The 72,089-nt window shown below is 38.7% G+C and overlaps 5 protein-coding genes across 5 annotated transcripts; all 5 read right to left on the bottom strand.

Annotated features, from left to right (window-relative positions):
- Positions 1-24,494: 24,494 nt before the first annotated feature.
- Positions 24,495-25,433, bottom strand: TAS2R7 (taste 2 receptor member 7). The gene has a single exon (XM_061419076.1). The coding sequence runs from the start codon at positions 25,431-25,433 to the stop codon at positions 24,495-24,497; it is 939 nt and encodes a 312-aa protein (XP_061275060.1).
- Positions 25,434-30,080: 4,647 nt separating this feature from the next.
- TAS2R8 (taste 2 receptor member 8) lies at positions 30,081-31,129 on the bottom strand. Its single transcript, XM_061419212.1, is given in 1 exon segment — positions 30,081-31,129. A coding segment is annotated over 1 exon segment (930 nt). The 3' UTR covers positions 30,081-30,199.
- Positions 31,130-31,831: 702 nt separating this feature from the next.
- TAS2R9 (taste 2 receptor member 9) lies at positions 31,832-41,680 on the bottom strand. Its single transcript, XM_061419075.1, is given in 4 exon segments — positions 31,832-31,878; positions 32,036-32,626; positions 32,629-33,024; positions 41,596-41,680. Coding segments are annotated over 4 exon segments (1,119 nt in total).
- A 1,878-nt stretch (positions 41,681-43,558) lies between these two features.
- LOC133248953 (taste receptor type 2 member 10-like) lies at positions 43,559-44,649 on the bottom strand. The gene has a single exon (XM_061419211.1). The coding sequence runs from the start codon at positions 44,493-44,495 to the stop codon at positions 43,566-43,568; it is 930 nt and encodes a 309-aa protein (XP_061275195.1). The 5' UTR covers positions 44,496-44,649; the 3' UTR covers positions 43,559-43,565.
- Positions 44,650-54,997: 10,348 nt separating this feature from the next.
- Positions 54,998-55,897, bottom strand: LOC133248952 (taste receptor type 2 member 10-like). The gene has a single exon (XM_061419210.1). It carries the CDS (start codon positions 55,895-55,897, stop codon positions 54,998-55,000), a length of 900 nt encoding a protein of 299 aa, XP_061275194.1.
- Positions 55,898-72,089: the final 16,192 nt, after the last annotated feature.

Raw genomic sequence — 72,089 nt, 5'->3', positions numbered from 1 at the left:
TTACCAACTAGTTGTGTCACTTTTGAAAAAAAATTAAAATTTTTCCATTTTTAGTTTCTAATCTGCAAATGTTATCAGTTACAGTACTGTTCTCAAAATATTGTAGTGAGGATTACATTTAAAGAGCTTACATCAGTTCCAATCACATGATATACACTCAATAAATAGTAATCATCATTATTGTTATTATTATAGCTACTATTTTGAACTCATATCCAGCATCTTTGCTACATGATATCATTATATGTAAGGCCAGTTCTTAAAGTCTTTTCAAAATTAGGGACAAGGTCAGAGATAAAGAAGAAATCCTCCAAAAATGCAAACATCTGCACACACACATGCACACACACATATATAAGTATTGTCTGACCGTTTGCAGTGGTAATTCCACCTGATGCTTTCTAGGTGCCAGACAATACAAAATGCATCAGGAAGCAATGTTGAACAAGACAGATACAATCATCTCTCCTGGAGCTTATAATCCAGGAGAAGAGACAGATGTTAAAGACTTGATTGTACTAAAGCAAAGTCATTTCCACTGTACTGAGGGCTTTAAAGCCAGAAATCATTTAGCAACCTATAGCTCAAAAGACTTAGGAATACTCAAGTTCAATTACAAGGACTGGAATTTTATCTCCCCAAAGGCATGTCTTCTGAAAAATAATTGCATTTTAAATTGTTGAAAAAAGTTATGGCAGAATACCCATGACTTTTATGAAAAAAATAAGACTTTAATCATTTTCATCCTTTAATATTCTAGTGTGGGAAACAAAGAATCTGAAGGCAGAATAATTCAGGTCTTTGGATACCTGTACTCTGTTAAGAGGGCTTCTCTGGTGGCTCAGTGGTAAAGAATCTGCCTGCAATGCAGGAGATCTGGGAAGGGAAGATCTGGGTTGGGAAGACACCCTGGAGAAGGAAATGGCAACTGTCTCTAGTCTTCTTGCCCAGGAAATCCCATGGACAGAGGAATCTGGCGGGCTACAGTCCATAAGATCGCAAAGAGTCGGACACAAATGAACAACTAAACCACCACCACCACCACCACCACTGCATTATGAAGAGGGCAGATTTTATATTGTTGCAGGGTTCTGGGAAGAGGTGACTAAGGCAGAACAAATATGCATCAATGTGTTCATGGATTTAAGTAATGCATTAGGATATTGATCTGGGTTACATGTTTGTGTCCCCCCCAAATTTTATATGTTAAAATTCTAATCCCAAAGATGATGGTATTAAGAGGTGAGGGCCTTTGGGAGGTGCTTAGGCCACAAGGGTAGAGCTTTTAGGAATGGGGATAATAGTCTTATAAAAGAGATCCCTCAGAGATGCCTCAGCCCTTCCATTATGTGAGCAACAGTGAGATGCTGACAATCTGCAATCTGAAAAAGGACCTTCGCCCAAACCATGGGGGCACTACCCTCTAGAACTGTGAAACACAAATTTCTGTTGCTTGTAAGTTACCCAGTCTGTGATAATTTGTTAGAGCAGCCTTAACAAATGAAGACAAATCAAAAGTAAAAACTGCCTCTGTATTCACAAAAATAAAAAAAATCTTTCATTACTTGAATCATTAATCTATGTTTTATTTCCAGACAAACCAGTAATAAATAGCCTTAAGGTTCTAATGATTAACATTACGTGAAGTTATCAGATACATATCAACTGCCTAATATGTCCCAGGAACATTTCTAAGCATTTGGAGTATGTTGTTGCTGTTGAGACACTCAGTCATGTCTGACTCTTTTGTGATCCCCATGGACTGTAGCCCGCCAGGCTCCTGTCTAGGGAATTCCCCAGGCAAGAATGCTGGAGTGGACTGCCATTTCCTTCTCGAGAGGATCCTCCCAACCCAGGTATCAGACTCGTGTCTCCTGCACTGGCATGTAGATCTCTACCACTGAGGCACCTGGGAAGGCCCATTTGGGGCATAATAGGAGCAAAACAGAGATCTCTGACTGTGGGGTCCTTCAAATAGTTCAATAGAAAGTATCCACCTAACCTGTCTTTGTGGGAGGAGACAAGGAGGAGCAGCACACTACTTCTGATGATAGAACTGAGGGCAAACTAAAACTAACTGAGCCCCAGTCAAGGAGAGGGACTGCTGAGATGCTCCTATTGCTTGTCTCCATGATGCTTGCTGACCCCAGGTATCTTCACAATTGACCCTCACAAACAACCACACATGAGGGCTGAGTTACAGCTACGTGTAATGTTCAGGCAGTCACTACCCATCCCAAACATCAAAAGCCATATCTAATTCCAGGTGGGATGTTTAGAGCATGAGGAAAGGATGAAAGATCTCTCCAGAGTAATGTTGTAATGTGTCCAGTGGTCATGTATGGACGTGAGAGTTGGACTATTAAGAAAGCTGAGCACTGAAGAATTGATGCTTTTGAACTGCGGTGTTGGAGAAGACTCTTGAGAGTCCCTTGGACTGCAATGGGATCCAACCAGTCCATCCTAAAGGAGATCGGTCCTGGGTGTTCATTGGAAGGACTGATGTTGAAGCTGAAACTCCAATACTTTGGCTACCTGATGCGAAGAGCTGACTCATTTGAAAAGACCTTGATGTTGGGAAAGATTGAGGGCAGGAGGAGAAGGGGACGACAGAGGATGAGTTGGTTGGATGGCATACCGACTCAATGGACATGGGCTTGGGTGGACTCCGGGAGTTGGTGATAGACGTGAAGGCCTGGCGTGCTGCAGTTCATGAGGTCACAAAGAGTCGGACACAACTGAGCAACTGAACTGAACTGAACTGAATGGAAATTTAAGCCAGTACAATAGATTGAGACAGGAAAGTGTTAAAGAAGTCTTCTTAAATAATGCCATTTGTAGTAACGTGGATGAACCTAGAGATTGACGTACTGAGTGAAATAAGTCAGACTGAGAAAGACAAACATCATATGATATTGCTTATATGTGGAATCTAGAAAAATAGTGCAAAAGAACTCACTGGTGATGGACAGGAAAGCCTGGTGTATTGCAGTCCATGGGGTTGCAAAGAATCAGACACAACTGAGTGATGGAACTGAATGGAACTGATTTAAAAAGCAGAAAATAGAGTCACAGAAGTAGAAAACAAACATGATTACAGGGGACAAGGGAAATAGGGATAAATTGGGAAATTGGGATTGACATATATGCAGTACTATGTATAAAATAGATAACTAATAAGGACCTACTGTATAGCACAGGGAACTCTACTCAGTACTCTGCAATGACCCATACAGGAAAAGAATCTAAAAAGAGTGGCTATAGAACAGTCTTTTGGACTCTGTGGGAGAGGGAGAGGGTGGGATGACTTGGGAGAATATCACTGAAACATGTATAGTATCATATATGAAACGAGTCGCCAGTCCAGGTTCGATGCACAATACTGGATGCTTGGGGCTGGTGCACTGGGACGAGCCAGAGGGATGGTATGGGGAGGGAGGAGGGAGGAGGGTTCAGGATGGGGAACACGTGTATACCTGTGGCGGATTCATGTTTATATATGGCAAAACCAATACAATATTGTAAAGTTAAAAAATTAAAAAAAAATGCAAGTAAAAACTGGTAGAAACCAAATAATAGTTTACTTAATAGTGTTGTTTCAACTTTTTGATAATGTGGTTATCTATGTCAGCTGTTATCACTAAGCCATGTGAAGTGTGCATCAGAACTCTGTGCTGTCTTTATAATTTATTTTAATACTTTTTTTTTCAAATAAAAAGTAAACAATAAAAAAACTTTAAAAAACAACAACAAAAAAGAGTGCCTATATGTATATGTATATTTATAACTGACTCACTTTGCTGTACACCTGAAACTAACACAATATTGTAAACCAACTATACACCAATAAAAATTAATTTAAAAAAAAACAAAGGGGAAAAAAAAAGGAAGCCTTTTTTGAAGGTAGAGTGAGATTTGGTGCCTTTGGATGTCCTTCAGCAGTCATCCTGGATCCTGCCACTCAGGTTTTTGCTTCAGGGTGCCGACTAAGGGGTTTACATGAAAGGAACAGTGGAAGAAAAGAAAAGCACACCGCAGTGGGGCTGCAGCTGATACCAAGCTAAGAGCTAAAGTCAGAACACAAGGTGAAAATTCACATATCAACCAAAGGTACCCGTGAAAATCCTGTAATCAGTTAAAGTTAAAGTACTTGGCCCTGTTTTTGTTTTGTTTTGTTTTGTTTTACAAATATATATCAGGTCCTATGCCTTTTTGTGCCTTTAGTTAATTCTTCCATCTCTCCCTCAAATATACTGACAAATCAATCAGCATTCACACATCTGGCCACCGTGCATTTGAAACAACCATTTCTTTTCCTCGTCTTTTTCTTTCTATCTCAAAAATCCTTTAAATCAATTGTGTGATTTCCTTCGGTTCACAAATACACATCCACTCTTTTCAGTTTCACTGAACTGAGCATAAGTGATGATCTATGTATACACAATACTTCAGTAAGTTAAATGGATAGAAAGCTTACACTGAAAGATCTGAAATTATCTGGGTAGGCTGCAGGGTAAGGCAGGACTGTTTGGTGTAAACTGATTGGAAGTATGGAAGTGAGGCCTCTGAGTACTTCTCTCTCAAGAAGGTTGAGCACAAGCAGGGACCCTCGCCTACTTATTGACTTACCCAAATCGTGCACTGACCCAGCCAAATGATGGGGAGAGAAGAGAATGATTAGGCTGCTTTAAGGAAGCAAGCTTAAGGAAGCAAGGTTATGGTTTTTCCAGTGGTCATGTATGGATGTAAGAGTTGGACTGTGAAGAAAGCTGAGCACCGAAGAATTGATGCTTTTGAACTATGGTGTTGGAGAAGACTCTTAAGAGTCCCTTGGACTGCAAGGAGATCCAACCAGTCCATTCTAGAGGAAATCAGCCCTGGGTGTTCTTTGCAAGGAATGATGCTAAAGCTGCAACTCCAGTACTTTGGCCACCTCATGCAAAGGGTTGACACATTGGAAAAGATTCTGATGCTGGGAGGGATTGGGGGCAGGAGGAGAAGGGGACGATAGAGGATAAGATGGCTGGATGGCATTACCGACTTGATGGATGTAAGTTTGAGTGAACTCCGGGAGTTGGTGATGGACAGGGAGACCTGGCGTGCTGCAATTCATGGGGTTGCAACTGCAAAGGAGTCAGACACGACTGAGTGACTGAACTGAACTGAAGGAAGCAAGCCCAGCTGGTATTTGCCCCAGGAAGCAGATGAACAAAAGAGTCCTCTCATGGATTCTGAAAAAGCAAACCTACCTTAAAATATGGCCCAGTTAATATTCTAATGTCCTTGGTTCTGAACAAGCTGATTAGCAAATCCTCCTCTCCAGAGAGGGAGCAGAAAAGAAGGTGGGAAGAGGGGAGAAAGGTTGGGGGAAGGATTGGAAACACAGGAGGAAGGTCGAAAGCATATGGAGAAGGGTAAGGATGTCCCTCTCCCCATAGCTCATCCATTGCAAATCCACTGTCCTCTAGTTACAGAATGAACTGAAAATTTATAATGAAAAACACCACCAAAGGAAATGTCTCCTATTATTAATTTTTCAAATAAATATTCCTATCCTTTACAATTTAAAATCCTAAAAAATCCTCCTAAATTCCAAAATACTCTGCTCTCTAATTTAATCTTCTATTCATTGTATTTAAGCCATTCAGGTACCTCATTAGACTCTGTTTGCCTTTAGTTGTAACTGAGTTTAAACCATTTTTCACTTGAGTAAATATAGTTCCTTGAATCTCCAAAGTCGAAAAGTATCCCCATGCTTCCCACCCACAGTGTCTTATGTGTCCCATTTTGCAAATAACAAAAAGGATAATTGCACATCAAGGAATATTACAAAATTTCTCTATACTTTAAGTTTAGAAAATTTGCCTGGAGCAATAACATTTAATGAGCAAAAGCAGTGTTCCCTCATTGCAATTGCCAGCCACCGAGGTAGGGAAATGGAAAAAGAAAAACAAAAACAAGGAGAAAATTATTGTTTTCAACTGAGACTTCAGTGAACTTCTGCCAGATGTCTGTAGCCTACAAATTGTGAGCTAAGACTCAACTAGAAAAAAATATCTTCTTTAAGAAGCTATCATAATTTTTTGCCTTATCTATATATTCTCTGCCAGAGTGTGGAATGTGAAACACTGTTTAAGTTTTATAGACTTTGTTTAAAGTTTACCTAAGGAATATTCTTCCCATTAGCTTATGAGAAACTCTAAATTTTCTTTTTTCAGCCTCATGTTCCTGGCATCACAATTAAATGGAGTATTTCTCCTACAATATTCTTTAAGCAGGGCATCATTATTTGTAACAGGGAAGTCTAGGCACCTTGGCCTTCTTTCATGTCATCTGCCCTGGAAGAATTATGTCTTTAATCCCCAGTAGAAGCCTCGTATCTGACAGTTTTTTGTTGTCGCTGCTGTTCAGTCTGACTCAATGGACTGATCAACAACATAACTTTAACATTAAATCTCATAATGACATCACAAAGAATTACTGGTAAAGAAAAGAAAGAATCTGACAATTGTGCCATAATGAAGGTTGTTCATTCTAGAGTACAAAAGGCTGAAGAATCTATATGTGTATATATCATAAATGAGAATAAATACATCTTCAGTAGTCTGAAGGAGTGTAATGATTTTAAGGCTAAGGAATAGACCACAAGAGGTTATTGAACTGTTACTTTGTATCTTTGATGCTAAATATCTCCGTGAAAAGAGGTACTCTAACTTCCTAAAAATGAGACTTGAGATTCTTAGAATAAGTGGTTGTCTGAAACAACAACTGCAACAAAACTGGAAAGACATTCTGGGAAGTTCAGCCTATCTAATTGAAATAGATATTGGCCCCAACAAAGGGAACTGCATTTGGAAGTTGAAATTCTGATCAACAAACAACAAATTTTGTTAACCAGCAAAAATAATCACACTCCCTTTCCTTTCTTTAAAAAAAATTTTTAAGTGTATCAATTTACATGTTGTGTTAATTTCTGCTGTACAGCAAAGCGATTCAGTTATACATATATGCATATATACATTCTTTTCCATTATAACTTATACAGCAAGACCTTGTTGATTATCCATCCTATATATGAGTTTGCATCTGGTAACCCCATACTCCCAAGTCTTTCCCCTCCCCATTCCAGTCCCTTTGCTTTCTATTTTCTCACTGGAGGAATATGACAGTTGACTTGGAAGAAGCTCACAGAGGCTCTGTGTGGTCTAAGCACAAGGTGATGAGAACACAAGATGAACTTGGATATTTAACTCCTGTGGATGGAGACAGAAGCCTAACACAGAACAACAGCTCAGGGAAGGCTGGTCGGTACTTTGCTCTTTTAGAATATTCCTCTCTCAACTGGGAATATAAGACAGCCCAGAGTGGCTGTCAGTGGCCTTCTTGCCGTTGCACCTGGTGTTATTGACGTTTGTACTTGAACCTTTTCTGACTTAACTATCTCTCCTGCCAACCTCAACAACCATTCAGGAAACTGGAATGAGGACACTTTTCTAAATCCTGGTTGGAAAACTTTCATAATGAGGAGGCATCGCACGTCATGAGGATGAGGTCATCTGTCGTGAATAATCCATGTCAACAAAAGTGCAAGGATGATTCTGCTTCGCCTTTACCTCTATCTCCTCCTGCTTTGCAGCGCTTTGTCAGACCTAATTTAGTGTCCAGAAATAAGTAATATTCCATGGATTATTTCTGTATACCCACCAATTCCATAAGGGCTGCAATGGATATTTACCATTTTTAAAAAGAAAATGGGGTCTAAGTTAATAAGACTGTGAATTTGAAAAAGTACTTAGGTGGGGCAAACTGCCCCCCAAATCATCTACAGTAGAATTGTCATAAATAAATATGAGGCAAAGACAGAAAGCAATCTTGGGAGTCGAGACCCAAATTTTACTTCTGACTCTTCTTCCATAACAAGTAATAGAAACTCTGGGATTTACTTGACTTTGTTCATCCTAAAATTAAAGATTTGGGGAAAAAACTCTAGGATATTAACTTTAGCTTCATCAGTTTATGATAAATTTTAGTTTTCTAAAGTTGATTAATAAAAACCCAAGTTCTAAAGGGGAAAATGGAAGATTACACCTAGTGTGAGATGCCTCATTGTAATTGTGTCATGTAAAAGTGGCTCAGTCATGTCTGAATCTTTGCGACCCCATGGACCGTAGCCTGCCAGGCTTCTCTCTTCATGGGATTCTGCTGGCAAGAATCCTTCTCTGGACGATATTCCCAACCCAAGGATCGAACCCAGGTTTCCCGCATTGCAGACGGAGTCTTTACTGCCTGAGCCACCAGGGAAGCCATAGGTACCTTTATTCATGTACATCAGAAGCAATATTGTTCTGTAAACACAATACAAAAGATAGAACGTTTTCAAAAGACACGTTGTTCTTTCTCAAATTTGCATTGCTGGAGCACTTGTGTGCCTGCATGCTTACTGCTCAGTCGTGTCCGACTCTTTGTGACCCCATGAACTATAGCTCGCCAGACTCCTCTGTCCATGGGATGCTCCAGGCAAGAATACTGGAGTGGGTTGCTATTCCCTTCCCCAGGGGATCTTCCCAACCCAGGAATCAAACCTGCGCCTCCTGATTTGTGGGCGGATTCTTTATGTCTGAGCCACCAGGAAAGCCCCATGGAGAGCTTGTAGGAGTAGCAATTCAAGAGATGGAACTTTGAAGATGTAGATTTTAAATGCAGGATCTCAATTCCCAAGAGAATCTGTATGGAATCAAAGTGTTTGTTCATAGTTAAAGGCACATAAGAAAAGGAGTACATCAAGGCTGCATATTGTCACCCTGCTTATTTAACTTATATGCAGAGTACATCATGAGAAACGCTGGGCTGGAAGAAGCACAAGCTGGAATCAAGATTGCTGGGAGAAATATCAATAACCTCAGATATGCAGATGACACCACCCTTATGGCAGAAAGTGAAGAGGAATTAAAAAGCCTCTTGATGAGAGTGAAAGAGGAGAGTGAAAAAGTTGGCTTAAAACTCAACATTCAGAAAACGAAGATCATGGTATCTGGTCCCATCACTTCATGGGAAATAGATGGGGAAAGAGTGGAAACAGTGTCAGACTTTATTTTTGGGGGCTCCAAAATCATTGCATAGGGTGATTGCAGCCATGAAATTCAAAGATGCTTACTCCTTGGAAGGAAAGTTATGACCAACCTAGATAGCATATTGAAAAGCAGAGATATTACTTTGCCAACAGAGGCCTGTCTAGTCAAGGCTATGGATTTTCCAGTAGTCATGTATGGATATAAGAGTTGGACTGTGAAGAAAGCTGAGTGCCAAAGAATTGATGCTTTTGAACTGTGGTGTTGGAGAAGACTTTTGAGAGTCCCTTGGACTGCAAGGAGATCCAACTGGTCCATTCTAAAGATCAGTTCTGGGTGTTCATTGGAAGGATTGATGCTAAAGCTGAAACTCCAATACTTTGGCCACCTCATGTGAAGAGTTGACTCATTGGAAAAGACTCTGATGCTGGGAGGGATTGGGGGCAGGAGGAGAAGGAGACGACAGAGGATGAGATGGCTGGATGGCATCACCGACTCGATGGACATGAGTTTGAGTGAACTCTGGGAGTTGGTGATGGACAGGGAGGCCTGATGTGTTGCGATTCATGGGGTCCCAAAGAGTTGGACATGACTGAGCGACTGAACTGAACTTAACTGAAGGACCCACACTGAAAACAAAACTATGTCCTCTTCTGTTGCTGATTTGAATATAATTAGTAAGTATGAACATAGAGAGATGGACGTCAAAATGCAAGTTTAGTTGTTTTGGACCTAACAAAAGAACATAATTTTTCACAGCTATATAGGGGAATAAGATGGCTGCTCAAGCAAAATACAAAATATGTAAATATGCTATCTGAATGAATGTGAAAAAAATAGTACTTGGAATAAAATTTAAAATAACTATTGCAGTATTTTGAACCTGTCTGTCCTGATACTGTCCATAATTTTAAAAGTCATACCATTTTTTTTTTTAAAAACAGAGATACACTATAACAAAATTTCAAAGTTACCTTACAAGTTAACCTCAGGTGTCATTGCAGTTTTCAACTAAATTTTAAAATTGTACATTTAGTTCTTATAATCTACTTTTTGATTACTCCCTAATCCTTTTTGTACATTGCATTGTTTATTTGGCCTTGTATTTTCTTTTAATGTCGCTTATTTCTACAAAAAAAACCTTAAAATAGGATACCATCTTAAGAGAAATAATAAAAGAATCATGAAAACTGTTGCAATTGATAGCTAGAAATATTGGGTTGACCAAAAAGTCGTTCGGGTTTTTCTGTAACATTTTATGGAAAACCTGGAATGTACATTTTGGCCAACCCAATTTAATAACATGCAATATGAAAGTGTAGAAGCTATACTTACAATCATCACAGGGTGGCATACTAGCATCATGCATGGCATGATACTACATCCAGACGCTTAGTCACAATACAATGAAAACCAACTCAAATTATTGTAGGTTGCTCCCTGCAGGAAAGTTGTCCAGAGAAGCCAGGTGTTAAACATTATGCTTATTTGTATGCATGCATGCTCAGTCATGTCTGACTCTTTGTGACCCTATGGACTGTAGCCCTTCAGGCTACCCTCCATGGAATTTTTCAGGCAAGAATACTGGAGTAGGTTGCCATTTCCTTCTATGTTAAATGTACATGTATAATGCCTTATAGCACTTTAAAGACATGATTTCAAGGAGAGAAATGAGCTAACAAAAGAGCATAATTAAGGAGACTGTGGTTATACCTTTGATTAAATTCCTTATAGAATACAGAGGCAGCAGTGAAAAGGCTCTCATTTCCTCTTACAGAGGTGAAGAAGCATATATGTGTCCTGCATTTACTGCACAATCTGCTGAGGTAGACCAACAAAATGACAGTCAAGACACAAGTCAAACCAAATTTAGATGTCATTTTGACAATCAGCACCTATGCAACAATCTAATCTTTTCACATATTGTTCTGAAGATCCTTGCACAAAAGATAATGCCTGTAAAGGTGTTATGAAATGCTGTGGTACCTCTAGGTGTGGCCTGAGGTACGTACATCCTCTTACACTGATCTGTCATTTTAGATCCATTTCCACAGTCTACGATGTAAGTATCAGGTAACATCACCCCCTCATTTAAGATTCTCTCATGTTAAAACACCTTCTTTGCCTTTTGCCCTATATTCTTCTGTAGCCCACCAGACTCCTCTGTCCACGGACTTCTCCAGGCAAGAATACTGGAGTGGGTTGCCATTTCCTTCTCCAGGGGATCTAACTGACCCAGGAGTCGAACCCAGGTCTTCTGCATTGCAGGCAGATTCTTTACCATCTGAGTTACAAGGAAGTCCCTATATTCTTCTAATACACAGGATTCCCAGGTGGCTCAGATGGTAAAGAATCTTCCTGCAATGCAGGAGACCCAGGTTCAATCCCTGGGTCAGGAAGATCTCTTGGAGGAGGAAATGGCAACCCACTCCAGTATTCTTGCCTGGAGAATCCCATGGACAGAGGAGCCTGGCGGGCCCCAGTCCATGGGCTCGCAAAGAGTTGGACCCAACCGAAGCAACTTAACACACATACTTCTAATACAGACTCATATTTTATATCCAATTGCTATAGGAATTTATAGTTAGAATGGTCCAGAATTTAGATTGCTTTCTTCATGATATATAAAAGGGCATGTTTTCTCAGAAGAACATTCTAGGTATATACTCCATCTGATTTTACCTATCCATCTATTCAATTAACTAACACTTATTGAAATGCCCACAGTATGCCAGGCACTGAGAATACAGTGATGGTCAGGACAGATGCAACCACTCATGCAGTTGATAATTTCAGAGATGTTCTTTATCTTTCACTAAGTAACCAGAATTTTTCCTCCTCCTTATGTTTCCCTACTTCTCCCGCTTGATCCTTGGAAGGAAAGCTATGACAAACTTAGACTGTATATTCAAAAGCAGAAACATCACTTTGCCAACAAAGGTCTGTATAGTCTAAGTGACGTTTTTTCCAGTAGTCATGTACAGATGTGAGAATTAGACCTTAAAGAAGACTGAGTGATTTCAAATTGATGCTTTCAAATTGTGGTGCTAGAGAACTCTTGAGAGTCCTTTGGACTGTAAACAGATCAAATCAGTCAATACTAAAGGAAATCAACTCTGAATATTCTTTGCAAGGACTGATGCTGAAGCTGAAACTCCAGTACTTTGGCCACCTGATTCGAAGAGCCAACTCATTGGAAAAGACTTTGATGCTGGGACAGATTGAAGGCAAAAAGAGAAGAGGGTGACAGAGGATGAGATGGTTAGTAGTATCACTGACTCAAGGGACATGAATTTGAGTAAAGTCCGGGAGATTGTGAAGAATAGGAAATCTGGTGCGCTATAGTCCATGGGGTTGGAAAGTGTCGGTCATGACTTAGCGACTGAAAAATATCAACAACCTCTCCCCTTCCTTTTCTAAGGCAGCATAAATCCAACCCCATCTGAAAGTTCAGTTCAGTTCAGTCACTCAGTAGTGTCTGACTCTGCAACCCATGATCGCAGCACGCCAGGCCTCCCTGTACATCACCAACTCCCGGAGTTCACTCAGACTCACGTCCATCGAGTCAGTGATGCCATCCAGCCATCTCATCCTCTGTCGTCCCCTTCTCCTCCCGTCCCCAATCCCTCCCAGCATCAGAGTCTTTTCCAATGAGTCAGCTCTTCGCATGAGGTGGCCAAAGTACTGGAGTTTCAGCTTTAGCATGATTCCTTCCAAAGAAATCCCAGAGCTGATCTCCTTTAGAATGGACTGGTTGTATCTCCTTGCAGTCCAAGGGACTCTCAAGAGTCTTCTCCAGCACCACAGTTAAAAAGCATCAATTCTTCAGCGCTCAGCTTTCTTCATAGTCCAACTCTCACATCCATACATGACCATTGGAAAAACCACAGCTTTGACTAGACGGACCTTTGTTGGCAAAGTAATGTCTCTGCTTTTGAATATGTTATCTAGGTTGATCATAACTTTCCTTCCAAGGAGTAAGCATCTTTTAATTTCATGGCTGCAATCACCATCCAGAGGTCAGTTTTCAACTCTTGGTTGAATTATTTGCTTCTCTGCTTCAACCCCTGCTCACTGCCCACACCCTTCCCCCCACCGCCGTCCTGCCCCCATATTGGATGGAGAAATGGGTTCAGAAGGAAGTAACACAGAGCTTTTTAAAATGACTCATTTCTACCAAAATATTGCCCTCTCAGGCAATATCCATGTGTCAGTAAAAGCTCGACATTATCTATAGTTGAGCCATATATTCAAATTATGTTATGCTATGCTAGGTCACCTCAATGGTGTCTGACTCTTTTGTGATCCCATGGACTGTAGCCTGCCAGGCTCCTCTGTCCATGGGATTTCCCAGGCAAGAATACTGGAGTGGGTAGCCATTTCCTTCTCCAGAGGACCTTCCAGACCCAGGGATCAAACCAGTGTCTCTTACATCTCCTGCATTGGCAGGTGGGTTCTTTACTCTCAGCGCCACCTGGGAAGTCCAAGGTTTTGATTACTGTTGAGTTCTAAGAGTACTGGGAGTAACTAGGTTGCAAACATATGGCATCTGTTGTCCAGAATGGGGTTTCTTGGAGGCGATCGGGGGATAACTAAAGTTTCTGTAGAATATGAAATCTAGGGTATTTGGGGACATTTTCAGAAGGTGTGCATCTCAATTTGATCACTAAAACACCTTCATATAGTTCTGAAAGTTTATGTGCTGTACAGGTTCTGAAAGTCCCTTGAACAACAAGGACATCAAACCAGTCAATCTTAAGGGAGGCCAATCCTGAATATTCACTGGAAGGACTAATGCTGAAGCTGAAGTTCTGGTATTTTGGTGACTCACTGGAAAATTCCCTGATGCTGGGAAAGATTGAGGGCAGAAGGAGAAGAGGATGTTAGAGGATGAAATGGCTGGACAGCATCACTGATGCAATGAACATGAACTTGGGCAAACTCCAGGAGACGGTGAGGGACAGGAAGGCCTGGTGTGCTGCCATCTATGGCGTCACAAAGAGTGGGTGACAGAACAACAGGTTCTTTTGTTTCTGATTTCCCTAGTGATGTAATTGGTGTTATTTTAATCTTTCATCTTAGGTTGATCTAATCTTTTAATGTTTGTTTTGGGAAATATATGGAAGAAATTTAAGACACTGGCATTTACTGATTTGACTAGGTTAGGCCCATAATAGATTTATGAGAGTAGTCCCTTATGATGTCTACTATGAAGTTTTCCCATCTGTGTAACTTGAAACTCATTAAAGAAGGCCATAGTGGTCAAGAACCTGCCTGCCAAAACAGGAGACATGAGACAAGGGTTCAATCCCTGGGTTGGGAAGATCCCCTGGAGGAGGAAATTGCAACCCACTCCAGTATTCTTGCCTGGAGAATCCCATGGACAGAGGATTCTGTCAGGCTACAGTCCATGGGGTCGCAAAGAGCTGGATATGACTGAAGTAACTGAGCACACAGCACAAAGAAAGATTTAATGAACATTTTACCTTTTATATAGAATTACTCTGTAATATGGCCTGGAAATATATGAATCATGTGGACAGTAACTTTTATAAATCAGAGAACAAAGAAATCTGTAGCTGACTCTGCTGGCAAATATTCTATTTTATATTTTACCCAATAGGGGAAAGAATGCACTCTACAAAGAGGAATTTCATGGAAATATCGATTAGTATGTTTCTTTCATGCTTTTTCACGGAGAAGGCAATGGCACCCCACTCCAGTATTCTTGCCTGGAAAATCCCATGGACGGGGGAGCCTGGTGGACTGCAGTCCATGGGGTCACTGGGAGTCGGATACAGCTGAGCGACTTCACTTTCACTTTTCACTTGCATGCATTGGAGAAGGAAATGGCAACCCACTCCAGTGTTCTTGCCTGGAGAATCCCAGGGACAGGGGAGCCTGGTGGGCTGCAGTCTATGGGGTCGCACAGAGTCGGACACGACTGAAGCGACTTAGCAGCAGCAGCAGTTCATGCTTTTTCAAGGAAACTGAATTCTAAAATAATTCTCAATGGGTAATAAGACATTCATAAGTACTTTACATATTGAAAAAAAAAAAAGAAATTCATGTTTACTAGAAGTTAGTGGCCACATTGCATATAGCTCAGTACTGCACTGAGCTGCTCAAGACTTCTTTCCGTGTATTTCTCTGAAAAGCTACTATTCTGATTTTACTTTACTGATTCCATTAAGAAAGATGTTTGTGTTTCTGTTGCACTGAAGTGAAAGGGAGTTTATAGCTGAAAAGATGAGCTGAGCCTAACCTTACCTCTAGTCTCTACTTGTCTCTAGACTTGAATTCAGACACCTTGAATTTTGAGGGGATAGGCTGATCATCATGCTGGGTGAAATATTTAAATTAGTTATCAATTAAAAATATTTTAAAAATAAATTTTATTTATTTACAATAAATAATACATGAATTCATTCTCAGTATAAAAATGTTTTTCAAAACTATTGATAAAGTAAAAATCTTTCCTTATTTACCCAGAAGTAATTGTTGTAATCTATTTCATTTATCATCCTAACCAGCCTTTTGTGTGTGAGCATTCATGTATAGGAAAATTTATAAATATAGTTTTGTTTTGTGTACTTACTTAAATATAGAGTATATATCAATATTTTGTTTTGCAATATTTCAGCTTCAGTTTACCACTTAATGATGTGTCTTGGAGATAATCCCATGTCAGTTTACATAGAATTGCCTCATTAAACTGCTGCTTAGTATTTCATTCTATGGACATATTATAATTAATTCCAACATTCCTTTACCAGGGGCCATTCACATTGCTGTGTTATTTTTGCTACCACAGATGATTTTCATGAATCTTCTAGAATATACCTGTTTTAATATTATTTAGGTATAGATAAGAAGGCCAGCAGAGAAGGCAATGGCACCCCACTCCAGTACTCTTGCCTGGAAAATCCCATGGATGGAGGAGCCTGGTAGGCTGCAGTCCATGGGGTCGCTAAGAGTCAGACACGACTGAGCGACTTCCCTTTCACTTTTCACTTTCATGCATTGGAGAAGGAAATGGCAACCCACTCCAGTGTTCTTGCCTGGAGAATCCCAGGGACGGGGGAGCCTGGTGGGCTACTGTCTATGTGGTCGCACAGAATCGGACACGGCTGAAGCGACGCAGCAGCAGCAATAAGGCCAAAGGGCTCTCCAGGTGGCTCAGTGGTAAAGAATCCTCATGCCAAACAGGAGATGCACAGGAGACATGGGTTCAATCCCTGGGTTGGGAAGATCCCCTGGAGAAGGAAATGGCAACCCACTCCAGCATTCTTGCCTGGGAAATCCCGTGGACAGAGGAGCCTAGAGGGCTACAGTCCATGGGATTGCAAAGGGTAGGACATGACTGAGTGACTAAACAATGCCAACAACAGTAAGCCCAAAAGATCAGGGAGATGAGTACCATTATACACACAGATTGCAAGAGAAAGGGGTTGCCTTGCCATGCGTGGCCACATGGGAAAGCCCTGGGGTGGGTCAGGAGGCAGAGGGAAACAAGGACCCTTGGGCAAGAAGCTTTATTATTTTCAGCAGCCAGGAACAAGAAGGAGTTGCAGGGTAAGTGGTTTAGGATAGGCTAGTTGAGTAATTTCAGCAGACTCTGGGGCATAGGGCACCCCGAGTTGTTTGGTACTTGCCTTGGGGTGATTAAAACAGTGGAAAGTGACCCTGAGTGTAAGACTTGATAAAGGAGGTGGTTGGGGGTACAGGCTCCAGATGGGTTTGCATTTAAAAACCATGCTCAACAGACAAGCTGTTTACTTTCTCTGGGAATTTGCTTGCCTTGGAGGAGCAGGAAAGGAGTTAGTCCTTCTAATGTCAGCAGGTGCCCAGATGCCAGAATATCAGAACATAGAAAATGAAATGTCTTTTATTTAAATATCCTCCATTTTAGCACCCTGTGCAAGCTTTCAGGGCTTCCCCGGTAGCTCAGCTGGTAAAGAATCCACCTGCAATGCAGGAGACCCTGGTTCGATCCCTGGATCGGGAAAATCCCCTGGAGAAGGAAACGGTTACCCACTCCAGTATTCTTGCCTGGAGAGTCCCATGGACAGAGGAGGCTGGTGGGCTAGAGTCCATGGGCTTACAAAAAGTAGCAGATATGACTTGCACAAGTGAAAACGGATCAAAGATTAACGTGTATGTTAATCACGTTAAACAAATTCTAGTAATGATTTTGAAATTTCATATATAAGATTGTTATCAAAGCAGTTGAGTAATCTCCATATTTGAAAACTTCCCTGGTGGCTCAGATGATAAAGCGTCTGTCTACAATGTGGGAGACCCGGGTTTGAGCCCTGGGTTGGGAAGATCCCCTGGAGAAGGAAATGGCAATCCACTCCAGTACTACTGCCTGGAAAATCCCATGGACAGAGGAGCCTGGTAGGCTACAGTCTGTGGGGTCACAAAGAGTTGGACACGACTGAGCAACTACACTTTTATATTTGAAAATAGGACTGAATCTAAAGAGTGAATAAAATGGAACCCTGCTCCCAAAGCGAGGGGATGAAATGTGAGCTCACAAATTGCTGAAGATCAGTGAGTGTGCTGTTTGCTCTTCGATTCCTAATGGTCTTATCAATAAAATGGGAAAGAGGGTCATAGAGAAAGCAAATCTGTATAGACAATGAAGCAGATTTATTTTGGACAACTAGCAAAAATGGATATTTCTAGACACATGATGTTCAAAGCGTGGATGGTTGGAGATATTAAATCACTGACCAAATCCCTGGGAAGGACTTTAGCATATATGTGTGTGTGCATAGTCTTTCAGTTGTGTCTGACTCTTTGTGACCTCATGGTCTGTAGCCTGACAGTCTCCTCTGTCCATCAGGTTTTTCAGGCAAGAATACTGGAGTGAGTTGTCATTTCCTTCTCCAGAAGATCTTCTCCACCCAGGGATTGAACCTGCACTCCCTGCATTGGCAGGCAGGTTCTTTAACACTGCACCACCTGAGAAGCCCTTTAAGCAGCAAACGCTGAGCAATAGCCCACATTCCTGTGTGACCTGCTTAGAGACTGGTATGCCCCCAGTGTCTTCAGCCCTGAATTTACAGCTTCTCTGCTTTGGGATCGTTCTGCTCTTCAATACTTGGTGCTACTAGAAAGACATGCATTGGCAAAGAGCATTCTGCTTCTCCAGGCCTGCTTCTCCAGGCAGATGTATTTTTTCTCATTGAGCAAAGCTCTGGATAAATGAAATATTACCAAACTTTTGAGATTGTATGGATGTGAGAGTTGGGCCATAAAGAAAGCTGAGCGCCGAAGAATTGATGCTTTTGAACTGTGGTGTTGGAGAAGACTTTTGAGAGTCCCTTGGACCGCAAGGAGATCCAACCAGTCAATCCTAAAGGAAATCAGTCCTGAATATTCATTGGAAAGACTGATGCTGAAGCTGGAACTCCAATAGTTTGGCTCCCTGAAGCGAAGAACTGACTCATTTGAAAAGACCATGATGCTGGGAAAGATTGAAGGCAGGAGGAGAAGGGGATGACAGAGGGTGAGATGGTTGGATGGCATCATCAACTCAATGGATATGAGTTTGAGTAAGTTCTTGGAGCTGGTGATGGACAGGGAAGCCTGGTGTGCTGCAGTCCATGGAGTTGTAGAGGCAGGCATGACTGAGTGACTGAACTGAACTGATTTTGAGGTTATATTAGTGAATCCACAGTCTGATATAATTTGCAAGCTGATCAATCATTCTTAAGTGCAATGCAGTATACAATACCATCTCATATGGGTGTCTTGATTTACTATTTCAATGAAGAACAGGGTGGAGATTCCTTTATTATTTTTTTTTTTTTTTTGGAGATTCCTTTAAAAACTGGAAATAGAACTGCTACATGACCCAGCAATCCCACTGCTGGGCATACACACTGAGGAAACCAGAATTGAAAGAAATATGTGTACCCCAATGTTCATCGCAGCACTGTTTACAATAGCCAGGACATGGAAGCAACCTAGATGTCCATCAGCAGATGAATGGATAAGAAAGCTGTGGTACATAAACACAATGGAATATTACTCCGCCATTACAAAGAATGCATTTGAATCAGTTCTAATTAGGTGGATGAAACTGGAGCCTATTATACAGAGTGAAGTAAGCCAGAAAGAAAAAACACCAATACAGTATCAGTTCAGTTCAGTTCAGTCACTCAGTCGTGTCCAACTCTTTGTGTCCTCATGAGTTGCAGCACGCCAGGCTTCCCTGTCGATCACCAACTCCCAGAGTTCACTCAAACTCATGTCCATCGAGTCAGCGATGCCATCAGCCATCTCATCTTCTGTCATCCCCTTCTCCTCCTGCCTCCAATCCCTCCCAGCATCAGAGTCTTTTCCAATGAGTTAACTCTTCGCATGAGGTGGCCAAAGTATTGGAGTTTCAGCTTTAGCCTCAGTCCTTCCAAAGAACACACAGGACTAATCTCCTTTAGGATGGACTGGTTGGATCTCCTTGCAGTCCAAGGGACGCTCAAGTGTCTTCTCCAACACCACAGTTCAAAAGCATCAATTCTTCGGCACTCAGCTTTCTTCACAGTCCAACTCTCACATCCATACATGACTACTGGAAAGCCCATAGCCTTGACTAGACGGACCTTTGTTGGCAAAGTAATGTCTCTGCTTTTTAATGTTATCTAGGTTGGTCATAACTTTCCTTCCAAGAAGTGTCTTTTAATTTCATGGCTGCAATCACCATCTGCAGTGATTTTGGAGCCCCCCAAAATAAAATCTGACACTGTATCCACTGTTTCCCCATCTATTTCCCATGAAGTCATGGGACCAGATGCCATGACCTTCATTTTCTGAATGTTGAGCTTTAAGCCAAATTTTTCACTTTCCTCTTTCACTTACTTCAAGGGGCTTTTTAGTTCCTCTTCACTTTCTGCCATAAGGGTGGTGTCATCTGCATATCTGAGGTTATTGATATTTCTCCCAGCAATCTTAATTCCAGCTTGTGCTTCTTCCAGCCCAGTGTTTCTCATGATGTACTCTGCATAGAAGTTAAATAAGCAGGGTGACAATATATAGCCTTGACGTACTCCTTTTCCTATTTGGAACCAGTCTATTGTTCCATGTCCAGTTCTAACTGTTGCTTCCTGACTTGCATATAGGTTTCTCAAGAGGCAGGTCAGGTGGCCTGGTAATCCCATCTTTTTCAGAGTTTTCCACAGTTTATTGTGATCCACAAAGTCAAAGGCTTTGGCATAGTCAATAAAGCAGAAATACGTGTTTTTCTGGAAGTCTCTTGCTTTTTTGATGATCCAGCGGATGTTGGCAATTTGACCTCTGGTTCCTCTGCCTTTTCTAAAACCAGCTTGAACATCTGGAAGTTCACGGTCCACGTATTGCTGAAGCCTGGCTTGGACAATTTTGAGCATTACTTTACTAGCGTGTGAGATGAGTGGATGCATATATATGGAATTTAGAAAAATGGTAATGATGACCCTATATGTGAGACAGCAAAAGAGACACAGATGTAAAGAACAGTCTTTCGGACTCTGTGGGAGAAGGCGAGGGTGGGATGATTTGAGGGAATAACATTGAAACATGTATGTTATCATATCTGAAACAGATCGCCAGTCCAGGTTTGATGCATGAGACAGGATGCTCAGGGCTGGTGCACTGGGCTGACCCTGAGGGATGGGATGGGGAGGGAGAGGTTGGGGGGGATCAGGATAGGGAACACATGTACACCATGGCTGATTCATGTCAATGTATGGCAAAAATCACCACAATACTGTAATGTAATTAGCCTCCAATTAAAATAAATATTTTTTTTTTAAAAAGGGGGGAATGGCAGTGCTGTGCTCACACTATTTACACACTTTTCATTTCTCTTTCTTTCTCTCTTTCTCCCCTTCTTTGTTTAACAATGATCAGAGCTGCCCAACCTGGAAAGTTGTGCTCACTATGAAATTTCTGATCAGAAAAGTGTATACAGATAGGTGAGCATTTAAGTGGAAAAATATTTGCTAATTATATATTTTCTTTTTCTTTTTAAATCTTAATTTCAGATGAGTTTGTGATTCAACATAAACCTTCCCTTCAGGATCCAAATATATTTTGGTCTTTATCTGTTGCTGCTAGCACCCACTGTCTCTGACTCCCAGATCACTACATCTACTTCTTAGCTATACAACTATGAGATGATTGTGTTTGTCTTATAATGATGCTTGACCTGACCTTACTAGCATCAGCAAATTGATATATCATTAAAAAAACTTTTATCAAGGTCATAAAACAGAAAGAAGTTTGTGAGAACTCACAAGTGGAAAGCAAACACAAGAGACTGTTCCCTTACTTGTATGTTCAGTGTTCCAAGAACAATGACTAAATATTTTAGTTCTGGAAGTTCTAGAGGGAGGGGATATATGTATATGCATAGCTGATTCTGTATCTATTCCACCTGAGGCAAAAAGCCGACTCATTGGAAAAGACCCTGATGCTGTGAAAGATTGAAGGCAAAAGGAAAAAGGGAGGTAGAGAATGAGATGGTTAGATAGCATCACCAACTCAGTGGCTATGAATTTAAACAAATTCCAGGAGATTATGCAGGGCAGAGGAGCCTGGTGTGCTACAGTCTATGGGTCTGCAAAGAGTCAGACACAACTTGGCAACTGAGCAACAACAAACAGCTGATTCACTTCGCTGTACGGCAGAAACTAAAACAACATTTTAAAGCAATTATACTCCAATAAAAAAATAAATATTACTTAGTTCCTCTGAGAAATTTATAAGCAAGTAAGGACTATGACACAAATAAAAACATGAAGCAAATTAAAATAAGGGTTGGGCAAAGTCTTACATGCAATCTAGTGTAGTAATTAAAAACATGGATTCTGTCTGGGTCAAAGAGTCTTCAAGTGTTAGATCTGAGCTCCAAAATTTATGGACAAATATAACCTACACTTCGATTTATTTACTTATAATATTGGAATGGTAATAGCAGTTACTTCTCAAGGTTATCAAGATTAGATTATACAATAAAATGACGAAAAGCACTTAGATAATGCTTTGGGCACAGAACCCAAGTTTACTCAGAAGTAAGATTTGATATTGATGATTGGTTTCAATGATGGGCATGTGACATTGAAACCAAGGTCATGACTATCATTTCTATAGAGCCCGTGGTGAAAGTAAATTATATCTGGAAGAAAGATGTGAAATTAAGAAATAAAGTGAAGGTCAGTTATCAGGTAGATAGAGGGAAACATCATAGTCAGTCTGATAAAGCCAAGCAGAGTGAAGTGTTAAAATTAAGCTAATTGCTGGATGACAGAAAGGAAGGTGTGAAATGTTGACTGGACCTAGACTTGAGGTCATGGTTAAAAGCCAAGATCAGCAATTGACAGAAGCTAACAAGGAAGTAGGAAGTTGAGGCATGAGGCAAATTGTGGGCCAGCCTCACTCTTGCTGTCAGACTACAGCTGGCTGGCAAGGGTCTTCATTTTCATTAGTATTTTTACATATAACCCCCCCATCATTATAAAAGGTTAAACAATGCAAAAGGATAAAAAGAAAAAAGGTGGCTTTACACATCTCCATGACAATTTCGTTTCAGAAAAAAATCACTGGCAAAATTTTGATTATAGTTTCAGGTATTTTCTGAAATGGCTCTCTAGATAGATAGATTATATATAAAGAGCTAAGTAATATATAACATGACATAAATATATTATATAATAAATTATATATAAAATGTATATATAAATATATAATATTTTATAGATATATATTATAAAATAGCTATATTTACAGACAGATTTTTTCATATAGAAAATGTGATTATACTAACCTTTATTTTTCATTTAACAATATTGTTTGAATATCTTTTCACATGCATTTCATATACATACCATATATATGTGTATATATGTTTTAAATGACTGAATTATATTGGTTGTTCAAAATTATTTAACCAGTTAGATCAATATTTATATTGTTTCCAGTATTTTGCTGTTATAAACAGTGCTCCAATAATTTCTATTTATTTGTTTATTTACCTACTCATGCAGTAACACATATAGGTTAAATTCTGAGTGTAAGATTTCTGAATGAAACATTAGGTGCCCTTTGATAGGTCAAACAACTTAGCATCTAAAAATTGTATAGCTTTGAATTCCACAACGGTGTAAGAGAGTAGCCATTTCCTATATCCTTATTGACATAGTATACATAAACAAATGATAACATCTAGATTAATAACTTTAAATATTTTTGTTACAGTATAACATGTCTAAGGAAAATATACCAATTGCAAGCATGTATATTGACAAGCATTTGCAAAGAGAACACACGCTTGTAACTAAAATCGACTCAATAAATAGCACATATATAGAAGCAACGTAAGTTGAGAAAAAAAAATTAAACAAATACATGAAATTCCAATACATTATCTGAGTTTAAACCTGTTTCCACATAGTGAGATGAAGTTGCTGCTCAGGGGTAAGGTAATTCTAAAATGGTCATTTTATATTTCTTTGAAACACATGTTGGTTTTAATAAGGATGTATCAAAGTGTACTTTATGGTAAAATTCTTTGGCCCTCAAACTCTACACTTTGTGATAGTTTGATATTAGGTGAAGAATAACAGTAAACCTCTGAGGAAAGATGATTTTTTTTTTAAAGTATGTATTGCAATTTAGTTTATGCCTAGTCTGTAAATATATTATGTCATAAATTATTCACTACAACAATTTGAAGTATATATTATCACTCACATTTTACATGTGAAGAGTAACTTTACAATTTACACACTTTGCAGCATTTGTATAATTAGCAAGTGACGAAGCTGAATTGCAGACTCAACCCTGTCAGAGTGCAAAGCCAGTGATCTTTCTCCTTCACTCTGTGACCTCTCTTTTAGCTTTTACTTCTTCTGAAATGACTTGGAATTGTCTTAAGTATGTTGACTACTTTCGAGTTATTGTCTCCCTTCCATGTCAGTTCCTTTGCCTCACGTCTCTTCTTTTTCCCAAACAGATTTCCTTTCTGAGTTCTGTTCCTGATTCACACAGCTATCAAGTGCAGCACTGTAGTCTACTCAAGGGCCATGCTTTGTTGCTCTGAGTATTCCATGAAATGTTCTTTTATCAAAATGTGAATAACTTTCAAGTAAACATATAACTTAAAAGAGTATTAAATGTAGGAGGTATGCCCGATACCACCAAAACAATCTGCCACTGAGGCAAAGATGAGTTCACTCTTAATTTTTGTCTTAAAAACAAAGGGCAAAATAAGTTCTATCTGAGATTTCCTAAGTTCTAATTACAAGTATACTAAGTACTTTTTAAGAGTAATTGGATGTATGAAACCATCACTAGCGCAAGAACTAAAGATAATTAAGAGACATCTTGTCTTCTTTTGTCCTACAGAGTGATTGCTTATCTTCAGACCTGTTTACGTTATTAGCAATTCCTTCTTCGTAGGATACATTTTACCTTCCAAAGCACCCTTAGAGATGCTTGTCTTAATTTTTTGTTCTCTAGAATTAGGAAGAGTGAATGGCTTGATGGACAGATTAAAGCTATCAACTCACCAACGATCACAGCTAATTCAGTCTCTGGCATAAAGTAGCTGGACGTGGCCACAAGATAGGCCAAGTAGTAGGCAATGAAAAGGAGGAGGAAGGAGATGACAGCCTTCATGGCGCTCACGTGAGCTTCCGTGCTGGGATCTCTGCTCCCTGGGGCACGGAGCTGCATTCGCCTGGTGTGTCTGCACAGGGAGAGGATCAGGAGGAGAAATGAGATCAGGGACACAGAAAAGGGAAGTAGTGTCAACAGATTGAGACGTATCTTGATGGACGCATGCTGAGCTTTATGTACTCTGCATCTTCGACTTAAATTTGTTTTCAACTTCATCTTGACACAGTGCCTGAAATCATCATCCAAATTGTTAATGACAGGAAGGCTAATGAACACCGAGAAGACCAAACACCCCAGCAGGATCCTAGGAATTGCACTGTCAATTCTCCACTTCATCCAGAGGAAAAAGGGATGGAAGAAATTTGCTATCTTGAGGAAATAGAAAATGCTGAGGCAGGTGGCAAACCAGACACTTAAATGGTTGGTTAGTGTCCAGAAGTAGTCAATGATTCTCATTTGTTTATCACCAGTATAGACATCTGGGTACAGGACCAATATGTAACAATCCAATAGTATTATACATAAGAGAGAAATTCTGGAGATGGCCAGGCTTGTGAGGATTAAATCAATGGAGGCAATCTTCTTGTGCTTGATCCAGTCCACACAGTTTACCAGTCCAATGAATGCGTTCCCTAAGATCCCCAGTGAAAATTCCCCAGCTGCTATGAGCATTAAGATACTCTGCCCTTCACTTGACATCTTAAAATGCAGAAATATCTGGTTCACTTCTAGTTGAACAGATGTAGTATTTACATCTACTTCTTGGATTTTGCTGTAATTTTCTTTATCCCTTTAATTGTAGTCTGTCTTGAGATGAAGACTGAAATGACAAATGAAAACTGTAGCTGTCTTCCTTAAATCCTAGCTAGTCTTGAACAAGTAATGCAGTTGTCTGTCCCTGGACTCTATGTCTATCTGTGTCCATTTACTTTCTTTGCAGATTTTACTTTTCCACATGTGCTTAATTTAGGCTGAGCTATAGCTTGCTAAGATGCAAATTAGGCTGATTCACTTTCATGGTCTGGCACTTTCTCAGGCTATGTTTTGCAAATTTAGATTCATTAAATTGTAATGCACACTAGTAATTTTAATAGGGCTGCCAGATTTACCAAATAAACTTATAGTGAAAACAGTGAAAGTATTAGTCTCTCAGTCATGTCTGATTTTTTTGCGACACTACAGACTATAGTCCTCCAGGCTCCTCTGTCCATGGGATTCTCCAGGCAAGAATATGGAAGTGGAAAGCCATTCCCTTCTTGAGGGAATCTTCCTGACTCAGGAATCAAACCCAGGTCTCCCATATTGTGGGCAAATTCTTTACCATCGGAACCACCAGGAAAAACCAAACTTACAGTACATCCAGTTAAATTGAATTTCAGATAAACAATGAAAGAGTTTTTAGTGTATGTCCCAAATTACATGTGATTAGTACTTCTGGGAAGTACTGGAATTCAAATTTAACTAGGTGTCTTATATTTTATCTAAACCTCAGCAATTTTTTTCCAGTTAGTAATGCACAAAAACTGAAATTTGAAGAAGAGTCTTCATTTTGTCAAAATATGGTTTTGATTACTACTAAACATCCAAAGTTTGAGTCAACACTGACAGCTACATATTTTCAGGAAATTTAAAAGGTTAACACTAAATTAGAAGAGTCTATTCAATTCTAAAAAAGTACCTCATTTATCTTGGTTGTTCAGGTGAACAATTATATAGCACAAGGTCTCTTAAAAGAAGGCACCACTAGACATGTGACATTTAAAGGTCATTTAATGTACATTTGTTATTCTGTATGTAAGAAGGTGAAGGAGCCATGGTGAAGAAAAGTATTGATTACTATTAGGGTTTTCTTTTTCATTTAAAGTGTTCTCAAGAGCAGTTATATATACAAGAGGGAAAAGAGTGAAATATTGTGTTTCATTCTAGTCTTTACCCTCTGCTGTACCAAACTGCATCTGAATAATTAAGCCCTTGGGTTTCCCAGGTGACACTAGTGGTAAAGAACCCACCTGCCAATCAGGAGACTTAAGAGATATGGGTTCAGTCCCTGGGTTGGGAAGATCCCCTGGAGGAGGGCATAACCCACTCCAATATTCTTGCCTGGAGAATCTCATGTTCAGAGGAGCCTGGTGGGCTACAGTCCGTAGGGTCACAGAGAGTTGGACATGACTGAAGCGACTTAACATGAACGCACAGTTAGGTCCTTAACCCTTCTAGATTGTTAGACAGGGGACCTAAGATGAAATTAACCATATTTTTACAGCCTAACTCCTGCTTTGAAATAGCTTCTCTAACTCAGAGTTACAGAGAAACACTTTACTACATTGTGTTTCTATGGAATAATTCTGGGAATCTCAGTACCTTCCAGGGAAATGCATATCTTTTCTCATCCTTCCTCAAAGTCTAGACATTTATTCTTGCATGTGCCCCTTACTTTGGACAAACTGCTCTCTCAGTAGCAAAGTTCACAGGTGACTGCCCTCCTCTGATCTTGGAAATAATCCCTGACTCGGGCACATCATTTTCTTCTCTACAGTTCTGATGAATAACCTATTCACAGTAAATAAAATGATACATTTACCCACATAAAGTTTAGACTAATGTAGATTTTATGTTTTACTAGTGTTGTTATAGCATGGAAGGTATGATGCAGCTAAAAGGGAAAAATAGTACAAAACTTCCTCAAAAAACTCAAAATACAACTGTTACTTGATACAGCAACCTCATTTTTGGGTGTATATACAAGAGAATGGGAAATCAGGATCTTAAAAAAATCAGAATCTTAAAGAGATACTTTGTACTCTTAGGCTTACTGCAGCATTATTCACAATAGCTAACATGTAAAAACAACCTACCTGTTCACTGATAGATAAATGGATAGAGAAAACACAGCAGCGACCCCACAGACGGCAGCCCACCAGGCTCCCCCATCCCTGGGATTCTCCAGGCAAGAACACTGGAGTGGGTCGCCATTTCCTTCTCCAATGCATGAAAGTGAAAAGTGAAAGTGAAGTCGCTCAGTCGTGTCTGACTCTCAGCGACCCCATGGACTGCAGCCTACCAGGCTTCTCTGTCCATGTGATTTTCCAGGCAAGAGTACTGGAGTGGGGTGCCATTGGCTTATCCATGGTGGGATATTATTTGGTCTTAAAGAAGAAAGAAATCTTCCAGTATGCAAAAACAGGGCAGTATGCCAAATGAAATAAGTTAGTTACAGAAAGACAAATCCTGTATGATCCCACTTAGATGAGGTATTGAAAATAATCTAAGTCCTGTAGCTAAGGGTAAAACAGTGGTTGCCAGGGAAGGAAGAAATGAATAGCTCCTATTAAAGAAGTACAGGGTTTCAGGGAATTCTCAAGTAGTCCAAGGTTAAGAATTTACCTTCCACTGCCGGGGACATGGGTTTGATCCCTGGTCAGGGAACTAAGATCCCACGTGCTGCAACTAAGGCTGTGTGCCACAACTAGACAGCCTGCATTCTGTGTGCCATGACTAAGATCTGATGAAGCCATAAGTGAATATTTTTTTTAAAGGAGTACAGAGTTCCATTATGGAAGATAAATAAGTGTACATAAATAGAGGAAATAATAAATATGGAAGATAGAAAAATAGAGATCTGGTGTAAAACATTGAGCATCTAATCAACAATACTGTCTCATACACAAAAATTTGTAAAACAATACATTTCATGTTATATACCCTTACTCAATTAAAAAAGAAAAAGAAATTCTGCAAGAGAGCATTTTGTCACAAGTCTGCCACTTTAAGTCCCAGTGATGGTCACTGGAGATATTTGAAACACTGGAGATACAGAAAATAAAACATGAAAGACAGGACTTCAGATGGATGAAAGGAAACCTTCCCAGAAGCACAAATGTTATAAAACATTTATTTCGTCAAAGCTTATAAAAGAATATATAGTTAATCCCAACATAGAATTTACAAATTCTTCGTAGACTATATTAGTATATTCCATCAAAAAAATCAATTCTTCTGTCTTTATCTTTTTACAAATAAGTGTAGCTTTTATATTTACTATTGTTGTACAGCATGTAAGTTACAATGCAGTTACTACAGAAAACGGTACAAAAGTTAATAAAACATTATAATAGCTGATATACTAGAGATACAGTTGATGAGATTTATTTACTTAAGACTAAACACTGGTACTTTGCAAAGTGAATTTTGCATAATCTTGTGCAGAAAAAATTGATAATCTTCAGGTAATTAACATATTAATTTTAATAAAAGGAAATGAGTAGATTGAAATAGACCTGAATTCAACACAGAGAATGGTGGGGGCCAATTGTAGAGTCAGATCAGAAGAGACATGACTTTAGACGTGCCAGATCAAATGTTCCAATAACACTCTAGAAAGGAAGGATTTGATATTCACAGTAGAACCACATTTTATTAATGAGTCTTATTTTTCTCTTTTTGCTTTTTTTTTTTTTTTAACTTACTCTGTATGTTACAGACATAATGCTTTTTTAGTGACAGTATGTAGTTATACCACAGTGCATGATAGTTTCTTCCCAATTAATTTCTTTTCTAAAGTCCTGAATGGGAAAAAAAAAAAAAATACCTGCAGGTCTTACTTCTACTCAAGATCATCCTTCTACCCAAGTTACAAAGAGTACTTAGGAACGCCCCTTAAAGGGAGATGATTTAATGGGTTCTATTCCTAGCCCAGTGCTGCCTGTTAAGCAAGTTGTTTGTGACAAAGTTTAATTTCAAGGAAATGAATAGAAGATGCCTGAGTAAGGTCACCAGGAAATATTAAGTGGGAGACCACCAGAAGTATCACTCACTTGGGAGGAGAAAGTAATTGGGAAACTAAACTAGTTAAGACAGAAAAGATCTGAGTTCCTAGTTCATATGTCAAACAGGAGGGACTCAGCAGAGACACGAAGGGAGAAGAGTTAAGGGCCAGCAATGAAACTGTATGATAGAGGGGAAAAAAAGAGAGAGAGAAACCACTGTGGTTTCAGATGCACTTTCCATGGGATTTTCCAGGCAAGAATACTGAAGTGGGTTGTCATTCCTTTCTCCAAGGGATCTTCCCAATCCAAGGATGGAACTCCAGTTTCTTGCATTGCAAACGGTTTCTTTACCATCGAGCCACCAGGGAAGCCCAGATGCACTTTAGTAGGGGCCAAAATAAAATCTTAAGGGAATTTAAGTAGGCATTACAAGCCCAATACTGGCAGTGAAGAGACAAAATCAGAAGTGTGAGCTCTGAAATTCTTCTAGGAAAGGGAGTGTGAAGATGAGAACGTCTGTGGTGTAAAGACACAAAAGATATATCCATTAGTGTACTAATGGGTCTCACTACTCCTCAAAGCTGTGTACCCAAAATAAACAGAAAACCTGGAAAACAATGAGAATGGACCTATAAGAAAAGTGAGTTTTTTATTAGAAAATAAGGTTTGCTATTAAAGTTCTTTTATAAAACCAAGATTTTACATCATGCAGGCTGTTTTCCCACATCTCAGCGTCCTGACAGATGCCAGCCTCAGCTTGTTATTTCCAACAATAAAAAACAGTGAGTGACCTAAGGGATTAAGAATTTCTATAATCTCTCCAGACATCATAGCTAACTTGCTTTCTTTCATAAAGTCGCTAAATGTTGCCAAAAGACAGGCCAGGTAGTATACAAAAAGGAAGAAAAGAAATGAGGTCACTGTTTTCCTGGCCTCCACGTGGGCCTCTGTGCTGGAGTCTCTGGAGCCTGAAACACTGGATTTCATTTGTTTACTGTATCTCCACAGGGATGTAATTAAAAAGAAAAATGAGATCAATGACACAGTAAATGGAATAATAGCAAACAGGTTAAACAATGTCAATGGGTCCAAGTATTGAATTTTACTCACATGGAACAATTCGGTGACGTTTCTTTTATGTTTTGCAATTTTAAGAAAATCATAATCAGTATTTGTTAACGTTGCTTGTATAAGGCTGATCAACATGGAAATGGCCAGGGACCCCAGTAGGCTCCAGTGAACCACCCTCTCAATTCTCCACTTCAGCCAGAGAAAAAGTCGGTGGGAGAAATTGGCTATCTCGAAGAGACAGAAGACATTGAGGCAGGTGGCAAACCACATACTTAAGTAGTTGGTGAATGTCCAGAAGATATTAAGAACTACCTTTATTTTCTCATTTTCATAAACACCTGGGTAGAGTGCCAGTATGGTGCCGTTGAGTGTCATTACACAAAGCAAATACATTCTGGAGAGAGCTAAACTGGTGAGGATGTAGTCAGCTGTGGAGATCTTTTTCTTCTTAATCCAATCAACACATATTACTAGTCCAATGCATCCATTCACAAACATTCCTATGATGAATTATGCAGTCGTTATGGTCAGAAAGATGTGGTCTTCTATACTGAACATGTTGGGAGAGAACACCCTAATCTCAAATATTACTGCAAGATGACCAGCAGAGCATGACAAATACATTCTTCAAATCAAAGAATGATTTTTTTCCTTTGCCATTATTTTGACTTTGATATCCTCCAGAAGTGCCCAGCTCTCCTCTGAAACAGAATTGCCTCTACATTTATGAAGAATAAGCCAACTGATTGTTGCAAACAGCATGACCAGAGTTGTAGCCTGGGTAAACTATAATTATCACCCCTGACTGAGTGATAACTGAAATGTTTTGTTGAAATTGATCTCATGCAAATTAAGAGATTATATTTCATGAATTTGCAATAGCCTTCTTGCTATTAAGTTCTGCATATTTGGATGGATCAAGCTGAATTTCAAATAGGGAGGCACAAAAAAGCAAACATAAACACCCATTTAATAAAAGTCAAAATGTGTAAATGAAACTGCATTTTCATCACCATAGATTATAAATTTCTCACAAGTCAAGTCTCCTTGTGAAAATGGATTTTAGTTTTGGAAACAGTGCAATCGGGTACAAATTAGTCATAATACAAAACTAGTTTACGTGATTGATTTTATAGGAAGGGCTGATGTGTTTTAAACTCTCTTCCTCACAGCCTGTGCACTTGAAATTCTTCTTATTGAGTTTATTATTGAGTTCAAGGCCTTTACCAGTAAGAGGCAGAAAGTAGAACATGTTTGCATTTAGGCAATGATACGAAGTGTGAATGCGAGGTTTAGATTCATTTCTCCTGTGAAGATAAAGAAACACATCTGGCTCCATTATAACATTAGATTCAAAATTATTCAAGACAGAAATGAGAAGAAGTATTTAGAATAATGGTAGATATGAATGATTTCCAATGGCACATAATAAAAATGAAATGCAAACAACTGAGAGAAGGGAGAGACTCTTTTGTTGATTTCTTTCTGCTTCTTTCAGGATTCTCTGGGGAACAGAATATTTCCTTCTTTTGTGGAAACCCTTCACAATCCCCAGCACCTTCAGAAAAGCCTCCCTCAGCTTGCTGTTTCCCATTAGCAGGATGAACGAATGGCTCAATGGGAAAATGACAGCTGTTAGGCCACCAAACATCAACTCCAATTTTCCATGAGGATTCAGAAAGCGAGATGTTACAATGAGAAAAACTACATAGTACATAATGAAAACAGCCAGAAAGATGACTATTGTCTTTATGGCCCTCATGTGGGCCTCTATGCTAGGGTCTCTAGACCCTGTGGTATGAAGTTTCATCTGCTTGGTGTGTCGAAGTAAGGAGAAAAATAAAAGGACAAATGAGACCAGGCAAAGAATAAAGGGAACCATAGCCTCCAGGTTCAGGATAATCTATTTGAAAGCAGTTGGGATTTTACTTACTTTGAATTCCTACGTAATGTTTGCTTCATTATTGATTCTGAAGTCATAAAATGAATCATTATTCAGTAAAGCACTAATAATTGAGGAGATGAGAAAGGACATTGGAAGAATCCCAAGGATACCCTGTTCATCTTCAGCTTCAGCCAGAGGAAAACTGGGTGGGATATACTGGCTATCTTGAGTAAATAGAAGATGCTGAGGCAAAAAGTAAACCAGACAGTTGAATGATTGCAAGTTGTCCAGAAAATATCCAAAATGTTCATCATCTCACCATGCCTGTATGTATCTGAAAAGAGTACCATAATAAAACCATCCATATATATAACACACAAAAAACAGATTCTGGAGGTGGCCAGGCTGACCAGGATGACATCAGTCAAGGATACAGCTCTCTTTTTGAGCCAGCCACTGTAGTTTACCAGTACAATGAATCGATTTCCCCAAATTCCTATCATCCACGTGCCAGTAATCAAGAGCATATATATTGCCTCCATTGTACCTGGTATATTAGAAGAGCATTCTGATTTAGATTATCTACTGATGATGACCGACTTTCAGCTGTCCAGTAAGGAATGATATATATGTCTGCCACTTAGGGCATGCTGCAGTTATCTTTTATCTGCCTTCTATATCAGATGTGATCAGGTCGAGAAGATAGCCTGTTCTGCTCTGAGTTAGAACTGCCCAAAGACTTCACTGACCAAGACTAGTAATTCCTTTCATGTGTAGTGATGATTGAAAAGCTCTAAAATGCAAATAGGAATGGATCGATTTCTGCTATGTGCACCATCTTTCTCATTTCAAACTCTTTGTGTTTTAAATTCATCAATCTATGTTGTTGGCCAGGGACTACAAAAAGAATCAATTACTTGGAAAATATGGCTAAGCTTTAATTTAGAGATGTGGCATCATTACCATCTCTAATAACTTGAAGAGCTTCCCTAAAACTGTGGTCTATTTTCTACATATGCAGGTTTCAGAGCTTAAAAATAATTGTGAATTTAAAGTGCAGACAACTAACAGCAATAATTTCAGACTAATTGATCATGACATCTTCAGGAATGAGAGAGAGGTAGCCAGTGAAAATCCTACTTGATCTTTACAGCAGGAGAAATTTTGCATCTGCTGGGCCAGAAAACTGACTATAGTTGCCACAGGGGAAAGACACAAATTTTATCTGTTTTCTAGTCCTAAACCATTTTACAGATCCAGAGCCCTTTCATGGCCCTGCAGCACTGCCACACGGTTACATTACAGATCTTCTCAAGACTTTCCTTGGTGCCATTTACTAGAATGATTCCGAAAAATACTCAGAACTTTGAGGTGTTAATGGATATTAAACCTGAAGTGACACTAATTCTTGAGGACACCAAACATCAATAAAAAACAGAGGCTTACATTGGACAAGTATTGAACTATAATAGGACAAGTAGTTCTCATGGGCTTATTCAGTGATTACTACAGCCATGAAATTAAAAGACGCTTACTCCTTGGAAGGAAAGTTATCACCAACTTAGCATATTAAAAAGCAGATACATTACTTTGTCAACAAAGGTCCATCTATCTAGTCAAGGCTATGGTTTTTCCAGTAGTCATGTATAGATGTGAGAGTTGGACTGTGAAGAAAGCTAAGTACTGAAGAATTGATGCTTTTGAACTTCGGTGTTGGAGAAGACTCTTGAGAGTCCCTTGGACGGCAAGGAGATCCAACCAGTCCATCCTAAAGGAGATCAATCCTGGGTGTTCACTGGAAGGACTGATGTTGAAACTGAAACTCCAATGCTTTGGCCACCTGATGTGAAGAGCTGACTCATTTGAAAAGACCCTGATGCTGGGAAAGATTGAGGGCAGAAGGAGAAGGGGATGACAGAAGATGAGATGGTTGGATGGCATCACTGACTCAATGGACATGGGTTTGGGTAGACTCCGCCAGTTGGTGATGGACAGGGAGGCCTGGTGTGCTGCATTTCATGGGGTCACAAGGAGTCGGACATGACTGAGTGACTGAACTGAAATGTATAATTGGAATAAAATCCATGAAAACTATAAAAATCCCCACATTGTTCTTCATATATATGGTGAAAGCGAGTGTCAGCTGCTCAGTTGTGTCTGACTCTTTGGGACCCCTTGCACTGTAGGTCTCTAGGCTCCTCTGTCCATGGGATTCTCCAGGCAAGCCATTCTCTTCTCCAGGGGATTTTCCTGACCCAGGGATTGACCAGAATCTCCGGCCTTGCAGGCAGATTCTTTACCATTTGAGCCACCAGGGAAGCCACTCATATGTATGGACTTAGAGCTAAATGGTGAAAAGTCCAGATGGAATCCTCCAAATTTCTTGCTCTAACAGCATAATATATGGACAAAATAATTCATGCTCAGGAGAATTGCCAATGTTAGCTCCATCATCATTTGGGGATGATGAAACTTACCAAATCTCCATTAATAATATATTAATTACATATCATTGGATTCCTATTTTATTGGGTGTTGCAATTAAGAATGAGTGAAATATCTTTTCCAAGTTTATGGAAATGTTTTTTTTTTCTTTAGATTAATAAATCTAGTCAATTATTTGGACGGATTTCCTAATATTGGCTTATTCTTACATTCCTGATATAAAATCTGCTAGTCTTGGTATACCATTATATTTGGGAAATGTTGGCTATTTCTGTATTCTATGGTGATTTTTATATTGATATTCATAGCCCAAAGTGAAGAAGCAGGATTAAACTAGTTTTCTAGTGTTCAGACAGATTCTGGTAGCAACATAAAACTTGTTTCACAAAAATTTTTTTAAGTTCTTTTTTCCTTTTATATAATCTAGAATGGCTCAGATGAAGCTATCTCCTCTTCAAAAGTTTGGTAGAATTTGTTTTTCATCTGAGCCTACAGCTATTTTTTTATTGTAACTTTTTGACAATGTCCACTTATTCCTTTATTCAAGTTAGTATGTTTATGTTTTCTTTTCTTCTAAAGTTTGTTATTAGTTAAGACCTATGTTCCTGACCCAAAGGGATGGTACGGGGAGGGAGGAGGGAGGAGAGTACAGGATGGGGAACACGTGTATACCTGTGGTGGATTCATGTTGATATATGACAAAACCAATACAATATTGTAAAGTTAAAAAATTAAATTAAATAAAAAAAAAGTAACTCGAAAAGAAAAAGAAAAAAAAAAAAAAAGAAGAGGATGCTGCTCTACTAGTCACATTTCAAGAACTCATTTTTTGAACAGTTGCTGACTTTATCCTCCACCCAATTCCAAACTCCTCACTATAGTCACTGAAATTCAGGCAAATTATCAGCAAAAATATTCTCATCAATTTTTCTAACAGCTCATTTTATCTATTTGCTTGAACTTGGAGTCTTTTTTAAAATATCTTTTTATTTTGTATTGGAGTATGGTCAATTAACAATGTTGTAATAGATTTAGGTGAACAGCAAAGGGGCTTAGCCATGTGTATACATGTATCCACACCCCACCCTCACCCCGCCAGCTTTCCTCCCATCGAGGCTGCCATATAACATTGAGCAGAGTTCCATGTGTGATACAGTAGGTCCTTGTTGGTTACCCATTTTAAATATACCAGTGTGTACATGTCCATCTGGGCTTCCCTGGTGGTCCAGACAGTAAAAATCTGCCCACAATAAGGAGACTCAGGTTCACTGTCTTGCTCAGGAAGATTCCCTGGAGGAGGAAATGGCAACCAACTCCAGTACTCTTGGAGAATTCCATGGACAGAGGAGCCTGGAGAGCTAGAGTCCATGGAATCACAGAATGTCAGACACGACTGAGTGACTAACATGCACATGCATGTCCATCCCAAATTCCCTAACTATCCCATCCCTCCATCCTTTTGCTCAGCAGCCATAATTTAGTTCTCTAAGTCTGTGAGTCTCTTTCTGTTTTGTAAGTAATGAATTTGGAGTCAATTTTTGTTTTACTGGACAATTTTGGGAGTCTGGTGAAGGTTATGATTTCCTCAGAATAATGTTTTTAAACAAATAAAATAAAAACATATGAATTTCAAAGGAATCCAGACACAGTCAAATATATGCATTTATATTTTAATGTGACTTAGTAATTTACTGATCTAATAATGACATCACTGTCACAATAATGATTTGTGGTTTCTGAAGGTGAAAAACTATAAGTACTGCTAATGTTTCTGTGGCTGTACTTGCATTCAAACCAGAAGGAAAGCTAGAATTACGTTTAAAACTACTAAAAATATAAATATTTGGTGTCCACACACATTCATAGATACTTTATTTTTTATTTCTTTAAATTTTTAAAAGGTCTTTATTGAATTTGTTAAAATATTACTTCTGTTTTGTGTTTTGTTTTTTTGACCGAGAGGCATATGGAATCTTAGCTCCCTGACCAGGGACTGAACCCTCACCCCATGAATGGAAAGTGTGGAGCCTTAACACTAGATCATCAGGGAAGTCTCCATAGGCCATTTTATTTTAAAAAACTAAAATTATTTAACTGGAGGATAATTGCTTTACAATGTCGTGTTGGTTTCTGCCATACATCAACATGAGTCAGCCATAGGTATATATATGTCTCCTCCCTCTTAAACCTCCCTCCCACCTCCCACCCCATCCTACCCCCCTAGGTTGTCACAGAGCACTGAACTGAGCTCCCTACATCATATAGCAAATTCCCAGTACCTGTTTTTCATATGGTAATGTCAGTCAGTTCAGTCACTCATTTTTAACTGACTCTTTGTGACCCCACTGACTGCAGCACACCAGTCCCCACCCTGTCCATCACCAACTCCCAGAAATTGCTCAAACTCACGTCCATTGAGTCGGTGATACCATCGAACCATCTCACCCTCTGTCATACCCTTCTCCTCCTTCCTTTGATCTTTCCCAGCATCAGAGTCTTTTCCAAGGAGTCAATTCTTCATATCAGGTGGCCAAAGTATTGGAGCTTCAGCATTAGTCCTTCCAATGAATATTCAGGACTGATTTTCTTTAAAATTGACTTATTTGATCTCTTTGAAGTCCAAGGGACTCTCAAGATTCTTCTCCAGTACTACAGTGCAAAAGCATCACTTCTTCAGTGCTCAGTTTTCTTTATGGTCCAACTGTCACATCCATGCAAAACCATAGCTTTGACTAGATGGACCTTTGTTGGCAAAGTAATGTCTTTGCTTTTTAATATGCTGTCTAGGTTGGTCATAGCTTTTCTTCAAAGGGGCAAGCGTCTTTTAATTTCATGGCTGCAGTCACCAGCTGTGGTGATTTGGAGCCCCCAAAATAAAGTTTCTCACTATCCCATTGTTTCCCTATCTATTTGCCGTGAAGTGATGGGACTGGATGCCATGATCTTTGCTTTTTGAATGTTGAGATATAAGCCAGCTTTTTCACTCTCTTTCACTTTCATCAAGGGGCTCTTTAGTTCTTTGCTTTCTGCCATAAGGAGGGTGTCATCTGTGTATCTAAGGTGATTGATATTTTTCCTGGCAATCATGATTCCAGCTTGTGCTTCATCCAGCCCGGTATTTCTCATGATGTACTCTTCAATTAAGTAAAATAATCAGGGTGACTATATAAAGCCCTTATGTACTCCTTTCCCAATTAGGAACCAGTCTGTTGTTACTTGTCCAGTTCTAACTGTTGCTTCTTGACCTGCATACATATTTCTCAGGAGGAAGGTCAGGTGGTCTGGTATTCCTGTCTTTTGAAGAATTTTCCATAGTTTGTTGTGATTCACACAGTCAAAGGCTTTGGCATAGTCAATGAAGCAGTGTTGATCCAATGAACGTTGCCAATTTGATCTCTGGTTCTTCTGCCTTTTCTAAATTCAGCTTGAACATCTAGAATTTCTAAGTTCATGTACTGTTGAAGCTTGGCTTGGAGAATTTTGAGCATTATGTTGCTAGTGTGTGAGAGGAGTGCAATTGTGCAATAGTTTGAACATTCTCTGGCATTGCTTTTCTTTGGGATTGGAATGAAAACTGACCTTTTCCAGTCTTGTGGTCACTGCTGAGTTTTCCAAATTTGTTGGCATATTGACTGCAGTACTTTAACAGCATCATCTTTTAGGATTTGAAATAGCTCAGCTGGAATTTCTTCACCTCCACTAGCTTTGTTCATAGTGATGCTTTTTAAGGCCCTTTCACTTTATACTCTTGGATGTCTGGCTCTAGGTGAGTGATCACCATTGTTGGTATCTGGATCATCTTTGCATGAAATGTTCCCTTGGCATCTCTAATGTCCTTGGAGAGATCTCTAGTCGTTCCCATTCTATTGTTTTCCTCTATTTCTTTGCATTAATCATTGGAGAAATGCTGATAAAATGAGAATTATCTCTTCACACCCATTAGGATGCTTATAGTGAAAAATCTAGAAAATAACAAATGTTGCAGAGAATAGGAGAACTTTGAAACCTCATACATTCATGTAAGAATGTAAAATGATACAGCCACTAGGCAAAACAGTTTGGGGGTTCCTGAAAAGGTTAAATATGTTGCTAATGGGGAGAGGGGTGAGGGAGAGATGGACTGAGAGTTTAGGGTCAGTAGATGCAAACTATTACACATGGAATGGATGGACAGCAGTGTCCTACTGTATAGCACACGGAATCATATTCAATGTCCTGGGATAAACCATAATGGAAAATAATATAAAAAAGAACGTATATAATTGGTGACACAGTGGTAAAGAATCTGCCTGCCAATATAGGAGATGCAGGAGACACAGGTTTGATCCATGGGTCAGGAAGATCCCCTGGAGGAGAAAATGGCAACTCACTCCAGTATTCTTGCCTGGAGAATTCCGTGGACTGTGGAGCTTGGTGGGCTACACAGTCCATGGAGTTGCAGCATTGGAAAAGACAGAACAAATGAGCACAGCACATAAGTGAGTCACTTTGCTGCTGAACAGAAATTAATACAACGTTGTAAACCAACTATATATATTTTATATATATATATGTATATATTGAAAGCTTCATATAGGAATTACCATATGACCCAGTAATTCCACTTTCAGACATATTCTGAAAATAGGGACACAGATAGTTGTACGCTAATATTTGTTGCAGAATATTCACAATACCAAAGGTATTTTGGAATACCTTTGGAATTTTACCCAGCCACAAAAAGGAATGAAGATCCAAAACATGCTACAACATGAAAACATTATGCTGAGTGAGAGAAGCCAGTCATAAAAGAACAAATTTTATATGATTTTACTTGTATGAAGTATCTAGAATAAATCAATTAATAAAGCCAGAAAGTAGATTAGAGGTTCCAGGAAGTTGGGAGAGGGAGAATAGAGAGTTACAGCTGAGGGGGTACAGAGTTTTTGTTTGGGGTGACAGAGGTTTTGGAAATAGTGGTGATGGTTGTACAATACTGTAAATGTAACAATACCACAGAATTATACACTTAAAATGTTAAAGTGGAAAATGTTACATCATATATATTTTACTACAACAAACAGATATTTTAAATAAATACATAAATTTGAACTGCACACCATAAGAGCATGCAGCATGGGAAGGACTAGAAGTAGACATAGCAAGCCAAATTTATTATTTTATTTGAAATAAAGAGAACGATATTTTAAAATCAGTATATGAAAATTTGTTATCAATAGTGAAGCACAAGCTGGAATCAAGATTGCCGGGAGAAATATCAATAACCTCAGATATGCAGATGACACCACCCTTATGGCAGAAGGGAAGAAGAACTAAAGCACCTATTGATGAAAGTGAAAGAGGAGAGTGAAAAAGTTGGCTTAAAACTCAACATTCAAAAAACGAAGATCATGACATCTAGTCCCATCACTTCGTGGCAAATGGATGGGGAAACAATGGAAACAGTGAGAGACTTTATTTTCTTGGGCTCCAAAATCACTGCAGATGGTGACTGCTGCTGCTGCTGACTGCAGCCATGAAATTAAAAGACACTTGCTCCTTAGAAGAAAAGCTATAACCAACCTGGACAGCATATTAAAAAGCAGACAAAGGTCCATCTAACAAAAGGTATGGTTTTACCAGGAGCCATGTATGAATATGAGAGTTGGACCATAAAGAAAGTTGAGTAGCAAAGAACTGATGCTTTTGAACTGTGGTGCTGGGGTCGCAAAGAGTTGGACATGACTGAGCAAATTGAACTGAACTGTGATGTTGGAGAAAACTCTTGAGTGTCCCTTGGGCTACAGGGAGATCAAACAAGTCAAACCTAAAGGAAATCAGTCCTGAATATTCACTGGAATGACTGATGCTGAAGCTGGAACTCCAATACTTGGGCCACCTGATGCAAAGAGCTGACTCTTTGGAAAAGACCCTGATGATGGGCAAGATTGAAGGCAGGAGGAGAAGTGGATGACGAATGATGAGATGGTTGGATGGCATCACCTACTCGATGGACATGAATTTGAGCAAGCTCCAGGTGTTGGTGATGGACAAGGAAGCCTGGAATGCTGCAGTCCTTGGGGTCACGAAGAGTCGGACATGACTGAGTTACTGAACTGAACTGAGTAGCAAAGGAGGGGAAAATTTATAAGAAAGCATGAGAAATAGAAAAAGAGAAATGAGAAGATAGAAAATTAATGAATTTAATTACAGTAAGTGTAAAGATGTGTACTCGATCATAATTTTCAGATTCTAATATTAAAGCATTGAATATCAGAGATTTGTTTTCTACAGGACACAATAAAAGAAAAAATAGATACTGAAAACGAACAGATGGAAAATACATAATAAATATGAAGTGAAGTGAATATATATATAAATTTAAAGTGAAGAATTAGAGATTTTTAACATGCAAAAACATGTTAAAAACATGGAAAAATTAAAATTCAAGGTAAAAACCTGCATGAGTTACCAAAGAGTTTAATAACAGCAATAATAATAATGTAAAGAACATGGAAGCAAATGTAACTATCAACATTGTTTCAAGTTAAATGCAGCTATAAATGAAAGAATTTAATCATTGCAAATGTACATTTATAATCTATTTCAGATTGATTCATAATGAACATGAATATAGAGATACAATATCATTAACGTGATTCGTCTAATGAAAGTTAGATGAATCTAATCTAGTAGATCAATTCATCTAACTCACCCAATGATATTCTAATGAATATTGTAAACATGGCTCCATCTAATGCATATAAATTTGCAGCATCAAACTTCTTCCAAGTAAACATGACTATTCACAAAAATAGATCTTGTATTAGGCCAAATAAATCTTATCCCAGGCTAACTATCATGTAAATATGTTGCTTACCCAAATTCAATAAAATAAAATATCAATATGAAAAATTGCCTTTAACATAGCTCAAATAGCTGAAAAATATTCTGTTAAATAATCTTTGAATTAAGAGGAAATTACAAAGAATATCTCAGGACTCTGTGCTGAACGACAATATAAGAACCATTTGTCAATGCTGTGGAATGTACCTAAACCAACAGGCAGAAAATAAATAGCTTTGAATTCATTTACAAAAAAAGAAAAATTGAAATAAAACTAGGAAAGGACAACTAACCTTTATTTTTAAGAATATAGCAAATGTATTATCTCAATTAAATTGAAACAGAAAAGAGAACTTGGCAAACCAGACATCTAGAGAAATCCCATCAGTCCAGAATACATAAAAATATGGAAAAACTAGTCTTCAGAATTATTTGAAGTTCATGACCCACCTGTCAGTGAAAGAAAAACCTTCAGATGCCAAAAATGGTGTGAAAGTACACATTCTGAGAGGAAAAAAAAAAAAGTACTGAAAATAGAGCTTTGGGGGCATTTGGAATCTGTTTGAAATTAGAGCTAAAGTTTTAAAGTATTGTGTGTATGTAGGATAAGGTAACTAGTTTTGGTCTCTGCAAGGCTAGAATCGAGATTGGAGCCTATCCACAAGCCAGGACCCTTGAAAAGAAATCTGTTAAAGGGCAAACATGAAAATAATATATGCTCAGCAAAAGGTTAAAATTAGGGGACCTTATCTCTCAACCATGACACTGAACGAAAGGAGAATGTGAAGGTTTTTTGGTTCTGAGAATTTCTAACAATAGACTTGTATATGTGTATATTTGGGATTATGTAGTACTACGCATAGGGCTTCCCAGGTGGCGCCAGTGGTAAAGAATCTGCTTGCCAGTGCAGGAGACACAGTAGATGCCGGTTCGATCCCAGGGTTGGGAAGATCCCTTGGAGTAGGAAATGGCAACTCACTCCAGTATTCTCGCCTGGAAAATTCCATGGACAGAGGAACCTTGTGGGTTACAGTTAACAGCGTCACAAAGAGTCAGACACAACTGAGCACATGCGCGCACACCCATATGGAGTACTACCCATAGAGCCTAAAACATTTCACACTGAAAATTTAATTTAAATAAGTTCAAGACTAACTTCATGTAAAATCACTGGATTTGAAAAATAGAAAGATTCATTTCATCAGTGTTCTGACCCTCTTTCCCCCATGATTACTGTTACTATATCAAAAATGCATTAGTTAAAAAAAAAAAAAAAAAAGGAATCAGATAGTAAAAACAAAAGCAATCTTTTAAAGAATTAAAACCGCATACTTGGAAAAAACAAAAAATGCATACTCAAGAGCAGCACTTTTGTATCTGCTTGTCACTCCCATGTTGTAAGTGTCGAGATTGATCACAGCTTTCTCTTGGCTTTTTTTCCTAAGATTTTGTGGTAAAAGATTGTCAATGCTCAGGAAAGTCAGGTAAGATGTAATGAGAAATATTGTTTTAGAGACTTATTCCCACCATCAACATCTTTACAGTGAGCAGTCTCCAGGTAGTTTTTTTTTTTTTTTTTTCCTCTGGGGTTTGGGGCTGTAGAAAGAAGGAACTGCAAGAGAGGGAGTCAGACTGAGCCACTCAATTTGTACATGGGATGAAAATCTCCTTGAAGAGTGGAATTCCTTGAAACATAGTCAAAACCTTTATGGAAAATTTTGGTGACGTTCAATAACATAGTTAAAACCAATGCAAGAAAGTAGTGTTAAGTTGAAAGAGATCTTCAGGAATTTTTTCACTAGATTGTTTTCTAGGAACATCCATTTCTCCCTAAGCCTGTCAAGGAGTTCTGAGGAGCTTCTCTTTCTCCCAGCATTTTAATTGCTTCAGTACTCTCAAAAAAACTTGCTTTAGCTTGTTGTTTCCTAGAATTAGGATAAATGAGTGTCCCCAGGGATAGAGGGCGGTGATGGTCAGACCAAAAATAAACAACAGCTTGCTTTCTGACATAGTAGTGCATGATATTTCTATGGTAATGCCTATAAAATACAAAATAAAAAGGATGATAAAAGATACCAAAACTTTCATTGCTTTGATATGTGCTTCTGTGCTGGGGTCTCTGAATCCTGTGGCATTCAGTAGCATCCTCTGGTTGTGCCTCCGAAGGGAAATGAGCAATAAGATACATGTAATCAGGCATAGTATGAAGATGGTAAGGGTTCCAAGATTGAGCAAAATCTGGTTTCTAAAGAATTCACCTTTATGCACTTCAACTGAAAAGACTACACTTCTATTCTTTGCTCTAGAATCACTAATTATCTTCATAGTTAGTGGAAAAGTAACTAACCATGAAATAAGCAAGTATCCCATCAGAAGGAGAAGAACCCTTTTGACGTCACTCCTCAACCAGAGAAAAATGTGGTGGGAAAAATTGGCTATCTTCAGGAAATAGAAGATGCTGAGGCTGGTGGCAAAAAAGACACTTGTTGGATTCAGAATTACCCATGAGTAAGTAATACAGTCAATTAGGTAACCAGAGGAATACATTTCTGGAGAAAAAATCTTCACAAATCCATCGGTAGTTATTAACCCTATCAGGCAAATTCTGGAAGTAGCCAATCCCATGAGAATAAAGCTGATAGTAGAAAACTTCTTGTTCTTCACACATTCAATGAAGTATGCAAGTCCAATAAGTCCATCCCCTAAAACCCCCAATATTGACTCACTAACTGCTACAAAAATGAGGAGGCCTTCCAGTACACTCAGCATATCTGCCAGTCCCTAATATTATTTCTGTTCCATCAATCTTAAATTACCTGCTGCAGAATGAGGGAGGCATGTATTGCTGCTTGATGGAAGAATGATTTTCTTCTCTTTCATTAATAAAGAATTGCAAGTGCCCCCATTACTGCCTTGTGATAGAATCCAAAATAGCTTCAGGGAGACCCCTCCAGTTATGTCTATAAAATTTAGCTAGTCTAGAGAATGTGTGTCCAGACTGAACACCTTCCTTAATTTGTTAAGATGCAAATAAAAGTTTCTGTTTCATGGATTCTACTTGTCCTCCTGAGACTATTTTGCATTTGTTACCCTGGATTGTGCAGTAGGAGTGGCAAGCAGATGCCTACAGAAAACAGAGCCGAATAGAAAGAAAAATTGAACTTCACCTTTTTCAGTGTCAGCATTAACACCGTCATTTATTTTGTGTTAATAATAACAGTTTAGATATATAAAGCAAAAATAGTGTAAAAAAGGAAGAAGAGATGTATGAAATTAGCATGAAATTAGTAGTCGTTTATCTCTATGAGTAGATGAAAGCTGCTTCTTTGAGAAGATCAATAAAAATGATTAGCCTTTCGCCATCCTGAGAAAAAAAGGGGCCGGAAGTGAAACAGGGTATAATAACTGACCCCCATGGACATTTAAAGGAATATTACAAGCATTGCTGTGTCCACAAATTTGTTAAATTAGATGAACTCTGTCAATTCTTTGAAAAATAACAACTGAAAAAACTCACACAAGAAGAAATAGGTAATGCAAATAGGCCTAAATCTATTTTAATCAAAAAGCTAATCATAAGCTTCCAAAACAGAAAGCACCGGGCACAGGTGGAGTTACTGGTAAATTCTAACAAACATTTATGAAATATTGTACTAATTGTCTTTAGTCTCTTTCAAAAAACAGAAGCAGAGGGAATATTTTACAACTCAGTCTAAGGTCAGCCTTACCATAATACCAAAACCAGACAAAGACTGAAGCTAGAAGCTAAAACTACAGACCAGTATCACTCATGACAATAGATGTGAAAATTTTCAACCTCATATTAGCAGATAAAATCCAACAATGTATACAAAATAATTGTATGTCACAAACAAGTGGGATTAAGCCTGAGTACACAAACTGGTTCAATATTTGAAAATCATTTAATGTAATTCATCATCTCAACAAACAAACAAAATCACACAATATATCAAAAGCTGCTTAAATTCATTTGATAAAATCCAACTTTTATTCATGATTAAAAAAAAAAATCAACCTGATGAAGACTATCTATAACAAGCCTAGAGCTGGAACTGCACTTAATGCTGAAATATTCAAAGTTTTTCTAACAATATAAGGTACAAGGCAAAGTTAACCTCTCTCACCACTCCTTTTCAGCATGTACTGGAAATTCTAGCTAATGCAATAGAAAAAAACAGAAATAAGAGGTATACAGGTTGGGATGGAAGAAATGAAACTACCTTTTACTGTAGTTGACATGAACATCTATGTAGAAAATACAAAAGCGGTGATCAAAAAACTCCTGAAATTAATAAGTAATTATTATAGCAACATAGTAAGATATAAAGTTGAGACAAAAATCAATTGCTTTCTTATACACCAGCAGTGAACACGAGGAATTTAAAATTAAAAACACAATACCATTTCCATAGCATCCAAAAATTGAAGTGCATAGGTATAAATATAACAAAATAAGTGCAAAACTTCTTTGAGGAAAACTATAAAACTCTGATAAATGAAAATAAAGAACTAAATAACTGTAACAATGATCCATGTTCATTGATAGGAAGACTCAGTGTTTTCAAAATGCCAGTTCTTCTACACTTGATCTATAGATTCAGTACAATCCCAATCAAAATCATAGCATGTTATCTTGTTGATACTGACAAATTGATTTTAAAGTTCATTCAATTCAATTCAATTCGGTTGCTCAGTCATGTCCAACTCTTTGCAACCCCATGAATCACAGCATGCCAGGCCTCCCTGTCCATCATCAACTCCCGGAGTTCACTCAAACTCATGTCCATCCAAGTCAGTGATGCCCTCCAGCCATCTCATCTGTTGTCCCCTTTTCCTCCTGCCCCCAATCCCTCCTAGCATCAGAGTCTTTTCCAATGAGTCAACTCTTCACATGAGGTGGCCAAAGTACTGGAGTTTCAGCTTTAGCATCACTCCTTCCAAAGAACAACCAGAACTGGTCTCCTTCAGAATGGACTGGTTGGATCTCCTTGCAGTCCAAGGGACTCTCACGAGTCTTCTCCAACACCACAGCTCAAAAGCATCAATTCTTCGGCGCTCAGCTTTCTTCACAGTCCAACTCCCACATCCATACATGACTACTGGAAAAACCATAGCCTTGACTAGATGGACATTTGTTGGCAAAGTAATGTCTCTGCTTTTGAATATGCTATCTAGGTTGGTCATAACTTTCCTTCCAAGGAGTAAGCATCTTTTAATTTCATGGCTGCAGTCACCATCTGCAGTGATTTTGGAGCCCAAAAAAATAAAGTCTGACACTGTTTTCACTGTTTCCCCATCTATTTCCCATGAAATGATGGGATCAGATGCCATGATCTTTGTTTTCTGAATGTTGAGTTTAAGCCAACTTTTTCACTCTCCTCTTTCACTTTCTTCAAGGGGCTTTTTAGTTCCACTTCACTTTCTGCCATAAGGGTGATGTCATCTGCATATCTGAGGTTATTGATATTTCTCCCAGCAATCTTAATTCCAGCTTGTGCTTCTTCCAGCCCAGTGTTTCTCATGATGTACTCTGCATAGAAGTTAAATAAACAGGGTGACAATATACAGCCTTGACATACTCCTTTTCCTATTTGGAACCAGTCTGTTGTTCCATGTCCAGTTTTAACTGTTGCTTCCTGACCTGCATATAGGTTTCTCAAGAGGCAGGTCAGGTGGTCTGGTATTCCCATCTCTTTCAGAATTTTCCACAGTTTATTGTGATCCACACAGTCAAAGGCTTTGGCATAGTCAATAAAGCAGAAATAGATGTTTTTCTGGAACTCTTTTGCTTTTTCCATGATCCATCGGATGTTGGCAATTTGATCTCTGGTTCCTCTGCCTTTTCTAAAACTAGCTTGAACATCTGGAAGTTCACGGTTCATGTATTGCTGAAGCCTGGCTTGGAGAATTTTGAGCACTACTTTACCAGCGTGTGAGTTGAGTACAGTTGTGCGGTAGTTTGAGCATTCTTTGGCATTGCCTTTCTTTGGGATTGGAATGAAAACTGACCTTTTCCAGTCCTGTGGCCACTGCTTAGTTTTCCAAATTTGCTGGCATATTGAGTGCAGCACTTTCATAGCATCATCATTCAGGATTTGAAATACCTCAACTGGAATGCCATCACCGCCACTAGCTTTGTTTGTAGTGATGATTTAAAGTTCATATGAAATATCAAAAGACCCAGAATAGCCAACACAATATCGGGGGAGAAGAATAAAGTCAGAGAATTGACACTTGCTGAGGTCAAGACTTAAACAAGACAATGTGATATTAGCTAAAAAAAGACATCTAAATGGAACAGAATAGAAAGCCCATAAATAGACCCACATAAGTATATATATATCAATTGTCCTTTAACAAAAGAGCAAAAGCAATACAATGGAACAGTCTTTACAACAAGGAGTGCTAGAACAATCAGACATCCACATGCAAAAAGTAAAATTAGGCACATACCTTATGTTATTTACAAATATTAATTTAAAGCACATCATAGACCAAAATATAACCCAAAAGCTATAGAATTCATAGTAGATAACATAGTAGAAAATCTAGATGATCTTGGGAATGGCAATCACTTTTTAGATAAAAACACCACAGGCAAAACCTATGAAAGAGTTAATTGACAAGCTAGACTTCACTAAAATAAAAAATTTCTGCTTTGCAAAAGACACTGTCAAGAGAAGGAAAAGACAAGCCAAAGATAGGGATAAAATATTTGCAGAAAACATATCTAATAAAAGAAAATGTTCCAGAATATATAAAGAAATCATAATGCTAAACAAAAAGTAGATATGCTACGCTACGCTAAGTCACTTCAGTCGTGTCCGACTCTGTGTGACCCCATAGACAGCAGCCCACCAGGCTCCCCCGTCCCTGGGATTCTCCAGGCAAGAACACTGGAGTGGGTTGCCATTTCCTTCTCCAATGCAGGAAAGTGAAAAGTGAAAGTGAAGTTGCTCAGTCGTGTCCGACTCTTAGCGACACCATGGATTGCAGCCTACCAGGCTCCTCCGTCCATGGGATTTTCCAGGCAAGAGTACTGGAGTGGGGTGCCATTGCCTTCTCCAAAAAAGTAGATAAGAAACCTGCTTAAGAACTGGGCAAAAATTTAAACATACACTCCATAGAAGCAGAAAGACAGGGGTCAAATTATATTCTTCTGGCATCAGGTCCCCGATCCAAGTGCAGAATAAGGCCCTGAATGATTTCGATACCCTGGAATGAAGTGGCTATTATTCTTGGTTTAAATAAGATTTCTGTCTCCAGCAGAGTGTGAATAATAAAACAGATTCAGTTGCCATTGGCATATATTGTAACCTCCAGGAAAGGAGCTCTAAGGAAGACCTTCAAGGTCAACACAATACAGAAGTAAATAACCTGAGTCCTTGGTGATGGACTGGAACACTCTCTCCTTCAGATGCCTAGGCAGATGAGATAATTTCCTTATAGTTAACACTAGTTTGAGATAAGACTTTTTACAGTCAAAACTTCCTAATTAATATATGTCCCCCAAATATTGCTAATATGTACATATTTCCAGGTACCAGTTCATGCTGAATGTAATAAAGCATGATGTTTCCTATGCCTTAGGAATATTAACAATTAATGAGTAATTCTTTTTATCTGTGGAAACTTCATTCAGTATATAAAAGTAGTATAAATGAGAACATATTATATTTTGCAATCATCTAGAATTATTGATTAAACTAACTTCATCCAACAGGGAGCATAAGTAGGAAAATAGTTCTATACATTGTTTAAAAAGTCCTCAGATTTTCTCTATCCTCTTTTCAAAGAAAACTCATTTTCAGTGTTACCATACAAACTAAGATGCAAATGTCACATGTTTAGCATAAATAGGATTTCCATTTTACCAGGAACAGAAATTTCATGCAAAGTAGACAGCATTTTCATGGTAACCAAATCTCAGCCATTAGAAATATACTTTGGAAAGGAAAATTTCCAAGTTGACTAGGATCTTATATCCAAAGCATATGAGAGGAAGACAGTCTTGTCTCTCTAGGGACATTTTCTTCTTCTATGGCCTATCCTGGCCTCACTGATGTTCCAAGTTGACAACATTCTCAGGTCACATCTGAGTAGATTAGAATTTTGGAAGCTGGAAGCAAATTTCAAGTAGGAAACTACTGGCCCATTCACTCCTTCCTTATAAACCTCCAACTTTTATTAGGGTGACAGAGTAGGTTGAATTGTGTCTCATGCCAAAAGGTATACCCAAGAGCTAACCCCTGGTATCCGTAAATGTGTTCTTATTTGGAAAAGGGGTCTATGCAAATGTAGGATTCGGGTGGAATCTAAATATTATGACTGGTTGTCCTTAGGAGAGAGAGGAAGAATCAACATACAGAAAGAAGAAGACCATGAGAACCAGGAGGCAGGGATAGGGGTTACTACTTCTACCATTAAAGGACTATCAGGGAGTACCAGAAGGTGGAAGAGGCAAGAAAGAATTCTGTAGAGCCTTCAGAGAGAGTGTATTCCTACTGATCCCTTCATTTCAGACTTCTAGACTCCAGAACTGTGAGGAATAAATTTCTGTTTCTTGAAGGCAGTAAATCTTTGATAATTTCTTACAGCAGTCCTGGAAAACTAATACAGATGTTTCTATTATTGAAAAAATAATTAACAAACACTTTTTAGTTAAAACAATGAAATTTTACGTGAAAAGCTTCATAAATTTTTACTAACTGCATACATTCCTATAACACAGTCTAGACCAAGAAGCAGACACAATCTACTCCCTAGAAGACAACCTCAAGCTACTCCTAGTTACAACCTCACAGTCTCCCACTGTTTTGTACTTTTATGTACAAACTCATAAAGAACATAAATTTAGTTTCTTTCTTTCACATCCAGTTTTCAAGATTCATCTATATGTTTACATATAATTGTAGCTCATTTATCCTCACTGCTATACTATACAGCCATGGAAGCCTGTCTTTTGGCAGTAGGGTGAATGAGCTGTGCATTATCCAGTTGTTTTATTTTTCTTGCATAATCTTAAATGTCCCCTTCTTCCTTTTTCTTTAGCCACTCAGCTTCTCTAGGGCATTCTTCCATTCTTTGTTTCTCTCCTCTTTCAAAAGCAATCCTCAGGAGACAGACATCTCAAACTGTGTATTTTCAACTTTCTTCCTTCCTTGCTATGACCTGCTAGGATTCTTGTTCAATATTTTCACATTTAGAATGACTATTTTTTCTTCATAAAGTAATTTTAGTCAAGTCTTAAGTCCTCATTCCATAATTAAGTCTTCCATAAAATTTTTCCAGGAAGCTCTCATGATATTGTCAGGACCACCACGAATCTCCATAAGGGGATAGAGCAGAGTTGATTCTCTTCATTGCTTACTGATTCACTTCCTTTAATATTCTTTGTAATAAACCAGTAATCTACTGAGTACACACATCTTCTGAGTTTTGTGAGCCAATCTAGCAAATTAATCTAATTCAAGCAGGGGTTTGTTGGAATCTCCAATTTATAGCCAATAAGTCAAAAGCACATGTAACAACCTGAGCTTACAATTGGCATCTGAAGTGGGGGTAGTCTTGTGGGACTGAGGCCTTAACCTATGAAATCTGATGCCATCTTCAGGTTGGTAAGGGCAGAGTTGAGACAATTGCTTGGTGAGGTTGGGAAGACTCCCATACATCAGAATTTGGTGTCAGAATCAATAAATACACATCTACAAGATTACTCATAGTACTATTGTTTGTAGTTGCAAGATATCAGAAACAAATGAACATATACACAGAACCTGTTGGATTAACTCTGGTACATTCAGGCAATGGAGTACTAAAAAGGTGTGAAAAAGAATGAGAAACAATTTCACAATTGGATGCAGTGATTTCTTACATATGATAAAAGCATTGTGCAAACTATATTTTATATAAGGAATATGGAAAATTTAATATTCACATGCTTATTTTTTCAAAAATAAAATTAGGAGGAAAAATGCAGAAATGAATGAGATTGATAATTTATAGGGAGAAATTCAAAATGAGATAGAAGTTATGGAAGTGAAAAATATATTCTCAGTATGCTTTTTGGGTAATTTTGACACTTGAAATGATGTTAATATTTTACATTAAACATATAAAATAAAGGCTGGGGAAAAAACCTAAAACAGACTCATTAAGAAACAAATCTCACTTTTTCAAATGAATATAAACATGCTAAAGGAAAAGAAAGAGAACTTACCAAAGTAACTTTGGAACACAGTAGTATTTAGACTTTGTGCCCTGATACAGTCATGTATTAAAAAGCATATTAAAAAGCAGAGACACAACTTTGCCAATAAAGGTCCATCTAGTCAAAGCTATAGTTTTTCCAGCAGTCATGTATGTCTGTGAGAGTTGGACTATAAAGAAAGCTGAGTGCCAAAGAATTGATGCTTTTGAACTGTGGTCTTGGAGAAGACTCTTTTTTTTTTCTTTTTGGAGAAGACTCTTGAGAGTCCCTTGGACTGCAAGATCCAACCAGTCAATCCTAAAGGAAATCGGTCTTGAATATTCATTGGAAGGACTGATGCTGAAGCTGAAACTCCAATCCTTTGTCCACCTGATGCGAAGAAATGACTCATTGGAAAAGACACTGATTGAGGGATCTTTTGATTTGAGGGTGGGAGAAGGGGATGACAGAGGATGAGATGGTTGGATGGCATCATTGACTCAATGGACATGAGTTTCACCAAGCTCTGGAAGTTGGTGATGGACTGGGAAGCCTGCAGTCCTGCAGTCCATGGGGTCGCAAAGAGTTGGACATGACTGAGCTACTGAACTGAACTGAAAGAAAATAAAGAAAAGTGAAGTTGCTCAGTCGTGTCCAACTCTTTGCGACTCCATGGACTGTAGCCTACCAGGTTCCTCTGTCTATGGGATTTTCCAGGCAAGAGTACTTGAGGGGTTGCCTTTCCCTTCTCTAGGGGATCTTCCCCACACAGGGATTGAACCTGGGTCTCCTGCATTGCAGGCAAGACACCTTACTGTCTGAGCCACCAGGGAAGCTGAACTGAACTGATAGTCATATATGAGCTGCAACAAAGTACTTAACTGTAGTTAATAGTGTCTTCTTCCTCCCTTCCTTACTTCCTTTCCTCCCCTCCTTCTCTCTCCTTCTTCTTTCCTTTCTCCCTTCATTCCTTCTTTCTTTTTTCATTCTTTCTTTCCCTCTCTCTCTTCCTTTCTTCCCCCTTTCTCTTCCTTCTAGAAGTGGTATGAGTTAACAAATCTGAAACTAACTTCAGTGTATATTAGAAAGAAGAAAGTGAAAGTAGCTCAGTTGTGTCCAACTCTTTGCAACCTCATGGACTATAGCCTGCCAGGCTCCTCCATCCATGGGATTTTCCAGGCAAGAATACTAGGGTGCGTTGCCATTCCTTCTACAGGGGATTTTCCTGACCCAGGAATTAAACCCAGGTTTCCTGTATTGCAGGCAGACTCTACTGCCTGAGACACCACAGAAATACTCAGTGAATGTTCAGTTCAGCTCAGTCCAATCGCTCAGTCATGTCTGGCTCTTTGCGACCCCATGGACTGCAGCATGACAGCCTTCCCTGTCCATCACCAACTCTTGGAGCCTACTCAAACTTATGTCCATCAAGTCAGTGATGCCATCCAACCATCTCATTCTCTGTTGTCCCCTTCTCCTTCCACCTTTAATCTTTCTAAGCATCAAGGTCTTTCCCAATGAGACAGTTCTTCGCATCAGGTGGCCAAAGTATTGGAGTTTCAGCTTCAGCATCGTCCTTCCAATGAATATTGAGGACTGATTTCCTTTGGGATTGACTAGTTGGATCTCCTTGCAGTCCAAGGGACTCTTGAGATTCTTCTCCAACTCCACAGTTCAAAAGCATCAATTTTTTGGCGCTCAGCTTTCTTTTTGGTCCAACTCTCACATCCATACATGACTACTGGAAAAACCATAGCTTTGACTAGATGGACCTTTGTTGGTAAAGTAATGTCTCTGTTTTTTAATATGCTGTTTAGGTTGGTCATAGCTTCTCTTCCAAGGAGCAAGTGTCTTTTAATTTCATGGCTGCAGTCATCATCTGCAGTGATTTTGGAGCCCACCAAAATAAAGTCTGTCAATACTGGATTGGGTAGTCTTTCCCTTCTCCAGGGGAGCTTCCCAACCCAGGTATCAAACTCAGGTCTCCCTCACTACAGGTGGATTCTTTACTAGCTGAGCCAAAAGGGAAGCCCTAGAATACTGGAATGGGTAGCCTTTCCCTTCTCCGGGGGATCTTCCCAACTCAGGGATTGAACCCAAGTCTCCCACACTGCAGGTGAATTCCTTACCAAATGAGCTACCAGGGAAGCCCTCAGTGTATATTAGGACTGAATAAATGACTATATAAACTGAATAAAGCAAGATCCACATTTTTCATGGTTAAAGAGAGGATTTGCAACATGGCAAAAAGGAAGACTGTAGTTTTGAATTGCAGTAGAGACACAAACACAGACACATCATACATTACAAATAGAGAGATACACAGACGCAGAGAGGGAGAAAGAAGTAAGTAGGTGGGCGTAATGTTTATATCCAGCCAAATCTTGGTTTTCAAATACCCTTTTTCCCTCAAATAAATGAAGATTTCTTGGATAAATAGTGAACCCAAGGCTGGATGAGGAAAACACAAAGCAAGCCTGAAATGTTTTGGTTTGTGAGAACATAAGGAAACATGAAGGAAGAACGAGGCCATGTCAAAAGGACACAGGAGACAATTTGAAGTTCTCACTCGACAAATCTAGAGAAATGTAGGCATTAAAATAAATAAGAGAAATACTATAATAATATTTCTTTGAGTGTGTGTGTGTGTGTGTGTGTGTGTGTGTGTGTGAAGAACTATCAATGCTTCAGGGAATTCAAGTAAAATACAAAGAGAAATTTTGTTTAGAGGCTTATCCACCAATGACATCTTTATAATCAATAGTCTCCAAGCTGTTTTTGGCCTAGGGTTGGGTGGGAGAAACCACTGCAAGGGAAGGAAAGTGCCTGAGCCACTCAATTTGTGTATGGGATTAAAATCTCATTGAAAATTGACATTACCTGAGACATAGTCAAAATCTTTTTGTAAGATTTTAGTTATGTTCAATAACACAGTTAAAAACACTGCAAGAAAGCAGTGTAAGAGAAACAGATCTTGAGGAATTTCATTACTAGGCTACCTTTTTGTGATATCCATTTCTCCCCAAGCCTGTCATGGAGTTCTAAGAAGTTTTTCTTTCTCCTAGCACTTTAATAGCTTCAGTACCCTCAAAGAGGCTTGGTTAAGCTTGCTGTTTCCAAGAATTAGGATAAATGAGTGTCCACAGGGATAGAGGATGGTGGTTGTCATACCAAAAATAAATAGCAGTTTGTTTTCAGGCACTGTCACACTTAATATTTGTATGGCAGTGCCTACAAAATACAGGATAAAGAGGATGATAAAAGACACCAAAATCTTCATTGCTTTGATGTGTGCTTCTGTACTGGGGTCTCTGAATCCTGTGGCATTCAATTGCATCCTCCTGTTGTGCCTCCAAAGGGAAGCGATTATTAAGAAACATGTAATCAGGCATAGTACAAAGACAAGAAATGTTCCAAGATTGAACAAAATCTGATTTATAAAGTATTCACTTTTCTGCATGGTGACCAACCCGGTTGTGCTTCTGTTCTTCATAATATTATTAATAAAAGGCATTGTAATGTTTGGAAAAGTAAATAACCATGAAATGGGCAAACATCCCATTAGAAGAAGAAGAATCTCAGTGATGTGACCCTTCAGCCAGAGAAAAATGCAGTGGGAAAAGTTGGCTATTTTCAGGAAGTAGAAGATGCTGAGGCTAGTGGTAAACCAGACACTTGATTGATTCATAATTATCCATAAGTAAGCTATATATTGACTTAGATTACCAGACAAATAAATATCTGGAGAAAACACTCTCACATATGCATCTGTAGTTATTATCCATATCAGACAAAATCTGGAAGAGGCTAAGCCAGTGAGAATAAGGCTGAGTGTAGAGATCTTCTTATTTTTCACACAGTTAATGCAGTTTACTAGTCCAATAAACCCATTCCCTAAAACCCCCAATACTGACTCATTAACTGCTACAAAAAGGAGGAGGCCTTCTCCTATACTCAGCATGTCTGCCAATCCTTAATCGTATTCCTGTTTCATTAATTTTCTTTTTTGTTTGTTTGTTTCATTAATTTTCAATTACCTGCTGCAGAAAAAGGCAGATATTGCTGCTTTGTGGTAGAATGATTTTCTTCTCTTTCATTTCATAAAGACTTAAAAGCACACCAATTGCTGCCTTGACATGGAATCCAAAACAGCTTGACAGAGACCCCTCCAGTTATGTCTATAAAATTTAGTTAATCAATGTGTGTCCTGACCTAATGCCTACCCACAATTTGTTAAGATGCAAATAAATGTTTCTGTTTCCTGAAATCTACTTGTCCTCCTGAGACTATTTTGCATAGTTACCCTGGATTGTGCAGTAGGAGTGCCAAACACATTCCTACAGAAATCAGAGCAGAATAAATAATTGAAATTTTCAGTGTCACCTTTGATGTCATTTATATTGTGTTAATAATGACAAAAAAGATATATAGAGCAAAAACAGTGTGTAGATGAGATGGATGAATTTAGCCATTGTAGACACAACTTGCTTCTTTGAAAACATCAAGAAAGTTGATTAGCGTGACCAAAGCCTCATGCTAACTAACAGGCTTCCCAGGTGGCTTAGTGATAAAAAATGTGCCTGGCAATGTAGGAGACTCAAAATACATGGGCTTGATCCCTGGGTTGTGAAGATCCCCTAAAGAACGAAATGGGTGCCCACTCCAGTATTCTTGCCTGGAGAAATCCATGGACAGCTGAGCCTGGAGGGTTACAGTCCATGGGGACACAAAGAGTCAGACTTAACAACTGAGTACACACTTAAGTGTGCTAAGAATTAAAAAAAAAAAAATGCCAGAAGTGAAATGTGGTATCATAACTGGTTCCATGGACTTTTAAAGGAATATTACGAGCAATTTAAGTCCCCATTTTGAAAAACTAGATGAAATGTATCAATTCTTTGAAAAACACCAGTTGTCAAAACTCACACAAGAAGAAATAGAAATGTGAATAGGCCTACATTTGCTATTAAAATAAGGGTTGATTAATAAACTTCAAATTCAGAAAACAACAGGCCCAGGTGGAGTCACTAGTAAATCATCATAAACCTTAAAGAAATATTATAGTAATTCTCTCCAGTCTCTTTCAAAGGATAGAAGCAGAGGGAATGATTTCCAACTCATTCTAAGTTCAGTATTGTCCTAATACCAAAATCAGACATAGACATTACTGGAAGATAAAACTACAGACCAATATCTCTCATGACCACAGATGTGAAAATTCTCACTGCAATACAACGTTAATCCAAAAATGTATAAAAAATATATCGCACAAACCAATGGTATTTAGGCTGAATATACAAACCGGTTCAACATTTGAAAATAAAACTGGCCCAGTTTTTAACTAGGTTGAGTATCATGAATTCTTTTTATACTCTGGATAATAGTTGTTTATGTCTTTTGCAAATATTTTACCCAGTCTGTGGCTTGTCTTTTCTTTTTCTTGACTGTGTCTCTTGCAAAGCAGAGAGAAAAAAAAAAATCCAGTTGCCATTGGCAATTATCTTGTAACCCCCAAAGAGAGGAGGTCTAGGATGAAGGCCAACAAAATAGAGGCAAATAACCTGAGTCCTTGGTCGTGGACTGGAACCTTCTCCCTTCTAGATACCTAGGTAAGTGAAAAAATTAATTTCCTTATAGATTACACTAGTTTGAGACAAGATATTTTTAATTTATTTTTTTATTGCAGGATAATTGCTTTACAGAATTTTGCTGTTTTCTGCCAAACCTCAACATGAATCAGCCATAGGTATACATATATCCCCTCCCTTTTGAACCTCCCTCCCATCTCCCTCCCCATCCCACCCCTCTAGGTTGATACAGAGCCTCTGTTTGAGTTTCCTGAGCTGTACAGCAAATTCCCATTGGCTATCTATTTTGAAAATGGTAATATAAGTTTCCACGTTACTCTTTCCATACACCTCACCCTCTCCTCTCCTCTTCTCATGTCCTGAAGTCTATTCTCTGTCTGTTTCTCCTTTGCTGCCTTGCAAATCAGTTCTTCAGTACCATTTTTCTAGATTCCATATATGTGTATTAGAATATGACATTTATCTTTCTCTTTTCTGACTCACTTCACTCTGTATAATAGGTTCTAGGTTCATCCACCTCATTAGATCTGACTCAAATGCATTCATTTTTATGGTTGAGTAATATTCCACTGGAAAAGGGAATGGCAAACCACTTCAGTATTCTTGCCTTGAGAACCCCATGAACAGTATGAAAAGGCAAAATTATAGGATACTGAAAGAGGAACTCCCCAGGTCAGTAGGTGCCCAATATGCTACTGGAGATCAGTGGAGAAATAACTCCAGAAAGAATGAAGGGATGGAGCCAAAGCAAAAAGAGTACCGAGCTGTGGATGAGACTGGTGATAGAAGCAAGGTCCGATGCTGTAAAGAGCAATATTGCATAGGAACCTGGGATGTCAGGTCCATGAATCAAGGCAAATTGGAAGTGGTCAAACAGGAGATGGCAAGAGTGAACATCGATATTCTAGGAATCAGCGAACTGAAATGGACTGGAATGGGTGAATTTAACTCAGATGACCATTATATCTACTACTTCGGGCAGGAATTCCTCAGAAGAAATGGAGTAGCCATCATGGTCAACAAAATAGTCCAAAATGCAATACTTGGATGCAATCTCAAAAATGACAGAATGACCTCTGTTCATTTCCAAGGCAAACCATTCAATATCACAGTAATCCAAGTCTATGCCCCAACCAGTAACACTGAAGAAGCTGAAGTTGAACGGTTCTATGAAGACCTACAAGACCTATTAGAACTAACACCCCAAAAAGATGTCCTTTTCATTATAGAGGACTGGAATGCAAAAGTAGGAAGTCAAGAAACACCTGGAGTAACAGGCAAATTTGGCCTTGGAATACGGAATGAAGCAGGGCAAAGACTAATAGAGTTTTGCCAAGAAAATGCACTGGTCATAACAAACACCCTCTTCCAAGAACACAAGAGAAGACTCTACACATGGACATCACCAGATGGTCCACACCGAAATCAGATTGATTATATTCTTTTTTTTTTTTTATGTTGCTACTTAATGAAACCTATATTTATTTATTTTTTTTTAATTTTTTTTTTAATTTCAGGTATACACGTGCTCCCCATCCTGAACCCTCCTCCCTCCCCCCTCCCCATACCATCCCCCTGGGCCGTCCCAGTGCACCAGCCCCAAGCATCCAGCATCGTGCACTGAACCTGGACTGGCATCTCGTTTCATACATGACATTTCACATGTTTCAATGCCATTCTCCCAAATCTTCCCACCCTCTCCCTCTCCCACAGAGTCCATAAAACTGTTCTATACATCAGTGTCTCTTTTGCTGTCTCGTATACAGGGTTATCGTTACCATCTTTCTAAATTCCATATATATGCGTTAGTATACTGTATTTATGTTTTTCCTTCTGGCTTACTTCACTCTGTATAATAGGCTCCAGTTTCATCCACCTCATTAGAACTGATTCAAATGTATTCTTTTTAATGGCTGAGTAATACTCCATTGTGTATATGTACCACTGCTTTCTTATCCATTCATCTGCTGATGGACATCTAGGTTGCTTCCATGTCCTGGCTATTATAAACAGTGGTGCGATGAACATTGGGGTACACGTGTCTCTTTCCCTTCTGGTTTCCTCAGTGTGTATGCCCAGCAGTGGGATTGCTGGATCATAAGGCAGTTCTATTTCGTTTTTTAAGGAATCTCCACACTGTTCTCCATAGTGGCTGTACTAGTTTGCATTCCCACCAACAGTGTAAGAGGGTTCCCTTTTCTCCACACCCTCTCCAGCATTTATTATTTGTAGACTTTTGGATCGCAGCCATTCTGACTGGTGTGAAATGGTACCTCATAGTGGTTTTGATTTGCATTTCTCTGATAATGAGTGATGTTGAGCATCTTTTCATGTGTTTGTTAGCCATCTGTATGTCTTCTTTGGAGAAATGTCTATTTAGATCTTTGGCCCATTTTTTGATTGGGTCATTTATTTTTCTGGAGTTGAGCTGTAGGAGTTGCTTGTATATTTTTGAGATTAGTTGTTTGTCGGTTGCTTCATTTGCTATTATTTTCTCCCATTCTGAAGGCTGTCTTTTCACCTTGCTAATAGTTTCCTTTGATGTGCTGGAACAAAATAGAAAGCCCAGAGATAAATCCACGCACATATGGACACCTTATCTTTGACAAAGGAGGCAAGAATATACAATGGATTAAAGACAATCTGTTTAACAAGTGGTGCTGGGAAATCTGGTCAACCACTTGTAAAAGAAAGAAACTAGAACACTTTCTAACACCATATACAAAAATAAACTCAAAATGGATTAAAGATCTCAACGTAAGACCAGAAACTATAAAACTCCTAGAGGAGAACATAGGCAAAACACTCTCTGACATACATCACAGCAGGATCCTCTATGACCCACCTCCCAGAATATTGGAAATAAAAGCAAAAATAAACAAATGGGACCTAATTAAACTTAAAAGCTTCTGCACATCAGATTGATTATATTCTTTGCAGCCAAAGATGGAGAAGCTCTATACAATCAGCAAAAACAAGACCAGGAGCTGACTGTGGCTCAGATCATGAACTCCTTATTGCCAAATTCAGACTGAAATTGAAGAAACTAGGGAAAACCACTAGACCATTCAGGTATGACCTAAATCAAATCCCTTATGATTATACAGTGGAAGTGAGAAATAGATTTAAGGGCCTAGATCTGATAGATAGAGTGCCTGATGAACTATGGAATGAGGTTCGTGACATTGTACAGGATACAGGGATCAAGACCATCCCCATAGAAAAGAAATGCAAAAAAGCAAAATGGCTGTCTGGGGAGGCCTTACAAATAGCTGTAAAAAGAAGTGAAGTGAAAAGCAAAGGAGAAAAGGAAAGATATAAGCATCTGAATGCAGAGTTCCAAAGAATAGCAAGAAGACATAAGAAAGCCTTCCTTAGCGATCAATGCAAAGAAATAGAGGAAAACAACAGAATGGGAAAGACTAGAGATCTCTTCAAGAAAATTAGAGATACCAAGGGAACATTTCATGCAAAGATGGGCTTGATAAAGGACAGAAATGGTATGGACCTAACAGAAGCAAAAGATATTAAGAAGAGGTGGCAAGAATACACAGAAGAACTGTACAAAAAAGATTTTCACGACACAGATAATCACGATGGTGTGATCACTGACCTAGAGCCAGACATCCTGGAATGTGAAGTCAAGTGGGGCTTAGAAAGCATCACTACGAACAAAGCTAGTGGAGGTTTGGGAGAATGGCATTGAAACATGTAAAATATCATGTAAGAAACGAGTTGCCAGTCCAGGTTCAATGCACGATACTGGATGCTTGGGGCTAGTGCACTGGGACGACCCAGAGGGATGGTATGGGGAGGGAGGAGGGAGGAGGGTTCAGGATGGGGAACACATGTATACCTGTGGCGGATTCATTTTGATATTTGGCAAAACTAATACAATTATGTAAAGTTTAAAAATAAAATAAAATTAGAAAAAAAAAAAGAAAGCTAGTGGAGGTGATGGAATTCCAGTTGAGCTATTTCAAATCCTGAAAGATGATGCTGTAAAAGTGCTGCACTCAATATGCCAACAAATTTAGAAAACTCAGCAGTGACCACAGGACTGGAAAAGGTCAGTTTCATTCCAATCCCAAAGAAAGGCAATGCCAAAGAATGCTCAAACTACCACACAATTGCACTCATCTCACACGCTAGTAAAGTAATGTTTACATTCTCCAAGCCAGGCTTCAGCAATATGTGAACCATGAACTTCTAGACGTTCAAGCTGGTTTTAGAAAAGGCAGAGGAATCAAAGATCAAATTGCAAACATCAGCTGGATCCTCGAAAAAGCAAGAGAGTTCCAGAAAAACATCTATTTCTGCTTTATTGACTATGCCAAAGCCTTTGACTGTGTGGATCACAGTAAACTGTGGAAAATTCTGAAAGAGATGGGAATACTAGAGCATTTGATCTGCCTCTTGAGAAATTTGTATGCAGGTCAGGAAGCAACAGTTAGAACTGCACATGGAACAATAGACTGGTTTCAAATAGGAAAAGGAGTATGTCAAGGGTGTATATTGTCACCCTGCTTATTTAACTTATATGCAGAGTACATCATGAGAAACGCTGGACTGGAAGAACCACAAGCTCGAATCAAGATTGCCAAGAGAAATATCAATCACCTCAGATATGCAGATGACACCACCCTTATGGCAGAAAGTGAAGAGGAGCTAAAAAGCCTCTTGATGAAAGTGAAAGAGGAGAGTGAAAAAGTTGGCTTAAAGCTCAACATTCAGAAAACGAAGATCATGGCATCTGGTCCCATCACCTCATGGGAAATAGATGGGGAAACAGTGTCAGACTTTATTTTTTGGGGCTCCAAAATCACTGCAGATGGTGACTGTAGCCATGAAATTAAAAGATGCTTACTCCTTGGAAGGAAAGTTATGACTAACCTAGATAGCATATTCAAAAGCAGAGACATTACTTTGCCAGCAAAGGTTCGTCTAGTCAAGTCTATGGTTTTTCCTGTGGTCATGTATGGATGTGAGAATTGGACTGCGAAGAAGGCTGATGCTTTTGAACTGTTGTGTTGGAGAAGACTCTTGAGAGTCCCTTGGACTGCAAGGAGATCCAACCAGTCCATTCTAAAGGAGATCAGCCCTGGGATTTCTTTGGAAGGAATGATGCTAAAGCTGAAACTCCAGTACTTTGGCCACCTCATGCGAAGAGTTGACTCATTGGAAAAGACTCTGATGCTGGGAGGGATTGGGGGCAGGAGGAGAAGGGGACGACAGAGGATGAGATGGCTGGATGGCATCACCGACTCAATGGACATGAGTTTGAGTGAACTCTGGGAGTTGGTGATGGACAGGGAGGCCTGGCGTGCTGCGATTCATGGGGTCGCAAAGAGTTGGACATGACTAAGCGATTGAACTGAACTGAATATTCCATTGTATATGTGTACCACAACTTCTTTATCCATTCATCTGTCAATGGATATCTAAGTTGCTTCCATGTTCTAGCTATTGTAAATAGTGCTGCAGTGAACAATAGGATACATGTGTCTTTTTCAATTTTGGTTTCCTCAGGTTGTATGCCAAGGAATGGGATTGCTGGGTCATGTGGTGGTTTTATTCTTAGTTTTTTAAGGAATTTCCATATCGTCTTCCATAGTGACTGTATCAATTTCATTCCCACCCACAGTGCAAAAGCATTCCCTTTTGTCCAACAAAAAGGAATTCCTTTTCCAGCATTTATTGTTCGTAAACTTTTTGATGATGGCTATTCTGACCAATGTGAGGTAATATCTCATTATAGTTTTGATTTCAGTTCAGTTTAGTCGCTTAGTCATGTCCTACTCTTTGTGACCCCATGAACCACAGCACGCCAGGCCTCCCTGTCCATCACCAACTGCCAGAGTCTACCCAACCACATGTCCATTGATTCGGTGATGCCATCCAACCATCTCATTCTCTTTCACCCCCTTCTCCTCCTGCCCTCAATCTTTCCCAGCATCAGGGTCTTTTCAAATGAGTCAGCTCTTTGCATCAGGTGGCCAAAGTAATATTTCTGGGTATTTGGGGACATTAAGGATGAGGATTAGGTTTTTTTTATAAGCTGATAACTGACCAATATTTTGGTATACCTTTGGATTAGAAAAAGAATGTGGATAAATTTGATGGTGTTAATTAAACTGCAGCTCCATGCCTAAAAATTCTCTTTTATTTTTAAAAAAAATTATTTATTTTTAATTGAAGGATCATCATTGCTTTACAATATTGATTTGGTTTCTGCCATACATCAACATGAATTATTCATAGGTATACGTATGTATGGGCTTCCCTCGTAACTCAGCTGTTAAAGAATCTACCTGCAATGCATAAGACCCTGGTTCAATTCCTGGGTCAGGAAGATCCCCTGGAGAAGGGATAGGCTACTTACTCCAGTATTCTCGCCTGAATAATTCAGAGGAGCCTGGCAGGCTACAGTCTATAGCATTGGAAAGAGCCAGACATGACTGGGTGACTAAGCACAGCACAGCACATACATCTGTCCCCTCCCACCTCCAACCCTTTCCCACCTCTCTAGGTTGTTAAAGAGCCCCAATTTGAGTTCCCTGAGTCATACAGTAGATTTCCATTGGCTATATGTTTTACAGATGGCAGTGTATATGCTTCCATCCTACTCTCTCCATTCATCTTATCCTCTCCTTCCTCCCTACTGCCCATGTCCATAAGTCTGTTCTCTATGTCCCTATCTCCACTGCTGTCTTGCAATTAGGTTCGTCAGTACCATCTTTCTAGATTCCATATATATGTGTTAATATATGATATTTGTTTTCTCTTTCTGACTTAATTCATTCTGTATAATAGGCTCTAGGTTCATCCACCTCATTAGAACTGACTCAAATGCATTCCTTTTGATGGCTGAGTAGTATTCCATTGTATATATATATACCACAGTTTTTTTATTCATTAATCTGTTGATGGACATCTGGGTTGCTTCTATGTCCTAGCTATTGTAAATTGTGCAGCAAGCAACATGAGGGTACATGTGTCTTTTCAATTATGGTTTCCTCAGGGTATTGCCCAGTAGTGGGATTGTTGGGTCACTTGGTAGTTTTATTCTTAGTTTTTTTAAGGTACTGTCTTCCATAGTGGCTGGATCAATTTACATTCCCACCAATAGTGCAAGAGGGTTCCCTTTACTCCACATCCTCTCCAGCACTTGTTGTTTGTATACTTTTTGATGATTGCCAACAACACAAGAGAAGACTCTACACATGGACATCACCAGATGGTCAACACCAAAATCAGATTTATTATATTGTTTGCAGCCAAAGATGGCTGCCATGGTGTGGCAAAGAGTTGGACATGACTGAGTGACTGAACTGAACTGAACTTCTGTGCAAAATCTTTTAATTTTAATTAGGTCCCATTTGTTTATTTGTGTTTTTATTTCCATTATTTTAGGAGGTGGGTCATGGAGGATCTTGCTATGATATATATCATGCAGTCTTCCGCCTATATTTTCCTCTGTGAGTTTTATAGTTTCTGTTCTTACCATTTAGGACTTTAATCCATTCCAAGTTTATCTTTGTGTATGGTGTTAGGAAGAGTTCTAATTTCATTCTTTTACATGTAGTTTTCCAGTTCTCCCAGTATCACTTAAAAATGTCTTTTTTTTTTCTATTTTTTTTCTTTAATAGAAAATTATTTAATTAGTATACATGTGTTCCCCATCCTGAACCCTCCTCCCTCCTCCCTCCCCACACCCTCCCTCTGGGTCGTCCCAGTGCACCAGCCCCAAGCATCCAGCATCGTGCATTGAACCTAGACTGGCATCTCGTTTCACACATGACGTTTCACATGTTTGAATGCCATTCTCCCAAATCTTCCCACCCTCTCCCTCTCCCACAGAGTCCATAAGACTGTTCTATACATCAGTGTCTCTTTTGCTGTCTCGTATACAGGGTTATCGTTACCATCTTTCTAAATTCCATATATATGCGTTAGTATACTGTATTGGTGTTTTTCCTTCTGGCTTACTTCACTCTGTATAATAGGCTCCAGTTTCATCCACCTCATTAGAACTGATTCAAATGTATTCTTTTTAATGGCTGAGTAATACTCCATTGTGTATATGTACCACAGCTTTCTTATCCATTCATCTGCTGATGGACATCTAGGTTGCTTCCATGTCCTGGCTATTATAAACAGTGCTGCAATGAACATCGGGGTACACGTGTCTCTTTCCCTTCTGGTTTCCTCAGTGTGTATGCCCAGCAGTGGGATTGCTGGATCATAAGGCAGTTCTATTTCCAGTTTTTTAAGGAATCTCCACACTGTTCTCCATAGTGGCTGTACTAGTTTGCATTCCCACCAACAGTGTAAGAGAGTTCCCTTTTCTCCACACCCTCTCCAGCATTTATTATTTGTAGACTTTTGGATCACAGCCATTCTGACTGGTGTGAAATGGTACCTCATAGTGGTTTTGATTTGCATTTCTCTGATAATGAGTGATGTTGAGCATCTTTTCATGTGTTTGTTAGCCATCTGTATGTCTTCTTTGGAGAAATGTCTATTTAGATCTTTGGCCCATTTTTTGATTGGGTCAAAATGGTTCAAAATAGGTCAAAAAATGATTATAGTAAAGTTGCAGGATATAAAATCAACACACAGAAATCCCTTGCATTCCTATACACTAATAATGAGAAAACCGAAAGAGAAATTAAGGAAACAATTCCATTCACCATTGCAATGAAAAGAATAAAATACTTAGGAATATATCTACCTAAAGAAACTAAAGACCTATATATAGAAAACTATAAAACACTGGTGAAAGAAATCAAAGAGGACACTAATAGATGGAGAAATATACCATGTTCATGGATTGGAAGAATCAATATAGTGAAAATGAGTATACTACCCAAAGCAATTTATAGATTCAATGCAATCCCTATCAAGCTACCAACAGTATTCTTCACAGAGCTAGAACAAATAATTTCACAATTTGTATGGAAATACAAAAAACCTCGAATAGCCAAAGCGATCTTGAGAAAGAAAAGTGGAACTGGAGGAATCAACCTACCTGACTTCAGGCTCTACTGCAAAGCCACAGTTATCAAGACAGTATGGTACTGGCACAAAGACAGAAATATAGATCAATGGAACAAAATAGAAAGCCCAGAGATAAATCCACGCACATATGGACACCTTATCTTTGACAAAGGAGGCAAGAATATACAATGGATTAAAGACAATCTGTTTAACAAGTGGTGCTGGGAAATCTGGTCAACCACTTGTAAAAGAATGAAACTAGAACACTTTCTAACACCATATACAAAAATAAACTCAAAATGGATTAAAGATCTCAACGTAAGACCAGAAACTATAAAACTCCTAGAGGAGAACATAGGCAAAACACTCTCTGACATACATCACAGCAGGATCCTCTATGATCCACCTCCCAGAATATTGGAAATAAAAGTAAAAATAAACAAATGGGACCTAATTAAACTTAAAAGCTTCTGCACATCAAAGGAAACTATTAGCAAGGTGAAAAGACAGCCTTCAGAATGGGAGAAAATAATAGCAAATGAAGCAACCGACAAACAACTAATCTCAAAAATATACAAGCAACTCCTACAGCTCAACTCCAGAAAAATAAATGACCCAATCAAAAATGCCTTTTTTTAAAAAAATTAATTGTAGATTAAAGTTCTAAATGACTTTATATTTGAACGTTGGCTGTAATATTGATAATTGTATATCATAATGTATTGTTTTTCAGTATCTCTTGCCATGTGTTCATTTGCATGAATATGGTCTTATTTCGTACAACTTATTTGTTTTTCTTTGGAAGGGGTTACTCCTTTGCAATTTTACTTTCTATATTTTTATTTTTTTATCTTCTATTTTCTCTCTTCTTTCATATAACTGTTTTCTTGAATTTGATGGAAAATAGTACAATTACCCAAGAATTCTTGTGTTCTGCAGTGACTCTTTTTCAATGTTGTCTTTCATTCCCCTGAGTGCTATATATTGTTTTGTTCTTTAAAGTTTTGTTGGTTTTCTTTTACTTTGCTTACCAGTCTCAAAGAATAAGCCTTCAAATTAGGCCAGCAAATTTCCCCTGAAACCAGAGTGGATTTTATGTTTTATTTTTACAATAATTTAGATTATCCCTCTATTATCAAATTAGACAGATAATTAAATTGCTACTCAGCAATCCAGGAGAGCCAGGGAGAGTTGGTTTTCTTGGAAATTGCAATAGAGGAACTTCTCTTCCATCTTATCTCTCTGTTTTTAAGAATTTTCTCAGATATGTATGACAGGTGCTAGATTAAATGCAACCCAGTTTTTCTTCAAACAGAGAAATAGTTTGGTGGTATCTTACTCCTACGGGATCTACTTCCTCCCATCAACATGGAGCATTAATTTAGAACAACACAGCCTTGGGAAAGCACCTCATCCCATCAGGAGGTTCTGTGATGCTCACCATGGAGCTCTCACACAACTGACTCATTCAACACTCTCAGCTACCTTAATAACTATTTTTTTCAAAACAATCTCTGCTGCTTTGCTATTCACTGACACCTCCTGAACTCTAGAAACAGACAAAGATGCCACTGATGATGTAGAGTCCTTCATTTGCACCTATAGAACCAGCCCCCAGCTTCACCCATCAATCTCCCAAGGCCAGGGTCTTGTCCAAGGAAGTGAAGGTATTGCCAGTAGACACTTAGATGTCTTTCCACTGTCATTTTCAATGGGAATTCAGGCTTTTGCTTACTCCTAAGGATGAGTTCCTATATTCCTAAAGATAATATTCTAAAATATCTCCTAGGAGGATTACAGTAGAGGATTTTCCAGGCAGTGATTATATTTATGGTAACCTTGTATGAGGAGCTGTGGGGGATAAAGGGTAGGTCTACATGGACAGAAGCATAAAGGCCTCACTTGCTGAAGTGGGTCACAGTTCATTGTACAGACACAGATGTTCCCAGTGTTTCAAGCTACCAGTTTAGGGTTTAAACTCCACAAAAGTGAGGTCAAAGTGAAGTCGCTCAGTTGTGTTCAACTCTTTATGACCCCATGAACTGTAGCCTGTCGGGCTCTTTCATCCATGGAATTTTCCAGACAAGGATACTGAAGTGGGTTGCCATTTCCTTCTCCAGGGGATCTTCCAGGCCCAGGGATTGAACCTGGGTCTCTCGCACTGCAGGCAGACTTCTTTATCATCTGAGCCACCAGGGAAGCTTAAACTGCACAAGGGAAGCTCTTAAACTCTACAGTTTTCCCTTAATTTATAACACAATATATTTTGAGTATTTTATTTTTATTTTTTTATCTTCTATGTTTTTACTTTCCCTATAGCAGATTTTGTTTCAGAGTGATTAAATGTGCTTCATTCCTGGCACCAATACCTTATTGTCACTTTCAGAAACTTTGCAATTTTTATTAAACAAAAAGATCAAGAAAATATATCCTCTTCTATTTCTGTGATAATTAAAAATCATAAATTTACTTACAATTTTAGAATTTTCTTTGTATTGAATATAAATTACAACATGACCCATTGATTAAGTAGATTTATTTAAAATTTACCCTTCATATATTTTTTTCTTCCTTAAAAAGAAATGTTATATTAATAAAATGTGTCATAAAGCAGTGTAGCAGACTAATAATAACAGAATCAAAAGCTAATAAAAGAGGTTTAATTCATTATTTTTCATCCACTCAACTATTTTTTGAGCCAAAAGATTTGAGTTTGAATCCCCATGTTAACACCTTAGAGAAAGGTCACTTACATATGACGACCATCAGAATTTTCATCCAAGAAAATGGTATAATAAGTATCTTGTAGGACTTTCTGTGGCTAAAATTAAATAACTGTCAAATTGCCAAGGATAGTCCATGGAATTCAAGGAAGCATTTTCTCTTATGTCAATAGTCTGGTCAATGAAGTTTTTTTTTTTTTTTTAATTCTATCCAGTACAATATGAAAGCAATGGGAGAATGTAGGAGATCCTCAATTACTTGTTTTCTTCCAAACATCAATGGTTCCTCACCAGTTCTTCCATGCTGTGAAGAATTACAATCGCTTGACACAGGATTCAATTTGCCTTAGCAGATTCACAGAAATCTGTCTCAGTTTCCTGCTCCCCAGAATCAGAATAAAAGGGTGAATTGCAGGATAGAGAAATGCTACAGTTTGAGCAGCAATAAAAGTCACGTCATTTTCTAGTGTGAAATAGAACCAAGTTAACATGAATGTAGCCAAATAGTGCACAACTAAGAGAATGATGAAAGAAGTCAAAGTATTTCTTGTTCTCACAAGAACTCCTGTGTTGAGGTCTTTGGATCCTTTGGCATGATGTGTCATCTGCCTGGTATGTCTCCATAAGGAAAAGATTAACAGGAAAAATAAAATGAGTGACACAGCCAAGGGGATGAGAGATCCCAGGTGGAGGAGAATTTGACTGCTGTAGTACTGTGTTTTAGGCATGCATTTTTCCCAAGTCAAGTTGTTTTCTATTTCTAAATGGTCACTGACCCTGAGAGTATTGAACTTTATGTTCAGAAGATTAAAAAACAAAGAGAGACAGAATCCCAACATAATGGTGAAAACAACTCTATTTCTTCTCCATTTTAGCCAGAGAAAGAAGGGGTGGGAAAAATTAGATAGCTTGAGGAAGTAGAAGATGCTGAGGCAGGCAGCACACCAGGTAGCTAAGGAATTGCTCAGATTCCAGAAGAAATCAAAAGTTACTTCTATTACCTGGTGACTATCTAATATTTCTGGATGGAACACTATTCTAATGCCATCCAGGAGAAGTATGAATACCATACCAATTCTGGAGATGGCCAAGCATGTGAAGATGAAGTCAAGCAAGGAGATAGTCTTGCTTTTGAGAGAGTCAGCACAAAGTACTAGTGCAATGAATCCATTTCCGCAAATTCCTGTTATGAATTCTGAGATTTCAATGATCAAAAAAACATATTTGATGATATTTGACATGCCTGCAGAAGTGAAATCCCAGTTACTTCGGTCACTGATGACAGAAAGTCTTCCAAATGATGTTTTGAAAATGATATAACAGTTGAGAATGCTCTTGTTCAGGCTTGTAGTTTGGAGTCTGTTTTAGTCTGGAATAAAAATCCCACTTTGACCAGAGAAAATGAGTATCTTCCTAAAAAACACTTTCAAATGTGAAAACCCTTTAGACTGCAATCTTCCTGTATGAGCTCAATGCTAGAAACTCCTTTCACCATTGTCACAAGCTGAATTCTTCATCTATGAGTTTGACTGAAGGTGAAGTCATATTTGCTAACTTGCAAATAAGGAGAGATTTTATGACACTGTTTTGTGCTTTCTCCCTCCTCAAGCAGGAAATTTCATATGGAGTCACATCAGAATTTAAAGTAACAAATTACCTCCCCACATTTACGAATTTTCTTATAAATTCTGATTTCTGAGATTGAGTATGGTTATGATCCTGAATTCTTAACTGGCTATTGTTTTAATTCAGGATTCTAAGGCTTAGCCTTTATAAACATCAGACTCAGCATTTGTAAATTTTTTATTCTTAGCTTTGCTCTGTAGTATTTCCTATTTAGGGAAAGGTCACAACAAACCTGAGCTCCACACCACCGCACTCCTGGCCCACAGAATTCTGAGTTGGCTAGGATCTTATGTATAAAGCACATAAAAGGAAAAACAGGAAGATGCTCTTGTATCTACAGGGCCTTTTTCTTTCTGCTATGTTCTATCCGCATTTCACTGAACTTCCAAGCTGACAAGATTATCAGGCCTTACTTGAGTAGATTAGAATTTTGGGAAGATGGAAGCAAACTTCAAGGAGGAAACTACTGGCCCCTAATAAGCTCCAACCCTTATTAGAATGACTTAATAGGTGGAATTGTGTCTTCCTCCAAAAGGTATATCCAAGCACTAAATTGTATCTTCCTCCAAAAAGTATATCCAAGCACTGTGAATGTGTTCTTATTTGGAAAAGGGCCCTATGCAAGTGTAAGATTTGAGTGAAATCTAAATATAATGGCTGGCAGGTAGAGGAAGATTCCAATACAGAAAGAAGAAGGTCATGTGCAACTGGAGGCAGGGATAGGCATTACTATTGCTACTATTATATAAGGGATATCAGGGTGCAACAGACGGTAAAGAGGCAAGAAAGGATTCTTCTCTAGAGCCTTCAGTGAGAGTGTATTCCTACTGATACCTTCATTTCAGACTTCTAAACTCCAGAACTCTGAAGAGCAAATTTCTGTTTTCTGATGGCACCAAATGATTTCTTGTGGGCAGTCTTGGAAAAATAATTCAGTTGTTTCTATTATTTTGATATATAATAAAATCTTAAGTTAGGAGCTTAATGAAATTTTACTAACTTCATACACTCCTATAACCATGGCCCAGAACAAGAAACAGACACAATCAACTCCCCAGAAGAAAACATCTTGCCCCTTTTAGCTACAATCTCACAATCTCCCAATCTCCCACTTTTTAAATATTTATGTGTAAGAATTCACAGACAACATAAATTTGCTTTTCTTCATTTAACACTCTGTAAGATTCATCTTTCCATATGATTGTAGCTCATTTAT

This window comes from Bos javanicus, chromosome 5, assembly GCF_032452875.1.
Source record: "Bos javanicus breed banteng chromosome 5, ARS-OSU_banteng_1.0, whole genome shotgun sequence".
Taxonomy (NCBI): domain Eukaryota; kingdom Metazoa; phylum Chordata; class Mammalia; order Artiodactyla; family Bovidae; genus Bos; species Bos javanicus.
Note: the sequence above shows the minus strand (reverse complement) of the source record. Positions and strands in the feature narration are given on the sequence as shown.

Excerpts from the sequence above, each read along its gene's own strand:
- LOC133248953 (XM_061419211.1), bottom strand. The coding sequence starts at position 44,495 with ATGCTGAGTGTACTGGAAGGCCTCCTCATTTTTGTAGCAGTTAGTGAG.
- TAS2R7 (XM_061419076.1), bottom strand. The coding sequence starts at position 25,433 with ATGTCAAGTGAAGGGCAGAGTATCTTAATGCTCATAGCAGCTGGGGAA.
- LOC133248952 (XM_061419210.1), bottom strand. The coding sequence starts at position 55,897 with ATGCTGAGTATAGGAGAAGGCCTCCTCCTTTTTGTAGCAGTTAATGAG.